We start from the raw sequence: 61971 nt of genomic DNA, 5'->3' as shown, positions 1-61971 counted from the left end.
TTAAAAAATGACATAAGTGAAGATCTTGTAACCATAAAACCAAGCTTATGGCTTGCCACTCTAGGAAGTCAATGACTCCAGGGAAAATGGTTAGCAAGGAAAAGATTCATTTGGATAACTACTAAAGATAGAGATTATTGTCCACAAAGGCAAGCTTGCTTGGTAATAACAGGCATAAGACTTACACAAAAGCCAGGCACCAATGTTCCATGCCTGTAAATCCTAGCTACTCAGGAAACTGTGATCTGAGAATTGCAGTGATAAGTCAGCTCCACACAGTAAAGGTACTGGGATTCTTCTCTCCAACTCACCAGCAAAAAGCCAGAAAGGGATCTGTGGCTCAAGTGGCAAAACTAACCTTGGGCAAAAAAGTGCTCAGACCTTACCTTCAAGCCCCAGTACTTGCACCAAGCGGGGGGGGGATTAAAAGACACAGAAAGTTGTGAGGAAGCATGTCAGATAGGCAGGAGCTGTTATATATTTTAGGTATTTTGGTTTAGTGACAACCAGGCTGTGAAGTGTCAGATCAGATCCTCTGGGTTCTGTAAATGTAAATACTTCCTGTTTCCAGGAACAGTTAACTCAGTAGTATATTATAAGGATGTGCAAACATCTTTTCCCCAGAGGACACAGTCAAAAGCAAAAGACTACTTTTTCCCACAAGACAGGGGGAAAAAGAAAAGTAGCTTTTCCCTAGAGGTCAGAGATTTTTCACTAGGGAACAGTGTTTACCCTGTTCAATTGCTTCTGTCAAAGTGTCATCAACAACCAAGTTAGTGGGAGACTAAATATATTGCCCAGCTGTGTAACTTCCAAAATTAGTGATTTTCAAAATCAACTGAAAGTAAGTGGATCTGGAGGGTTTGTTTAGGCTTTCCATCAGTAACAATTTGATTTATCCAGCTGTCTAGGGGATACTAGAACTCATCCTTGCAGTACCAGATGCTATGGAACTTTGCATTCCTTGTCTCTGTGGGAAAAAAAGTGCTGGGAAACCCAGGAATTTCTCACTAGTTCTGTAGCGTTAGCTGTAAACTGGCAGATTCCATTAAAATTTCAAAATACTCAGGGAAGTAAGGATTAATTGGAAAAACTTTCAAATGTCGAGATGCTAAATATTAATCATACAGTTGGCTTCTCTTTATAAACAAGATAAGGTGATTGCTTCAAAAGCTTATGGGAGCCATGAAGAGGAAAATTTGGGAAACCATCTTACAAAATATAATAGGAAGATGAATAACATAATCACAAAGCATGAGCAGTGTCAGTTCAGGTCACAGCATAATATTGAACCTAAGCAGCATGCTTTCATTACTCCCTCAGCAGCACTCTGAGACTCAAGAGAAGGAGGGAACACTGGAAAGCAAGATGAGTCTTGCTGAATATTGGCAATGTGATGTCAGGTTGGAGGCCAAGAAAAAGAAAAGGATGGAGTTGGAGTAGTCTGAATTAAACTTAATGTAATTTAAGTCAGGGTCATAAATCCATAAAGGAAAAAGAAACATGACTTTTGAGCATATTTTTTCATCTTTAGTAAAATAATAAATTCAAGGAAATATTTAACATTTGTTTAAGTGGCATTATTGTTAAACAAAGAATTGGTTTGTTTAAAGAAATATAGGTCTCATTGTTTCCCTTATTTGCAATGACTAGTATATGTCTAGGACAAGCAGAAAAGGTATAAAGCTATGTATATATGACCATATAAGATGATGCTAAGTGAAATGAACCCCAAGGTCAAGAGGTTTTTTATCTTTCTTGGTGTTGTTTTTAATGTACTTACAATGTACTATGTGATTTTTTATTTCTTTTGTATGTTCTTTCCCCAAAGTATAACCCCTGTTTTCACTGTATTTGATTCCAGTGCCCTGCATCTTATATATACATTTTCTAGTCTGGGGAGGGGAAGGGAAATAACAAGATGCTAAAATAAAGATACAGGTTGACCCATTGTAACAATGAGATGTACAAGACACTATGTTGAAAATGAACTTTACAACTTAGGAAGAGGGAGAAGTTGGGGTGGTGGGAAGGGAATGGATGGTAGGGGAAACACAAAGGCAGGGGTAAGAATGTTCAATAGGAAATGTACTCATTACCTTGCTCTTGTAACTGTAACCCTCTGTACAGTAGTTTTACAATAAAGATATATATTTAATAAAATGTTTTTATAAATTTATAACCATTACATCCAAATGGTGGAATAAAGAAATAAGTAAGTGATTGTGGCTAACTGTGAAGATTATTATTGTTAAGGAAAACAAGGTGACATTTAAAAACTAAAGAACATTAGAAAAAATATGCATGTTTAATTTGATTTAGACATATCAAAATAAAGGTATGATTTTTAAGGCCCTGAAAGATTCAGACATGTCACTAGTAATGAAAATTTCTAAACCTCAGAAACTCAGACTCTGGCTTCTCTGTTAAAATAAACACAAACCAAGGCTACTGGACATAGTCCAAGACTAAAGCAGAGAAAGAACCACAGGAGATTGAAACTTTGTTGTTCAAGAAAACAAGGCTCCCTGAGAAGATCGTCAAGGACAGAAAGTCAGTGGGAAGGACACCTGCCGGCCAAGTTTATAATAATTAAACTGTACTAGAGACAGCACTGGAAGGAAAAGCTACACTGAATTAACTAAAGTGGAGAGAGATAAGACAAACTTACACATAACAACAGAATAGTTCACAAAAATAAGTATATTGCTATATAAATGCTGTGAATTATTATATTGCCAATACTCAGAAAATAAGTGATTTCTAAAATGTATTTGGCAGTTTTCTCATGAATATGAGAAACTTCTCTATTTTTTATTTTTCAAAAAAATGAGGTTATAAATTGTGACCTCTAAATTATAAATTAAAATTATACATGTAAATATAAGGAAAATTCAAATTACTTATCTATTTTCTACTAGTACAAAACATGAGTGCTTAAAACCCCACTACTATAAAGGAAGGTAAATTAGTGTATGCAATTTAATAAAATACTTTAAATCATAATTACAATTAAATAGAACTATAATATCCTAATAATAGTTTATTACAATAATTGAAATCTCTTTAATAATTTGATGTAAATCTAAGAAAAAACATTCTTATCTGACCAGAAATACATTTTAAAAGTGACTCTACTATACATTTGTTGAAAAGACATTCTACAAGGAAATTTCCAAAAGTTTCTCATTCTTACTAAATTGGCTTATTCCTAAGATGTAACACAACTAGAGTTCCTTACATTCATGGGGCACCTCTTTTATTCTGGGATGAGGGTCATAAGTGCAGGGCACTGACATGAAAGATAGCATGAGAGCCTACAAAATGTATTTAGTGGTAAAAGTAAAGATGATTGTCTGTAAATAATTTATGTGGCTAGTGGTCACTTAAGGAGCTGCAAATGCGCCATTTTTGAATTTTTACTAAGAATTTGCAGTTCCTCCTAGGAAATGCTTTGATTTCCACCAAGAATTAACAATGATTTCAAATTATAATGTTTTGATATAATTTTCCTCTGTCACTTCTTATGAAAGTAAAATATACATGTTTCTGTATGTAACTTCATGAGATCTCATAATTCACAAGCAAGGGCTTTTCTTTTTCCATGTTTAACAGAGTCTAGTGAGTAAAAGCAGGAGAGAGTCTCATAATTACATGCTAAAGGGGAACAAATTCCTGGTGATTTTCAGAATGGCAGGAACACAGGACAGGTGATGGGCTAATTCAAAGCACTTCATGGTTCCCCATGAAAAGTATTTCAGAAGACTAATGGATTAAATAAAACACCTGAAATCTGTAAGACATATTTCAGAATGTAAGATACAAAGCAGAAGTGTTTACACACTTAGTGTTGTGAGGACACTTCCTTCTCTGAAGTTATTTCTTCTGCTGCTTAGATAAGATGCAATGTCTTCTAATGCATGGACATAATTGGTAAGACATGGCTAAACAGAATTTAGGATTCTCAAATATCACAAAGTTGTACTTGAAAAAATGTTTTCACTGGGACAACTGAGGAACATTTAAAGCAATATACTAAATTTGATTTTCCTTGGAAGTTAATTTGTTTGCCCTGTGGAATGTCTTTAAGATGTATGCAAATTTTCAGTCCAGCATGTCTCATTTGGGAAAGTTATTTATTGCTGGGTTAAAAATTGACCCTTCTCTACAGTCCAAGCTCTTTAGTAGGAGCTGAAGCTAAAGTAATTCTGAGGTGAAAACTTACCTAAATAAAACATGCATACCTTAACTGGTGTCAAGGAGGGGTACACACAACTAAAACAAATGAAGAAACATCTAAGCTCATTTCAAACTGAGATTAAGTTAGTCAGATGTGAATGAAAAATGGATCTGACTAGCAATGCAAAGACAATGTAACTTGTTCCTTACCAACTTTGGTAAAGCCTTAATCAAGCTTTGCTTCATTACAAGTCTTCTGTTCTTGAGACAAATGTTTTCATGAAAATATTCTTATCTTTTTCATAGTTTCAATATTCTCTCTAATCTTTCAGTGTTTGAGAGTTCCAAAACACATTCTTTCAAAATCTCCTTTCTCTACCATTTTACATTTTGCATCTCATGTTTAAATAGGTTCACAGTTCCTAACTTTCCCTTTCCATTCCTGACCTCCCTCTGAGCTTCAGACTTACATTGCTGATTGCTCACTCAGTAACAATCAGTGACACTTTTATTTCACCCTATCCTTTTTAGTAGTACTGGGGTTTCAAGGCAGGGCCTCACACTTGTTAAGCAAACACCCTGTCATTTGAATCACGCCCCCCCAATCCCTTCTTCTTTCAGTTATTTTTTGGATGGGAGGGTCTTATGTTTCTGCCACAGACAGTCTCTGACCATGACCTCTGAGTTATGTCTCTCAGTAGCTGAATAATAGATGCATGCTGTTTACTTTTTTGTATGGGACTGGCTTTGAACAGTGATCCTCTCAATTTCCACTTTCCAAATAGATGAAATAATAGGCATGCACCTACCTGGTCCCCAAAATGGTAGTTTCTAATAGAAATATCAAACTGAATTTAATGAAATGAAATCCTGAAACTTCACTTCAAGCTATATTTAAATATATGTTTACATATCTCATTAAACCCCATTGACTAAGCAAAACAATTAGGCCTTTTGTTTGAGACTTTTTCTTTTGTGAACTGTCTCATATTCATAAGCAAATCCCATTTGCTATACTTTCAGACTATGTCTCAAATAATTTATATTCAGGTAAAAACGGTATTCCTAACAAATGGGGTGATGTCATTCTTTCTGATGGAGGCATAGAATTCCATTATATATATATTTACCACATTTTCTTGATCCATTCATCTACTGGGGGACATCTGGGTTGGTTCCATATCTTAGCTATGGTAAATAATGCTGCGGTAAAAACAGTTATGCTGGTAGCCTTAGTATGGCCTTGTTTGTGATCGTTTGGGTAAATGCCCCAAAGTGGGATTGCTGGGTCATAGGGGAACGCTATGTGGAGTCTTTTGAGGAACCTCCATACTACTTTCCAAAATGGTTGAACAAGTTGACACTCCCACCAACAATATTAAGTGAAGTAAGCCAGGCCCAAAGAAACATAGGTCCCATTGTTGCAATAACTAGTACATGAGTAGGACAAGTAGAAAAGGTCAACAGCTATGTACATATGACCATATAAGATGATGCTAAGCGAAATGAATGCCAAGATAGGGACACAAATATTTTTTTTCTTTCTTGCTATTGCTTCTAACATATTTATAGTGTTCTATGTGATTTTTTTTGTTTCTTTGTATGTTCCTCCTCCATGGTATAACCCCTGTTTTCACGGTATTTAATGTCGGTGCCCTGCATCTTGTATATACACTTCTCTAATTCGGGGAAGAGAAGGAAAAAAACAAAATGCTTAAATAGGGATACAGGTTGACACGTTGTAACAATGAGATGTACAAGACACTGTGTTTGAAAACGAAGTTTATAATTTTTGCATGGGGGGGGAAGAGGAGGGCAGCGGGTGGGAGGGGGTAGTTGTAGAGGTGGGAGGGAAGGGATGGTAGGGGATAAAAAAGGGGGAGGAGCAATGCTCAATAGGAAATGTACTCATTACCTCGCTCATGTAACTGTAACCCTTCTGTACAGTATTTCTACAATAAAAAATGTACAAAAAAGAGAAAGAATCCCAATGGGGGGGCATTATTTATGTGCATTCTCCAGTTGTGATTTCCTTGTTTGGAATTATGGTGTTCTTTCCTACTAAATCCACTTTTCACATCTGCCTATACATTTCTATCAATCTCTTATTTCATAACTATTGTATTTGCTTGCCTGTTCTTTTCAACATATACCTATTTACTTGTACCTTTGAGTGAATTATATGCTGAGCACACAGTTCTGGTTTGAAATCAATTCTCTTAGCAGTTTTACATGATAGTTCTATTGTCTTCTGGATTTCTTTTTAAAAAATAAATGAGTTCTGCTAGAGTTCATTATTATTGTCAGTAGTCAGTATTTCTCACTTGAGTTCTTGGGCTTTTCTCTTTTTCCTTTATGGGATATAGTTTCATTAGAAACTAAGTGATATTTTTGTTTCACTTTTCTTGGTTTTATCTTTTATTTGTTCATGTAGCACCTTTGACTCTTTCAAATATTTTAGCCACTCTAATTTTGACCTGTATTTGTGCTCATTACCTACCTGTGCTGGACCCAGAAATTTTACAACAGCGTATCAGCTTTACCTCTCACTCACTGCTCTCAGTGATTTTATCAGGCTTATATTTTGGCATACTACTTATATAATTGCATATTGTGAGTATAAAAGTCACTATAGAGCTGTTGTAGTATATTTTTTCTATGATGATTATATAAATAAGTCATACAATTAACTGATTTATCTTATTTTATTTTATTCCACAATTTATTAGAGCCCGGGACTCTTACATGGCCATTAGCAGACAGTAAGAAAAAGGAAGCTATACCACTTCCACAAATAACCCAAAATCTTCTCACTGTCTTCTCATGCTCTTTCCACTTTCTACTGACCTTCTAAATGGCAAGAACAGCTTTTGAGCCCAACTTTGGAAGGTGGAAGGAGCCAGCCAAGCGGTCCAGTCTTTGGAAGATTTGGGTGCCAAAGCCAGTGTCAAACTAAAATTCCCACCCTTTTGCTCTTATGTAGAAAAAAAAATAATTTAAATTAGTAAATTCATCTTGCATTGTCCTGTTTCTCTTGTTCACAGGATTGCCCATCCTGATGGGTAGTGTTTTGAAGGGTTCAGCCTAGGGATCAACAGCTCAGAAAGAGGTCATCTAAAAATATTTAGAGCACTAGATGACTCAGTCTTTGTCTTCAACTAGCAAATTTCTTTTCCAGGATTTAGATCTGTTATTCTGCTGTATCTTCCATTGTCTCTGAGATGTGTGCACAGATTGTTTTTCCTACAAATGTGCAAAATTTGTCTGTATATGACTAGCTTGGTTATGAGAATCAAGCAGCCACTATGTTAGTCCTTGTCCCAATGTGAGAATGAAACTCTAGATTCCTGTTAATCCACAGGATTTTATTTCCTGGAAAAACTTCTCCAATACTTCTTCTCTTCATTTTATTATTATTTAACATTACAATGGTGTTTTGTTCCATGTGTGTGAAAATGGAGAGCAGTGCTCTCTATAGACTGCTCCTCGAGTTCCCATTAGTTATTTGATGAATCAGCATATTAAATATGAAGTGTGTGAGTGTACTGAAGTTGGTGGTCCTATTAAAAATTCAACAAATACATGAGTTTATTTAAAGATAGAAAATTTGCCAACACAAATATACATTCTGTACAGAAGCTAAATGATACAGAATTAAATGAGAGCAATGGAGAGAAGTATCAGAAAGAATTAGTTCTGAATCATTGTGATATCTATATCTATATCTATCTATATATATCACAAGACTAGTGTTTGACCACTAGAGCCAAAGTGCCACCTCTAGCTTTTTCTGAGTAGTTTATTAGAGATAAGACTCTTACAGACTTTTTCTGCCAGTGCTGGCTTTGAACCATGATCCTCAGATCTCAGCCTCCTAAGTAGCTAGGATTACAAGTATGAGCCCCTGCGGTTCAGCTGAGACAGATTTTTTTGATATTTAGAAAAATGTTTCTATTCACAAAAAATTTTCTATTGTCACCTGTATGTCTTAAGAAGATACATTTAAATCAAAATATAGAGTAGTTAAGTGATTAAAATACACTAGACTCTACTTTTGAAAATATAACTCTTTTGAGTCTAAGTTCCTTCGAGTACAACAAATAAGTGGTTGTTTTTATTTCCAGTGTATCAACTGGAAGATCTCCATCCGGTGAGTGACAAGAAGTCATTGCTGAATTGAATAGATTGAAAATCCAGAATTGAAAAATTGGAAAAAAATGTGTACTATGAAAAAAATCCAGGTTAACTTGATGAAACTTACCCTTTACCAGGTGCTAATGTCTCACATCGACAGTCCTAGCAACTCAGGAGGATGAGATCTAAGGATCATAGTTTGAAGACAGCTTAGGCAGGAATGTTTGGAAGACTTATCTTCAATTAATGACCAAAAAGCTGAAAGAAAATCTGTAGCTTAAGTGGTAGAGCAACCAGCCTAGAGAGAAAAGTTAATATAACTTTCCTAGACCCTGGGTTTAAGAGCTCATACCAATATATACGGATACACACTCAGGTACACACACACTAAACAAACAAATTAATAAAATACACTTGTTTCTGGTGCTGGATCATGAACTCAGGGCCTGGGTGCTATCCTGGAACTTCTTTTGCTCAAGGTCAGTACTCCACCACTTAGCCACAGCTTACTTCTGGTATATTTTTTGTTAATTTATATGAGAAAAGAGTCACACAGACTTTCCTGTAGGGGCTGTCTTAGGAATTTAATCCTCAGATCTCAGCATCCTTAGTAGCTAGCATTAGAGGTGTGAGCCACTGGAGCCTAGCTAAAATACACCTTTTATTTATTATAAATAATTTGTTTTCTAATACAATACAGAAACTACTCTTTACAGTGTCTGGGGCTTTAAAAGACTTAGATACTTGATTTAATTTTCTTGAGCTACTTATTTAATCTTTTCCTATTTCAGTCTAAGAAGAGGGGGAGTAGAAATATATTTTTTTCTAAGTTAAGTTCATACGTAATTGCTATAACTTGGCACGAGCTGGACCACTCAGTGGTCTAACTTATCCCTATGTTCTGAGGGAAAGAATAACTTTGAACTTATTAGCTGAAAGAAAGGAAAGCATGCACCTCACTAGAGGAAGCATATTTATGAATCCTGATACTCAGCCAGTATAATGTTTTGAAGACAATAAAGACTGCTAACCATGGAAACATAAACCTACACCACATTACTTAGCCAATTTTGATGGCGAGACACAGCTGTGGTAGAATCTTACTGGAACAACTAACCTGGCAGCTTTGCATTTTGCTTTAGCAAATGTATGTAAGTCTTCACTCTTAATTGGAACTGATAAGGACCAAAAGCATGTAGCTAAGGTCAAGAGACAAGATGAAGAAAGGAACAGAAAGCAAAATTATAGATCCCTCACTAAGGAAAACAACTTATTAAGGGTCTCTTCATAACCAGGCACATCAAATATTAGCCTTCATTATTCTTATGCTCCTGTAATCAATAAAGAACATTTGGCCAGGCTTCTGATGCTCATACCTGTAGTTTAACTACTCAGGAGGTTGAGAACTGAGGATCACAGTTTTAAGCCAGCCCAAGAAGAAAGTCACTGACTCTTATAGAATTAACCAGCAAAGAGCCTGACATGGAACTGTGACTCAAATGGTAGAAGAAAAGCCTTGAGCAGAGAAGCTAAAGGACAATATAAATCCCTGAGTTCAAGCCACAATAACCATGCATGCACGCGTGTGTGCACGCGCACACACACACACACACACACACAAAACATTCAATTTTTAAAGGTTAGTGGCAATCTTCAAAGCAGATGATTTAATTCCATGCTGATTTCTTTATATATTTTAAATTTATGTGCTCCTAAGTTTAACATTTTGCCTACAGCTTGCATAATATACATTTTATATCTTTATTATATTCCCCCTTGGCATAACTATTTAATTAATATTACTATTGCCTGACATGACTTCGAAATCTTAAGAAATTTCATTACCATAGCCTTCTCAACTTGTATTGCAACTTGCATCTAAGTCTAAGATTTTAGTCTATAGTTAATAATTGCAACTTGTCTCTAAGTCTAAGATTTTAATCGATAGAAAGTAATTAATTGTTGAGCCACAAGACCCATTTTTTTCTTTTTGTTTTTGTTTGACCTTGGGGCTTGAAATCAGGATTTGGACACTGTCATTAAGCTTTTTTGTTCAAGGCTAACATTCTACCACTTTGAGCAACACACCACTTCTGGTTTTCTGGTGATAAATTGAAGATAAGAGTTGCATGACTTTCCTGACTGAGCTGGCTTTGAACTGTGATTCTCAGATCTCAGCCTCCTGAGTAGCTAGGATTACAAGTGTGAGCCACCAGCACCTGTTATATGATCTACTTTTTAAAACCACATTTAATCCTTGTAATACATTTTAAAATGATTAGCTGGAAATAACACATAAAATCCATTATCGTAACAATATTCTATTGCTTTATTGTGGTAAGAGTGCTTAAGATGAGCTTTATACTTTTCATAGATCAATTAATAGCATTAATTGACTAAGAAATTTTTGTTATGTAGTGGTAAATTTTGATATAACAGACTTCTAAATGTATTTATTTAGGTAACTGAAAAATTATTTCCATTGATCCATAATTCTACACTTTCACCTGGCCCTAACAATGACTATTCTATTATTTTGGCTTGTAATGTGAAATAGAGTATTTGTGCTTTTAGAACTTGATTGCTAGTTTCACTTTACACAATATCCCTAATCTTCATCCATGCTACCCCTATTTCAGAATTTTCTTTCTTAAGGTTGAGCAATATTTCATGATATAGAATAAAAATCCCATTTTATATGGAATATCACACACACACGCACACACACACACACACACACACACACACACACACACACACACACTTGTTTCCCTACTTTGGCTATTTTAAATATTGTTACAATGTATCCAAGAGTTCTAATATCTCTTCAAGATCCTGATTTTATATAAATACTCAGAACTAAGGTTATTGGGTGGTTTGGAAGTTCTACTTTAGCTGCTGATAAGCTTCCATATTGTTTTTCACAGGGCACACATAACTACACATTTCTGCAGATTGTGTGTATACAAAGTTTTTAGAATTTTAACCTTCTTACCAACGTTTTACACGTTTTTAATGGGAGTAGGAAAACTAACAACTCAATTAAAATTGGATAAAGGTTTGTAATAGTTCTATTGAAAAAAAGACGAAGGAACAACAGTTATATGAAAGCAGCTCGAAGTTGCCAATTACTAGAGTAATGCAAATTGAAACTGTAATTATCTGTTCCCTTCATTTTTTTATTATGGCTTCTATCATGATCTCAATTTCAAATACTTCAATTTTTCAATAGAAAACTGAGGATTGTAATACTGATGACTTGTAACATAATTTGATTTTAATATAATGATTTCACTGATATTTCTACTTTCTAAATGTTCATTCTGAGTATCATATTTTTATTCTCTTACTGAGCTCCTTGTATTTCACTGCTAGTGATTTCAATCAAATTACTATTTTCTGTTCTTTCATTAAACACTCACTAGGCAAAAGCTGTCTGAAATTTACCCAACATAGTTTATTGCCTACATACCAACTATTCCCAATTCCATTAAAAAGACAGCCTTGTGTGCTTTCAATTTTTGGTGTTGGTGTTTATTTATGTTTGCTTTGTTCTGCTACTGACACACAGATACTTATCATAACTTGATATATCCAAAGATGTCTTGACCTCCAAATTCGGTCCTATTTGCACTAAGCCATTGCTTTTCAATCTTCTTTCTGGAAAGGAAAACATGAAAATTGTACATTGCTGGTCACTGAAAAAAAGTTTTCTAAGAGACTTTGGGAAATATTGTCTTCGTACTGACAAAGACATAATGACATGTCCTTCTATAACTGTATGTCTGTATACAGTTTGCAAACACTTGGGGAATTAGGCATGGAAAGGGGCAACAATCAAGTAAACATGCATGAAAATATGCTGTGGTGAACTATTCATTTGACCAACCTGAGAATGTTATAATTTGTTTTACTCAAGGCAATAAATCTCTTTTAATGCTTATGTAAAACTGGTGTTAGTTTTTATTTATGGCTTATGCTGCTGAAAATAGGCCAGATATTATCTAACAGATAACTGCATTCCTGGCTTTTCTTTCAAATTATGATCAATAACTGAATTAGGTAATGCATACTACTCAGCAATCCCACATGCCTGTGGTAATTTTTCTTTCCTATGCTCAAACTGCATTTCATTTATTCCCTTGTATTTTATTTACTCCCATCTTTTCTTAGCACTATTCTAAGAGTTCATCAAAAATACATCAAAATGTCTCATTTTTCCATTAGTAAATTTTCAGTCCCACCAATATCTGCACCCAAGTTCTATTTTTTCTTGTAATACCTTAAGAAACCATTTTGCTTCTATAAAATACCAAGTCATTTGCTTGAATTATAAAAGCCCATAAATCTTGATTGCTAAAGGATTTTATTCCGTCTTGAATTCTATGTTTTTACTTGAATATATGAATAAAATGGTTTTCTTAAAGTCTTCATGTATCCCTCTGTACTGTAACCCCACTGTACATCACCTTTACAATAAAAAAAATTGAAAATTGTTCAAGCTTAGTGTGGGGCTCTTTATTCTTTAAAATCTATTTATTCTCCCTAAATGACAGGTGACTCAACCCATTTGCATTTTGTCAAAACTGCATCTTGCCAGATGTACACTTTCATCTGTAATTTGCAATATGAACCAAACACATAACATTTTTTTCACAGTCTCTATCCACTAAAGTTCCTCAGGTAGTCATTTTAACTTTTCTTTTCCAAACATAAATAATCTCCCTAATTGACTTATTTTTTTTTTTTTTGTCGGTCATGGGGCTTGAACTCTGAGCCTGGGTGCTGTGCTTCAGCTCTTCAGCTCAAGGTGAGTGCGCTACTGCTTGAACCACAGTGCCACTTCCGGTTTTCTGGTGGTTTATTGGAGATAAGAGTCTCATGGATTTTCCTGCCTGGCTTTTGAACCTTGGTCCTTAGATCTCAGCCTCCTGAGTAGCTAGGATTACAGCACCTGGCTGTGCTTTATTTTTTAATCATGAATAATACTATCTTTATGTTAATAATGCATATGTCAAGCATCTCTATCAAAGAACTACAAATTTAAATACTATTTCATTTTGATAGAAATTTTTGATCTTTGAGTTCCTGACTTAGACACACCTATACACTTGATATACTCACTTGTTCATAATTTCAAAGCAATTCAAAGGAAAGGTTGAATTTTCAGACCATGCCTCAAACTTAATCCTCAGTTATCATTTTCTGTCTCTGTTAACATTACTACAATTTATCTGATATTGGCTGAAATTTTGGCTCCCATTTTCCGTAGTATTATTTTTAGTCTCCAATCCATGAATAAGTACAACTGGTTGCTTATTTGTCCAAATTATATCAGGTATCATCCACTTATTTCATCCACAACATTAGTTGTATAGTTGTGCCATTTATTTCCAAGACCTCCTAAATGATTTCTGCATGTATGTATCTTCAATATAACAACCAGGATGATCTTCAAACACAAGCTAGATTACTAGATTATATCACTGCCTACTATAAACCTTTCCATACATTCTAATTTGCATTTTAGTTAATTTGGAATCTAAACATCTTGCCAGGACTTTATAGTTCAGAGATATCTGACCCTTGTTGCCTTTCTAGTATTTCACAAGTTTCTTCTCTCTAGCTCATCATGCCCCAGCCTCCTAAATTTCTATGGTAGTTCATTATTATGCTCCCATCTAGTAATCTTTGAAATAACAATTCAAAGGACTCGTTGCTACTTGGGAATGCTTGCCCACTGATTTTTCACATCTATATTTTCTCATTCTTACAGGTACCATTTTCTATATAACATTTTTGCATACCTCAAACATTACGTAAAGCATTTACTAATAATTGTTAACACAAAAACTAGGTATTTCATTGAAAGCAGTTGTGATAGCCAATAATTATTTTTTCTGTAATTTGTATGCTAGCTTTCATCTCTAAACTTTTGAGAACATAAACCCCATGGACATGGAGATGTTGTCCATCTATTCACTTTTATGTGTACACTAACTAGCACATGGCAGGACTGCAACAAAAAGTTCTGTGTGCTCAGTGATTAAGTACTAATTTACACTTACATTGACTTTGATCCAAAAAGAATGTGAGGTGATTCTGTTTTACTGAATCCTGATGGTCCTCCTCTAACACTTTGAGATGTTAACTACACTTGTATACCTTGAGACACTTTAGTTTTAGGTTTTAAATTTCCACCCAACATTTCCAATCTTCTAACACACAGAATTACTTATTTTAATGCAAATTATCACTCATTCTATATCTCATTTCAAGGCTATGAGGTCTCTTTTCAATGTAAATATAGAGAATGTTTCAAATGGAGAAAAACAGAAATAGGGAGATTACTTCAAAGTGGAAAAATGTATATCAATAATTATCACAGCGAAAACATACTTAGGCAGATTCTGTTCTGGTAACTATTTGCATAATTTAAAACCATTGTCATATTGAGGATATATTATTATAGCATATTTTTTGGTAAGGCTACTATATTAATCAAGATTTTGGTTTAAAACAATTTGGAGGAGGAAATATTTACTTAAGATCACTGTTTCAGCACTCACTCCATCATATCAGGAGGGTGTGGCAGAGTAGGGCGGCTTTCATCTTGGCAGTCAGGAAGTAAAGTGTATCTAAGAATAGGACAGGGCAATACACAAACTAGAGCCACATCTAGGGACCTACTTTTTTCAACCAAGCCCCACCTACCTTCTCTCACCATCTCCTAATAATGCTATTATATTTTAAAACCATCAAAAGATTAATCCATTATTTAAATCAGAGCCCAGCTGACCTAATTGTCAGAGACAATTAGGAAACATATATGGAGGTGTGCTTTGCTAATCTCCTAGGTGTTTCTTCATACAACCAAGTTGAAAGTCAAGATTTTGTTTCACAGAAATCAAAATTTAGACTATCTAGTTATTTAAGAAGACACAATGCTAGTGCCATGTGGATATGCACAACATCTATGTGTTATACCTATGTGTTTGCCACTCTTGTTTTTCAGCAAGGAGAAAGAACACAATGGAAGCAGGTGTAGCAGATTAACTATCTTCTTATCCAAAGTCCATTCTTGTATATGTTTCAGCTTGCTCATTTTTTTTGGTTAGTAGTCAATAAAAATAAAACCTACAATCGCCTGACTGCTTTCCAATGTCAAGAAATGGAACAAATTGGTCAGCTCCTGGGTATGAAATTCTGACCTGTTAGCTTGTACAATCTTGGAGGTCTATTTTCCTAGGTTGCAAGGATCAGTTTCTGTTTTGCTTTTTCTAAGAATATAAAAAAGATAATATTGCAACTTAAAAGTTAGGCTAGATTAAATTGCATGCCAATGGTCCATATATGCAATCCTGCTCAGGAAATAGAGGTGTGAGGGTTGGGATCTGAAGATTATGGCTTGAAGCAGTTTGAATCAGTCTGTGAGACATTTATCACCAATTAACCAGAAGAAAAGCTGGAAGTGAATGTGTGGCTGGGGTGGTAGAGCATCAGTCTAGAACTTGAGTTAGATTAAATTATTAGGTATTGCTATTCAAATCAACTACTAATATACTGACAAAATGAATCTGTAATCAAAATGCTACTCTACAGTGAAAACTAGTATAAAATATCAGTGCTGAACTAAATCATTTACCACAGTTCCCAACCTATCTCATCACAGAGCCACAGGCAATAGTTTTGTGAAATTTCTACATGAGTCTGAAGTATGAGGTGTGTAAAACATCTTGGAGAGCAGTGGCTAAGACACAGAAACTGGATGAGTAATCCTAGTCCATCCTGAACAACATGTATATAAAACTGACATGTAAAATTGGCTTAAATGCATGATTTCTATTTTTAGATGGAAGTATTCTCCTAATAGCTAATGTATTTCTTCTCCAATTTTGAACATATTAATTTTAAAGTGTAAAATATCATAAAAAAACCACACTTTTTCCTATTAGCAAGATAATACATTACCATCATCATAATAGCATGAACTATGTATTAGATATTCTCATTAGAAAAAATTGGTTGTCTTTATTTGAACAGAAACATAATTTCAATAGAGTTTTAAAGACTTCCAAGTTATAAGTAGCCAATGTATGAACTATAATGAAGTAACTGTTAGATTTCTACCAAATATCCCTTTTCTTCTTATTAAAGTTCTTCTTTGTTCTCTGAATTGGCAATGATTCAACATAGAACTTTTCTTTCCCAATAGTGTGTGCCTTTCCCTTAATTTCCTGATGTGGTAGACAAACTCCAAAGATGGTCACCAAAATTCTTCCAATTTTTTTCATGTACAAGTTCCTTCAGGTATCAAGACACTGGAGTGAATTACTATTTACTTAAATCTAAGAGTGCCTTAGTGATTAATTTAACTGATATAATAATAATATAGTACAAATTATATTTAAGATCTTTTGAGTCTACATCATATAAAATATTTCAATAGTAAAACGCTTTAGTTATAACAGAATCCAATAATGTAGAAAATAGAAAACTGTCCTAATGAATTATATGTCAGGTTAGGAAGATTTCTTTTTTCTTCTCCAAAAGTAATATCTTATTATGATTTATTATTTTTAAAATTCTATTTTTGTAGTTGATATACAGAGAGGTTACAGTTACATGACAGATACAATCAGTACAATTCTTTTTGAACCATTTTTCCCATTCCGTCACTATCCCCTAATCTTTTCCTCTCATACCCACCCATAAGATGTCTAGTTCATTTTCTACATAATGTCTGGTGAATATCACTGTTGTATTTGTTCATCCTGTTCTATCATTTGTGTGTCCTTCCTAGTCCTCCCAAATACGAATGAAGTAACAAACAATGCAAAAGCAAAACCAAAAGAGAGCCAAAGAGCAACAGTGGCTCTTGTTTCTCTTTTTGGAGTTTATTTAATAGAACATTATTTTATATGATCATCTATCCATAGCTATGGAGCTTTGCCCACTACTCCTATGCTTAGCCTCTTTATGTTAATGACTAGGGTCCTATATAATTTATCATATCTCAGTTTTAATTAGTTATGGGGGTCATTCAGCATATTTACTTGTAGATTTCTAGGCACATTCTAGTTACCACAAATGAGGGAAACCATATAGTCTATGTTTCTTTGGTTCTGGCTTACTTCACTTAATATAATATTTTCATAAGGAAATCCTTATGAATGATACAATATAATTCTTTCTGGTGGATGTGTAGAATATGTGTATGTATGTATAGATGTATATATACATCTATATATGTATGTATATATAGATGTATATATGTATGTATATAGTATATACTGTATAGGTGTGTAAATATATATGCAGTATACATATACACCTATATATATTATATAGTTTTATATATATACTATATAGATATGTATATATACTTATATAGTATATAGTATATATACTATATATGTATATACTATATTTATACATGGATAGATATAGATATAGATATATCACAGTTTCTTGATCCATTCATCCATTCAGGGACATCTAGGCTGGTTCCATATCTTGGCTATGGTAAACAATGCTGAAGTAAACATGGTGTGCTGGTGGTTTTAGTCTGGCCTGTTTGGGGGTCCATTGGATAAAATGCCCAGCAGTAGTGAAGGTCTATGTTCAGTCTTTTAAGGAAACTCAATACTGCAAAATCCCAACAACTTTCTTCATAGAAATAGAGAAATCAACCCCCAAATTCATATGAAATAATAAAAGACCCAGAATAGCAAATACAAGCCTTAGCAGGAAGAAAAGTGCTAGTGGACTATTGATACCAAACTTCAACTTTTATTATAAAACCATATTAACAAAAAAAAACAGCTTAGTTCTGGCTTAAGAAAATGCCAAAGGACTAATGGAATAGAAGACCCAGAAAAAAAACCCACATCATGTAGCCACCTAATATTAGATAAGGGAGACAAAAACACAGGTTTTAAGAAAGACAGGCTCTTCAACAAATGTTAACAAAATAGGCTATTTACATGCAGAAGACTAAAGCTAGAAACCCATAAGTCACCTTGTAACAGGATTAATTCTAATTCTAAATGGATCAAAGATATCAATGTAAGGCCAGATATTGTGAAAATATTTCAGGAAGAGGTAGGGGGAAATCTAAGCCTTCTAGGAACAGGGTGAAACTTCCTAAACAAAGATCCATAATCACAACAAATCAAAGAAAGGCTGGAAACATGGTATTATATAACACTGAAGTCTGCCAAGTAAAGGATATAGCTAACAAGATAAATAGAAAGCCCACAGAATGGGAGAAAACCTTCACTAGATATATATCAGACAAGAGCCTTATATCCAAAATGTACTTAGAGCTCAAAAAATTACAATGCTTGATAAGAAATGTACTCATTATCTTGCCCATGTAATTGTAACCCCTCTGTACAGTATTTTCACAATAAAAATAAATAAAAATTTAAAAAATTAAACCCCCTAAAAATAAACCCTCAAAAACATAACAACCCAATTAATAAATGGGCGAAATACCTACAAAGAGACTACTCAGAGGAAGAAAAAATAATTGCTAATAGACACATGAAGAAGTGTTCAACATAATGGCCATAAAAGAACTGCAAATCAAAATGTTGAGATTCTGCTTCACTCCAGTTAGAATGGCCATTATCAAGAAAACTAACAATAAATGCTGGCGGGGATGTGGCCAAAAGGGAACCTTATTACAATGTTAGTGGAAATGTAAACAGACCAGGAATATTTCTAGGTAGAATGTGTCAATTGATCTCAGATCCCTAGAAGAAAATACAGAAAGAATGCATTTTTAAAGACAGTATATAGTATTTTAAAGAATAGTAGAAAAAGAATGCAGTGCTTACTGTGTTCTAAAATAGAATACTTCGTGATCCCTTTTGCTTCCTAAGAAGCAAAAGTTTTCTCAAAATAAGAAATGGCCTCAGGGTAAAACTCAATCTTCTGTATTTCCAGTAACATAAACATCAGGGTAAAGTTCATTTCAATAGTGCAGTTGGACAGTACTTTGTGGGTGCCTCAGAAGCATTTGTGGAAAGCCACAGGGGAGATGGCTTCTGTGCATATCAAGGAGTGTTTCCTAAACTTTCTCGACAAGATGTGAAAAGCTTTGGAGAATCTCATGGCTGTGATCCTGCAACATCAACACTAATCCCCAAGACAGGAGAATCTTTGTGGGAAAAGTCCTGAGGATAGTAGTTTATTGGAGTAAACTACAATAAGACAAATAAAAAGCATAGAAACAGATCACGCATAGAGACAAATACACACAAATACAATATTGGGGACTCAAAATGTATATCAGTAAGCTCAGATAGGTTGTTCAGCAGCAGACATTGGCTATCAGTAATGGAAAACAAAAGTGTTCACTTGTAGTAGCTTATGCCTGACTCTGTAGGCCACTAGGAGTAAGGGATCAAGGAAGTGGTGACAGGTGCTCCGCTTGCAGTATGGAGGACACAGATAATAACTGAGTCTTGCACATGTCAATATCACTAGAAGAGCATAGTTTAAGTGTTTCCATCACACGAATGTGTAATATCTAATATTAGTTATTAGAGGTGATAATATAAGTTTGATTGCTATTCTATATTATATTTAAAATCTTTTTTTTTGGGGGGGGTCCAGTTGTGGGGCCTGAACTCTGGGCTTGGGCGCTGTCCCTCAGCTCTTCAGCTCAAGGCTAGCGCTCTACCACTTGAGCCACAGGCCACTTCTGGCTTTTTCCTTTTTGCTTATATGGTGCTGAGGAATCAAACACAGGGCCTCAGGCATGCAAGGCAAGCGCTCTACCACTGAGCCACCTTCCCAGCCCTATATTTAAAATCTTAATGTCATTTTGTATCCCATAAATTAATGCAACTGTAATTTATCAAAATGCAATAAAAGAATTGCTATAACTGACACTCACATCCTGTCAGAATTTTTTTGTTGATTTCAAATATTGAGGGTGTTGATTGTTTCTTTAGTTAATATTTCTCCTGTCATCTTTCCCGGAACTTTAATTTACATATTGTAGTCTTCAAACCAATGCCATCATGGATTATAATTAGGAATACACTGGAGAGGATTAGCCTGTTTTGCATATATGGGGATTGACACCCTAAGAGTAAATATTTCATGTGTGCAAAAATGGGAACTAGAAATTCTGTGTCTATACATGTTGCTCATCATGTGATCAATTAGGGCCTAATTTTCTTCTCTCCACTGCCCATTAACCTCAGTGTGATTGAATAACAGAATGTAATGACCTTCTTTATCTCTTCTCGCTAATTTTAATGTGAAGTCTCTTTTATATGATATTAGGATTGCAACTCCTGCCTGTTTATGGGGGCCATTTGCTTGGTAGAATTCATTCCAGTCTTTCATTTTCAGAATTTGTTTTTGTGGGCAGGTACAAGGATCTTGCTTTTTGATCCAAGTAGAAAGTGTATGTTGCTAAATTGGAGAGTTAAGTCCATTAATATTGAGAGTTAGGACAGAGAGGTGTTTGGTAGTTCCTACCATGCTATCCACCTTCTTGGGGGCTGTGCCGACTGAATTCTTCCTATGATTCTAGGATTCCCTGTTTGGGTGCTGTTTCTTGGCCTTTATTGTGCTCTTTGCGGTTTTCTATGTGTAGGATATCTTTAAGTATCTTTTGTAGGGCTGGTTTGGTGGAGATATAGTGTTTCAATTTTTCTTTGCTGTGGAAGGTTTTGATTTGACCTTCTTTTATGAAGGAGAGTTTAGCTGGGTACAGTATTCTTGCTTGATAGTTGTCTTTAGAGTGTGGCATACATCATTCCAGGCTTGTCTTGTTTTCATTGTCTTTGCTGAGAAATCTGAAGTTATTCTAATTGGTTTCCCTTTATAGATTATTGATCTTTTTATCCTGACAGCTTTAAGGATACTTTCCTTGGTCTCAATTGATCCTGTGAGGATTATAATGTGAGGATTAAAATGTGATGGTGGGATGTCCTGTTCTGGTCTGGTATATGTCTAGGACAAGCAGAAAAGGTCAAAAGCTGTGTTCATATGACCGTATAAGATGATGCTAAGTGAAATGAACCCCAAGATAGGGACACAAGGCCTTTTATCTTTGTTGCTGTTTTGTTTTTAATTTTTTGTCAGTCGTGGGGCTTGAACTCTGGGCCTGGGCACTGTCCTTCAGCTCTTCAGTTCAAGGTGAGCGCTCTACTGCCTGAGCTACAATGCCACTTCCAGTTTTCTAGTTGTTTACTAGAGATAAGAGTCTCACAGCCTTTCCTGCCTAGGATGGCTTTGAAGCATGATATTAGATCTCAGCCTCCTGAGAAGCTAGGATTACAGGAGTGAGCCACCAGTGTCCAGCTTGTTGCTGTTGTTATTAATGTACTTAAAATGTACTGTGTATTTTCTTTATTTTTTATGTTCTTTTCCCATGGTATAACCTGTTTTCACTGTATTTGATTCTAGTGCCCTGCATCATGTATATACATGTTTTTCTAATTTGGGGAGGGGTAGGGAAATAACAAAAAGCTGAAATAAGGATAGAGGATGACCCATCGTAACAATAAGATGTACAAGACACTGTTGAAAATGAACTTTACAACTTCGGAGTGGGTGGGAAGTGGGGAGGGAAGGGATGGTAGGGGATAAACAAAAGAGAAGGTAACAATGCTTGATAGGAAATATACTCATTACCTTACTCTTGTAACTGTAACCTCTCTGTACAGTATCGTTACAATAAAATATATATTAAAAAAACAGAATGTGACAAGATTAATGTCTTCTAAACATTTGAAATGACATTATAAGAGGCCTTGTTTTCACATTCATTTTAATTCACTTTTGACTTTGGCTCCTCCTTAAATACTTTGAAAACTTTTTAAGGGTTCCCTTTGTAGAAGTCATATACTTTTGTATTGGATCCTCTTGGTCCTTACTGGTTCAGCTCCGCCAGTGGAAGGCACTAATTGGTAGTCTACATCTAAGAACAAGAAACAATAATTTTAAAAAAAGAGTATGTCCAAATTTAGAGAAGGATGGTTTGGTTTTTTATTTGAGAAGGATCGTTTGCATGAATAAAAAACACATTCAATGAGAAAAAATAAAACATAAAACAAGGTGGGTAAGAGCAAATCCTGGTGCTGAAGGACTGACAGCCTTGCATAGGAAATAAAGGATTAGAAAAAGACCAGTCTAACCTGTATTCTATACTTTTTTTTTTTCCAGAAAAGAAAAGAAAAGCAGAATTGTGCTCCTTGAGAAATTTCTTGAGCAAATGTTTCTCAGGAAGTTATTGCTACTGCTCAAAACATTTTGGAAACTTTCCCTATAAAAAGAAGATGGTTCATATGATAGTTCTATTTTTATTTACTTATATTTGTGGGGCATTTTCAATCAGTACCCACCACCAGATGAAAAAAGAAAATTTGGTTTATTAACTATGTGTATGTGTGTGTGTTCTTCAACTATGAAGAAAAATGAAACATGTTGTTTGAAGGATAATCAAAGTTGAGATCATCATGTTAATCAAAACAAACCAGGCTTGAGGAATCACATGATTTAACTTGTGTGGGGAATTTATATCTTAAAAATAATTGACATGAATGAGTCAGGTACCAGTGTGTTGGGTCTTCGTCCTTCTTCGGATGGACGGGGTCCAAGGAGAGGTAAGTGCGGCTGCTTGCCTGTTCCCAGCCTCCCTTAGCCCAGGAGACAATCAGACACAGGGGGAAGTCAAGTCAAGCAGGAACTCCTTTATTAACAGGGAGCATCCCCTTTTTGAAGCAAAAAACTGCATAGGAGGAGAGGAAATGGGATCAACCAATCACTGAAAGGCCACACCTTATCATGCACCTAAGCTTCCATGAGATGTTTACACACTGAACCTAAACAAATCCAGCTCTGCCCACTCAACTTCCTCTCAGGGCCATCTTTGCTACCTGTGTTCCCCACAGATTTCCCCCACACCAGTGGCTCCTAGCTTCTCAGGAAGCTGGAGTCTGAGGATTATGGTGGACAAACAGATTGGGCAGAAAAGTCTGATACTCTTATCTCCAATTAACCACATACACATAGACACACAGACACACTCACACAGACACACACACACACACACACACACACAGAAAGAATAGAAGTGGAGCTGTGGTTCAAGTGGCTGAGCATTAGCCTTGAACAAAAAAACACAAGGACAAGAACCCAGGCTCTGAGCTCAAACCCCAGGACTGGCACAATAACAAGAAAAAAAATTAACCTGCAAATAAAATGGGTCCAATCTAAGGACTAAACAATGGGATTGGACAGGGAAAGAACAGAAGAATTACTCAAAATGCATACATAAAATGTCATTATGAAATCCACATTAGAAAAAAAACTTACAAAATGAGAAAGAGGATGAAAGAATAACAGAAGGGTGACTATCATCTACATCAATGATGTGCATGCATAGTAGTATCACAAGGAAACCTTCATTCAGACAATTAATATAGATTTGAAGAAAAAGAAACTAAATTATAGATTCACAGTTAATCATTATTTCCTTAATTCTCAGAAAGTTTTACCTTTGGTAACTTTAACTTCCAGTAGTTTTGATGCAAAAGTGAGTTTAGAAATAATAGCAGTTATTCAATGAACTTCGTGTTAGGTATTGGAATTCAATAAAAAAATACCTTCTCTGTTGTTGATACATTTTTATTTTTGATAATAATAGGGTTTAAAGTAAATAACTTGGCAATATCTAGGTAGGCCCTAAGTACTTATTGATTTACTTGTTTATTGAGTAAGAGGTTCTCACATTTATTTCTGGCCTGGCTTGAATTCTGATCGCCTTGAGTAACTGGAATGACAGAGGTACCACCATGCCCAGCTTTTATTGAGATGGAGGTGGGGAGGGGGTCTCAAAAACTTTACTTGAACTGGCTTTTATCATGATATTCCCAATCTTGACTCCCATGTAGCTAGGAATTACAGGTGTGAGCCACCAGACCCAGTTCTGAAACAATTTGAAAATATGGTAATTCAAATATTAAAAATACATATTAAGTCATATATTCAAAGGACTGGACTGCCACTCTGATAACCATTTTGTGTAATGATTGGTATTTGTGTGAGGAAACTTGTTGGGAAGCAGCACACATCCCTCTACAGTATTTTCAGTTTTATTATAAAAATGAACACATCATGAAGATTGTCATTACATCAATAAAAAAAATCTTGACTTCTCTTGGAAATTAAGAATTAATGGAAAAAAGTACATTTCCTCTTAGTAAATGTTGAATAGCATTCATCCTTTTAGAGAAAGAGATGTCTTCCACATTGGCCTCTGCTAACACATGCTCATGTGTGTAGTTATAAAGATGAACTGATGCATTTGTGAAAGCCAGCTGGCATGAAATTTGCCTTTCAGTTTTGTTAAGGATTGAATTTAGGGCCTCAAGTGTATAAACAAATATTCTGCTGCTGTTTGGCACTTTGAAGAGACAAATAGTATAAATTTTGTCCTCCAGGATTCTTGCCTAGTTGAATACTGGAGCCGACTTAGTATTTGATTTGGTAAATAAAATGAATATAAATTGACATGTATCCATCTGAGGCAGAAGCCTAAGAGACAATGTACAGTTCTTCATGTGTGGATGGTTTCTGCTGAGACAGTGTTCAAAAGGTACAGCCTTTTATAAAGAGCAAAAACAGAATCTATAAACTCCATGGATGGGTGCAATGTACAGCCTTGTAACCCACAGTAAGTGGAAAATTTTTTGTTGTTGTTTGGTTTTTGTTTTTGTCAGTCTTGGGGCTTGAACTCTGGGCTTGGGTGCTGTCTCTGACCAGTTCAGCTAAAGGCGAGCACTCTACCACTTGAGCCACAGTGCCACTTCCAGTTTTCTGGTGGTTAATTGGAGATGAGTCTCCCGGACATTCCTGCCTGGGCTGGCTTTGAACTACAATCCTCAGATCTCAGCCTCTTAAGTAGCTAGGATTACAGGAGTGAGCCACCAGCACCTGGATTGGAAAGCATTTTTATATGTCCCAACTCATCCACTGAAACACATTAATGATTTCAGAGATAACGTAGTTGGTATCTGCTTACGGCTTCTAAGTTTTTAACCTTTATTTGCCTATCTCTAACATAACTGAACCAGAACTGTACTGCTTTGTCACTGCTTCCACAATTCATGTGTTTCTAACATAGCTAATAAAAAAAAGTAAACTTTAAGGCTGGGAAGGTGGCTCAATGGTAGAGTGCTTGCCTTGCATGCCTGAGGCCCTGGGTTCGATTTCTCAGCACCACATAAGCAAAAAGAAAAAAAAAGCCGGAAGTGGCGCTGTGGCTCAAGTGGTAGAGCGCTAGCCTTGAGCTGAAAAGCTGAGGGACAGTGCCCAGGCCGAGTTCAGGCCCCACGACCAGACCCAAAAAAAAAAACAAAAGTAAACTTTACTCTGCAATATGTGTCATATGTTTGATGTGGAAGTTGTTAAAATGAAAAACATTTCTGACAGATTATTTTAGAAATCATAAAAATATGTCTTTTAATTGTAATTCTTTCTTGTTCAGATAAGTGTATTGTAGCCATAACACTTAAAAATAATTTAAAATCATTTATTATTTTGCATACAATAGCAGACATTTATTAATATTTTAAAAACCTCCAAAGAGCATTATAAATTTGGCTTCTTTTCCCCACATAACTGGGAAATATAGTTCAACAAAGGAAAATTTCAATTATTTTTACACACCATTTGTTGTGGTTTACAGTTTTAAAATTACAACACAGCAAAAATAACTAATACTAATTGATTAGTACTTAAAGAAAAAGTTTACAATAATATGGTAAGCAAAAAACAAAAAGTCACCATTTTAATATAACTGTCAAACAAATAAACTATTACAGTACACTTTACTTCAAGAATATATTGAGCTCATTACAGAGCACTTCTATACACAAATATAAAACAAAGTAATAGAATATTTACTGCAGCAGTTACAAATTAAAAGTTGTCATAATGTATACAAATTAAATACTCCCTTCCCCCTTGACATAGTGGCTTCTTATTCCTTAAATGTAGAAACTCTGCTCTTCATAGTAGAAAGCTGAAATCTTTTCATCAAAAGGCACATCTTATCTGTAAGGAAAAAAATATGTAAATAACTTTTTAAACAAATATAAATACACTTACCTAATGAAAAGACTCATGCTTAATTTTTTCAGAATTAAAAAAAATTTAATTCTAATTTTCAGGGGGAAATTAACTGCTATAGATAATTGAAAAACACATTATAGCCATAATAGTCATACTTGTATGTAATATTAATAAACAACTTTAATTGACTTAAATGCAGTAGTTGTTTCTACAACTTTAATAAATATAGTTCTCCAAATGATTCCATTTCTAAGGCTTCATTTCTAAGAATTAACTAAATGAGTAAGCCTGAAATGACAAAAACATGTGGTGTATGTGAAGTATGGTAACAAAAATTATCAATACAAACAGAAAGGTCTCAATAAATGCAAAGGGATATATTTGCTCATTTTTCTCTTGTTGCATCGTTTATGGTAATATAAAATATTTTCAATCACACAATTTTACAGACCTTAATTCTAATTATCCAACTTGCTTTACTATTTCTTAATTCAAATATAGGCTTTTAATAACAGAGATCACAATTACAAACAATTATCCAAAGCAAAGAATAGCCTAAGTTTTTTATATTTTAGTAAATTAATAATCTTTCATTATCATTATTCATAGCTCTTGGAAAAGCTTGTTTTCATGTTGCTGTTTAATCACTTATATTTAGTCAGTTATAGATCTCTAAGTAATTAGTGTAAGATATTGTATTTCAACATTTTCAAAAATATTTTGAAGATCATGTAAAAAAGTAACATTAACAATCATTTTGCTAATGAATTAATGCAACTCAAATACCACTTCCTCAGTGTGATTGTCTAAGTTGCTATTTTTAACTCATATTTGTTTATCTTTTTATTTTTAATTAATTTTTTGTTGGGTAAGGATAAAAAGTCCTTTTAGTGGAAACAGTTTGGGGATGTGTTTATAATTTGTTACTTCTTACCCTTTGTTAGTTAAAACACAGATATGATGGCTCAATTGACAGTAGCCATGCAGCCAGGACAGGACAAACATAGGGTATGATTTCAGATATTGAAAAGCTTCAGACTTTGTCATCCAAAGGCATCTGAACTAATAAGAACTGCCCATCACTCCAGATGTGTAAAGGCATGAAACTATTTTTCCTGCTTATAGCTGTGAGGATTAAACTCAGACCCTTGAATATTTGGTAAGCTAATTATTATAAAATCTGCATACTGTGATGTTTAGTTATTAATGAAGCAAAGGAAATTCTGTCCTATGGCTTAATGTCCACAGAAGAATAAAACATGGAAAAAAAACTGTATATGAATCTTTTCTTTTGTTACCTGTTTAAATAATGACAAGCATGACATAGTCCTTAACAGCAAAATATCAATTTATCCTGCAAATAACATACCATTAGACATACTAGAAAAAAATCATTTTTATAATGAACATTAGCATTTTAAAAAATTCCTACTTTTAATTACTCTGAATAGCTTTAATGTTCATTCTAATAATATGAAATAATTCAGTGTTTTAGAAATCAGAACAACTTTCAACTAAATAATGTTTGACAAAAATCGTAATTTGGATTTATTCTTAAACAATAACATTACATCTGTTGTTGATTCAGATGTATTGATGCTAATGGCCAGAAAATGTTTTATGGCCAAGTAACCCTGAGCACAAAATAAAATGACCACATATAATATGATATTACGTTCAATAACCCAGAGTAAAAATAGCCAAAAAGTAAAATTAGAGCTTCAAAAAGTACATACTTAAGAGGAATTACTAGAGTAGCCTTCAAATGATAGACAGACTACCTTTTAGAAGCTGTTACTGTAATTTAAAAAAATGTCCTCTAGTATATATCATTGTAAATAATAATTCTACTGTTTAGTGGAAGTCAAACATAATAGCACAGATATTATTTACATTTGTTGTATTTGTCATGAAGCTGTTTTAAACTTTTTTTAAAGACTGGTTACTGTTTTCTCCAGCATTTTTCTTTGAGAAAAATAAAATAGCTGGGCGCCGGTGGCTCACCCCTGTAATCCTAGCTACTCAGGAGGCTGAGATCTGGGAATCACGGTTCAAAGCCAGCCCAGGCAAGAAAAGTCTATGAGACTCTTATCTCCAATAAACTACCAGAAAACTGGAAGAGGCACTGTGGCTCAAGTGGTAGCATGCTTGCCTTGAGCTGAAGAGCTGAGGGACAGTGCTCAAGCCCAGAGTTCAAGCCCTATGACCACCACAAACAACAACAGCAAATTTAGCCAGCTTCTGCTGCCTCTGAGTCATCATGAGTCAATAGGAACTGAAAACCCCATAAAGCAGTTAAAGAAACCTGAGCTTTATTTTAGTTTTGTGATTTCTTTGTATAAAATGTGTCAGTAACTAAATATAAACAAAATTAAGATACACATGGCACTTTCAAGAGAAATTATACTAATCAAGAAGTTTACTTCATAGGTTTACAAATTTTCTGCTTGTATTAACCTCTATATTTTAAGCATCATCAGTATATAGTCACTCCAAATGATAACTCTGGTCTTACCATCTTCTTTCTCAGGTTTGGTTTGCAATGCTGTCATGATCTAATTCTAGCAGATAAAATGAAAAAGATAAAAATAAGAAACAATTCTAAAAGAATGTTCTGGGTAAAGACAATGGAATTCTATGCTTCCATCAATAAGAATGGTATTGCCCCAGTGGAAATGGAAAGATTTGGAAAAAATTATACTAATCAAAGTATGACAGACCCAAAGAAACAAAGTTTGCATAGCTTTCTTCATTTGTAACAATTAGAATGTGCCTATAAATCTACAAATAAACCCAATGGGTAGTAAATGACAATTACACCTGGATATGGTTAATTAAACAGCAGTCTAAACATTCACAGAGAGGACAAAGGAGGATATTCTTAGGAGAGAATCACAAAGGCTCAATAGCTATGTGTATATGGTCATAGAAAATAATGTTTGTCAAAATAAATGCCAAGAAATGGAAGCAAGAAAAAATTTATTGCACTGTTTGTACTCCTCCTCCTCTTTTCTTCATTCTCTTCTTCTTTGTTATCTTTGGTTAATTCCTTTCTGTCTCTGTTTTATATTTCTGTACCCTTTGTCTTGTATATAAGTTTATCTCACTTAGGGAGGGGAAGGGGAACCAATTCACTGCTGAACTAATTCAGCAGTGAAACCTACTAGACACTATGTTGAAAATGAACTATACAACTTGGTGGGGAGGCATGTCAGGAGGGGAAAAACTGGGAGAGAATATAGGAGGGGGGGTGACACTGTTCAAAAGGAAATCTACCCATTATCTGACTTATGCAACTGTAACCTCTCCGTACATCACCTTTACAATGACATTTAAGAAGAAGAGGAAGGAAGAGGAAGAGGAGGAGGAGGAGGAAGAAGAGGAAGAGGAGGAAGAGGAGGAGAAGGAGGAAGAGGAGGAGGAGGAGAAGGAGGAGGAGGGGAAGGGGGGAAGGGGGGGAAGGAGGATGAAGACAGAAAAAGCAACTGACCAGGTAAATCAGATTCAGCAAAGCAATCTTCTTTTTGGAATAATGATAAATTCCAAATTGCAATAAATTTTGTTTCCTAAAATCCTTTCATGTTTGGCTTGAATTTGCTCTGGTTGATAAAATATATGTCTAATATAATAAGTATAGCAACACAGACACACAACCACAGTGCCACCATCTCTGGTGTAAAAGTGATGGTAAAAACTACTCCTTCCACTGTAGGGTATTCATAACAATCTTGACAAATGAAAGCAGTAATTTACAATAATATTACACCAGTACAAAGAAAGCCACATTTCCAACTCTTCTTCTACTTTCTTCAATGCAAGATTGCTCTCTGACTTGTTCTTTCACTAAGATAATTGCAATGTCACATTATTCAGAAGCAGTATTTCTTTTCTATTACTTTTGTTTTTTAATGTTTTCCCAATCAATCATTCTCCCTCTATTTCTTATTTGCTTCCTCTCTACTCCATTGACTCTTGAAAGCAAGCCTGCTTGCTTGACAGTTTCAGATAGACTCCACTATACCAGCCACATACATGAGCATGATTAGATTTCATATATTACTGAAATAGTGCTGTATTTGTGTTTCTACATCTCGATTATTTCATTCAACATAAAGTCCTTCAGCCTCATACAAACTTCAGGACTTGTTTGTCTTTATAAGGCTAAGCTGCACAAAACCTTCAATAAGTACATAAAAATGTTAAACCAACAGTTGAACTTTAGAGTTTACTACATGTATTACCATATCATTCCAAACAGAAATAATTTTACTTTTTCACGTATAATGTTTCCAATGGCTAAAAGTTACAATGTGAAGTTGAACAGAAGGAGCATCCTTGCCTAGCAACAGGTTCCTTAGTTATTTTCCTAGTTGCGACATTAGTGGGTTTTTTACAGTCATGCCCTTTAAATTTGTTAAATTCTTTTTTATTAAACCAGTTTCATTGAGTTTTTTTAAATTTTTATCATGAATAGATGTTCAACTCTGTCAAAAGTTTTCTTTTCTGTGTTTATTGAGATAACCATATGTATATTTTTCTTTATTTTTATAGTGTGCTGCTTCCCATGGGTTTCTTTATATTATGAAATATCCTTGCATGACAGAAAAAAATCTCACTCTGCTATATAGTATCAACATTTTAATATCCTGCTGAATTTCATTCTTAGTAGGATTTTATTGAGAACTTTTACATTTATGCTTACAAGGTATTAACTTGTAGTTTTCTTTCATTGTGTATCTTTGTTAGATTGTGGCATCATGGTAATACTAGCCTCAAAATAAATGTTAAAATGTTCCCTCATTTGCTTTTTCAACATGTTTGATAAGGACTGGTATTAAATCTTATTTGAATGTTGGACAAAATTCACCTGAGAAGCAAGCTAGTCCTGGGCTCTTCTTTGTTGTTGTTTTGTTACTCATTTGTGGGGATCAAACTTAGAGCTTCATCTACTACCAGGTGAATGATACCTCTAGCTCTGTTGGGGAGTTTAATTACTAATTCAGTCTTCTTTGTTATTGCTGTATTTAGTGAAGCTTTAATTTCTTCTTGATTCAAGGTTAGTGAGATTCACGTTACTAAGAATCTATTCATTTTTCACCAGATTATCAAGTTCCTTGGCAAATTATTATGCCCGAGAGTTTCTTGCTTTTTTATATTTGAATTGTCACCTTCTACAACTATTCAAAACTGGATAGTTGTTACTTTCTATTACAACCTTTAAAGAACTGCCTGAAATAGATGACCTGGAGTTGAAATTTGGATCTTCTTAAATTGTTAACTGTTTCATTTTTTTGTATTCCCTTTCTGTGTAGGTATATATATAGGAGATACTTCATATGTCTCAAGCATATTTACTTATAATTATAATAGATTTGCATAAAATACAATAATAACATAAAACAGTGATACTCCATTGCTGTTATATTTAATAAACACTTTCTTAGAGTAAGCCCAAGATTCTGTCATTGTGCCTCCAATTCCAAATTCATTTTGTATTATTCTTTCTTTGATTCTAATGCATAATGAATGATATATATTTGTATTTGTATATCAATATGTACATAAATATATAAATTTATGATACATATTCATTTATATCATATATATTTGTCTCTATATTATATATAATGACTCAAATGTAAATCAACAATATATCTGTTTTCTATCTAAAAGCTGATAAATCAGTATTAGTCTTAATGAGTGGTCTACAATATTTTATAGGTAATTTATACACATCAATGGGACAAAATCCCATGTTATAAACTTTTTATGAATTTTAATCATGGTGTTTTCATTATGACACTGAATCTCTGCTGGGTGCAGGCTGCTCATGCCTATAGTCTGTGCCACCTGGGAAGCTGAGAATCAGAGAGGACTATGGTTTGAGGCCAGTCTGGAGAGAAAAGGTCACAAGACTCTTTAACCTATAGTTAGGTGCCATATGTGCCTTCTTTAACCTAGAGTTAGGTGCCATGATGCGTTCCTATCATCCTAAGCTACGTGGAAGGCTGAAATTGGAGGCCCTGGATATTCCAGACAGAAAAGTCTGTGAGAAACTATCTCAACTGTGGGAAGTTGGGTGCAATGACCATATTTGTCATCCTAGCAACTACAGGAAGCCTAAAATAGGCAGATAATCATACATGTACATATGCTTAGGAGGGAAGCAAGATTCTATCCCAAAACTAACCAGTGAAAAAAGGTTTGGATGCACCCTTCAAAACGAAAGTGCTTAAATAGAAAGTGAAAGCCCCTGAAACCCCAGAGAAAGGGAAAAAGGAAAAGGAAAAGGAAAGGGAAAGGGAAAGAGAGAGAAAGAATGAAAGAAACGAAGGTTGGGCTGGGAGGTTGGCTCAGTAGTATCATGCTTGCCTTGCATGCATGAGGCCCTGGGTTTGATTCCTCAGCACCACATAAGCAGAAAAAGCCAGAAGTGGTGCTGTGGCTGAAGTAGCAGGGTGCTAGCCTTGAGTTGAATTGCTGAGGGACAGCACCGAGGCCCAGAGTTCAGCCCCCAGTGTGGAGAGCTGCAGGAGCCGAGACCAAAGACGGCTGCAAAAGCAACATTGTAGCTAAAATGGCAGGGCCGCATGGTGCGGCTGCGACCTAAGATGGCGCGGGCTCCCGCCTTCCGTCTTCCCCATGACGAGTGCTCTCTGTAAAAAACAACTCCTTATATGGCTAGGACTTGGCTCCTAGTTTGCTTCCGTGTTTGCAGTCCTATCAGTATATGCCACGTGGCGCTTCAGGATTGGCCATCCAGGAGGCTTATAACCGGAGCGCGGGGGCGGATGGGGAGGAGAAGCAGGAAGAAGAAGGAAGAAGCGGGCAGGAGAGAAGTAGGAGAAAAGAAGCTGTAAATAAGGTCCTGAATAAACCGTCTGAAAGAAGGACCTGTTGTCGCGTCATCCTTGCGGGTCGAGGCGGTCGCGACACCCCAGGATGGACCAAACAAAAAAAGAAGGAAGGAAGGAAGGAAGGAAGGAAGGAAGGAAGGAAGGAAGGAAAAGAGAAAATTGGAAGGACAAGAGAAAGTTAGAAGAAAGGAAGAAGAAAAACAGAGACATCAATACAGAGATAGAGAGAGGGGCCGAGGTTATTTTTTGTTTGCCCAACAGCTACTATTAATACAATTATATGATTATTGTATTTTATTAGATAAATGCATTGCCAGTATTAAAAAATGCTCCCTTTATACTTATAGTATTATATATAAGAGAAATGATGAAAAATCATCCATTTATATAAGTATGTATGTATGTGTAATACAATAGCACCATTTTTGTTGCTTTTTACTCCCAAGATTTCTGCAGTAACTGCATTTATATCTAATTCTGTATTCTAATTTTTTTTTCACCCAAAAAATTCCTTTCTACCTAATGTGCCTTTTCTTACAGGGTGTAATTTTAGTTGTCCTTTTTCTTCATTGCATGTACACTGAAACAAATTCTACAGCCTCATAAAAAATTTTATCAAAACATTTTTGGAAAGATCTCAACCTTTAGTGTCTGACAATAGACAATATAGTTATAACATCAGACCAGTGACTGACTATATTCTGCTAAAAAGCATTATTTATAAATCAAATGATTCAAATGAAAAAAAAATTAAAATCAAGCTTATCAACTTCATCCCCAGAGAAATGTATAATGAAGATTCTTCTCATTGACAATAAAATGAAATTGAAAATGATTCTTTTAGGCTAGATGCAAAATATTATTTCTTTTCTTTTTTTTTTTTTTTGTGGGTCATGGGTCTTGAACTCTAGGCCTTAGCTCTGTCCCTCAGCTCTTCAGCTCAAGGCTACCACTCTACCACTTGAGCTACAGCACCACTACCGGTTTTCTGGCAGTTTATTGGAGATAAGTGTTTCACAGACTTTCCTGTCCCAGGCTTTGAACTGCAATCCTTAGATCTCAGCCTCCTGAGTAGCTAGGATTACAGGCGTGAGCCCCTGGCGCCCGGCACAATCTATTATTTCTTATGTTTATTTCAACAAAGCAATGTGAATGTGAGCTACTAGATAGGTTTGTTAAAAAGAACCAAATAAAAGTTGTTAAATAAAATCTTAGATGATACTTTACTTCATGTTTCTGGGATATCCTTCCTGAAATGTGGAAGTCACTAAGTATTTACCTTCTAGGATGATTGGCATCAAACAATGTGTTGTCATCATCCTCATCATCTTGTTCTAAAGGTGTCAACTCCATGTTTTCTATGTTAGTATCCAAAACTCCATATCTCCTTGTCTTTCGGTTTCTTCTTCTCATCCTATAAATGATTAAAAATGAATAAAATTATTTAAATGTAATACAGACAATATTTTCAGATTGTATGTATTTATTACAATTATCACTTCTGACAAATAGTTACATTCCAGGCAATCAATTAATTATCCAGGTTTACTTACATTTCATGAGACAAAACCTATACTGCTTGCAGGATAATATTTCTATTTCTGACATACTGTTTTCCTTCTGTCAAAAGATTATGTTAGAAAATAATTCTCTACACCTCAGATCAGGAAAAACATCTTCAATGAAGCCAGTCTTTGTCCCATATCCTCCATGCCTTGTGATGATATATAAAAGTACTCCACTTTGGAACTCTGTGTACTTGTGTGTATGATATAATTTAGGTTTTGTGTGTGTATACGTATGTGCATGTTCATGTGTATCAAACTCATAACAACCTTGAGTATACATCAGAATAATTTGGGTATGCCCATGCTCAGGCCATAATTAAATCAAAGTTCTCAGGGACAGGAGCTAAGCATGACTAAGCTTGTAATTCCCACTTCAAAGTATAGAATTGCAATCAATGCCCAAGTCAACCCCTACGCAACAAGAAAAAAGTATCTATAGGAGATTAAAAACAAAACAGAACGTAAATATGTTTCAGGAAGTGATCACAAATAAAACTCAGTTACTTAAATTCTGTTTCACTTTGCTTGATGCAGTAAGGTTGATAAGGATTCAGACTTCAAAGTCAGCTGTACAGATCAAGAGGAGTGTGAACCACTGGAACATGAAGTGTGCTTTATGTACATGCATACAGGCAACAAGTTATTAGAGCATTATTAAGCATCAGACTCTACACTAGCTTCTGAGTAGTAATCAAAACTTGCAAAATATGACTAACATTGGGTAAAAACCAAGATAGTTTCCAGTAATCACTGCTATTTATATAGCTACTGGCTTAGTGGCAGAGTGCTTGACTATCATGTCTGAAACCCTGCGTTTGATTCCTCAGTACCAAATAAATAGAAAAGGCCAGAAGTGGCATTATGGCTCAAGTGGTAGAGTGCTAGACTTGTGCAAAAGAAGTTCAGGGACTGTGGCCAGGCCCTAAGTTCAAGCCCCAGGACTGGCAAAAACAAAAACAAAACAACAACAACAAAAAAGTGATGGTATAAAATCCAGTGATTTAATGATAGTCACAAATGGAATCATTCAGTCAATAATGGTTTAACTGCAAAAGCAAAGTAGCATGCAGTCTAAAGTGCTATTTTTATAAATGGGTAGATTGTTGAACAAGTATAAATATACATGTATGAATGAATGCCTTTACATATACACTTTCTCCAACACACAGAACACGGAGATGAGAGATCTAAATTGGTTTCTGTATAAAGCATGACAAAATTTAGGTTTTGTGGTTCTTATATGGTCTCTATCAAGGTATATGTCTTAAGGATTGTTGTGTGTGTGTGTGTGTGTGTGTATGTCTGTGTGTGTGTGTGTTTTGCTTGCAGTACTTTAAAATACACTTAACGTACCCTTCACTCTTGACTTAACAAAAACATCAGCAGATAGGATTTACTCTTTTTACCAAGTTCAACTTAGACTTGTTAGTTAACAGAAAATCTGAGAACAGAAAAGGGCAAAAGTTCTGTCACTAGAAAAAATAAAAAACATAAAGAAGTTAGTTTTGGCCTTTTAGCACAACATGACTTGATAAATAACATTCTCCTTAATTACTTGCATAAGGGGTCATGCTCCTTGTGCTTTCCTGGATTAAAAAAAAAATGAATGTACAAGAGACAAGAAAACCTTATGGAAACATAGGTTATGGTTATGAGAATTATACTTCTCTTTTCAAGTCCCGTGCTTAATTTTCCAAGCTATATGGCATCCCAAAAATTCTGGCATTTTTAGACTAAATTTTAGAAAAATTTAGTTATGTCAAAGAATTTCTGGAAATAAACTAGATTCTTTCAGGTCATATATATCAAATCATCCATATGCTAATACTATGGTATTGCAGTAAAACAGTAAGTTGGGAAATCTCAAAAACAGAGAACATAGAACTTAAGAATTTTAAAGTTAATAACAACTAATATTCTTTACTCCCAAGGTCATCATCAAACCTTCAGTGAATTCCTAACCTTCCAAGAAATAGTCAAATTAACTGGCCTAATGAGACTATTTTCCCTTATTGTGAACAGAGTAATCATTTAACTTCCCTCGTTTGCTATTTTATTTTTTGTTCTAGCAAATATTATTAATATGCATATTCTCTAAATATTTTACATTCTAGTTTTATTTAATTATAGATGTAAACACTATCTTCCAAACAGAAATCTCTTTGAAATAAGACTACTACAGATACAAAGAATATTGTTAAACTCTAAATAAGTCAAATCAAATTAGTGAATTTAATATTATATATACTAACTTAAAGCAAACTTTAAAAGCCTTCGTATTATTAAACAGAATTTGAAGCTTATATATTTCTCTAAAAATGTCTTTCCTCAGACCAAAAAGATTTAACCAGTGATGGCTACATGGTACATGGTCATGACAACTACTTGACTATAAAAACAACAAATAAAACCATATATATATATACACACACACACACACATATGGACATGTGGTAATTTCTCTCAAGGAAGTCTAAATATCATTAGGAAGCTTTAAAATCATTATGTTAATATAATGAACTGCCAATGGAGTAAATTTAAAATATACCTTAAAATAAACTATAATTTAAAGTGAAACACCTAATTTTATCCTTCAAGACCCAGATTGCATTATTTTTAAACAAAAGAAATAGGGCTTTAAAATCCATGACATTTTAGCAGTTGCATTCTTTTTTTTGGGGGGGGGAGGGGTCCGGTCCTGGGGCCTGAACTCTGAGCCTGGGTGCTGTCCCTCAGCTCTTCAGCTCAAGGCCAGCGCTCTACCACTTGAGCCACAGCACCACTTCTGGCTTTTTTTTTCTTTTTGCTTATGTGGTGCTGGGGAATCGAAACCAGGGCCTCATGCATGCAAGGCAAGCGCTCTACCACTGAGCCACCTTCCCAGCCCCAAATCCATGACATTTTAAAAGCAAAGTTTTTATTTTGCTTTATTTTATTTTATTTTTACAAAATGATATTTGTTCATGACACTCAAACTTGGCTATTCATGTGCTGATTATGTAGACATAATTTTTATTGTGCAGTTTCCTATCAGAAGTCATCCTGTTGATTCCCACTGAATATAGAAAGTTTTTATACAAAGTATGGAAGTTTGAGTTAGCCAAAAAAAGATGCTGAACCGTCATTTACATTGAATTACACTCACTCATCACCAGGCATGCTCAGATGTACAATTTTAATCCTATCTTTTCTAGGTTGTCATTTCAGTGTCTGTCCTAATACAATGCAGATTCCTTAATGCTCCATTATATTCAGATTAGAAAGAACTATTTCTGCTCCAAAGGCGTGTATAAGTTATAGTATCAAAATAAAATCACTGAAGTATGCTTGATAAAACTTTATGTAAAATTTCTGATATCACATAAAATAAGCACAACAAAATAAAACTCCTTTTTACTACTCTATGAGAGAATACCAATAGATTTAATTTCCTGTAACATGCTGCATTTGATTTATATTTCTCTTTTCCTTTTAGTTTAATAGAACATGTATAGTGAATGTATTAAGTGTGTTAATATTATTTCCCAATTTATTCTATGGGACATGCAAGCCAGAGTTGGGAATAGGTTAAGTTATACACACACACACACACACTTATTCAATATACACAGTTAGAAATAACAAAGCAGTAAGAGATTAAATCATTATATATACATATATGTATATATATATATATGATATAAAATAAACCTGAAACTCTTTTATTCCATAGTATCATAAGCAAACAGCTAATGAGCTAGGTTAGTTGTCTATAATTTTCATTTAATTTCAGACAAACTAGAAACATTATAGCAAAAATTGTTTTGGCTAATTTGACATCTGTCGTTTCAACCCTGACTCTTAGTCCAATCTAGCAGGTACCACTTCAAGAAACAGAATATATTAAAATATGAGTATTAGTAAGGGTGAGAGTGAGCTATGGGTTGGATTGTGTCTTTCAAAGTTTTTAGGTTGAGGTCTTCACTCCCAGAACTGTAAAATGTGATAATATTATTATTATATTAGAGGTAGGGTCTTCACAAAGCTAATTAAGTTAAATTAGGGTCAATATTCAACTAGGATAAGTGGACTATATTCCATCATGGTAAGTGGTCTTACAAAAGAAATAAAAGGGAAGACACATATGAATACTGGCAGAATATCACACTAACAGGAAGACAGTAATCTACAAACCAAGGAGAAAAACCTTAAAGAGGTCTTTTCCTCATCTCTCAGAATTAAAGAACCCAAGTACCTTGAGTTTGGATTGCAAACCTTCAGAACTGTAAGACAAAAATTTTCTTTTGTCTAAGCCCCTTTCCATTTGTGGAATGTTGTTACAGCAGCTCTAACAGATTAATCCAGAATGAAAGATATTAGGAAAAACCTAGGTTATGATAATAATAACTGGAGAAGGCAAGGTCTTACAGAGTGGAATGCAGGTCTGACACCCTGCTGTATGAACGGGTATAGCCCAGCAGCACATTTCCACATGAGGCCAATGTCATGGAGTTCTTGGTCAGGATGATCAGGCTCGACTGTACTCAGTCATTATTGCAAAAGGTCTATGGATTATAGTCCTGGCATGAAAATTTTGATGGATCCAAAGCTCTGACACCTGGAGATTGTCAGCCATCCATGCTTTCAGCATATTCTTCTTGTAGGTCTGACTAATGGATCTACTCACAAGCATTGTTGATTTCTTGAGACATTAAAAGTCTCTTAGCTCCACTGCTATCATCTCTTTTCTTGATTATTAAAATAGACTCCTATTGCCTATTATTGAGTGTGTATCAATATTCTGACTTGAATCTAAGGCCTCACACTTTTGGTTTAGCTTGCTTGCTTACAGTTGTTGCTCTTCTATTTGGCCATGTTTTCATTCCAGCATTTTGCTGGTTAACTGGAGATAGTTGTAGACTTTTCTGATTGGGTTGGCTTGGAACCTTGACCTTCCTAGCCTTCTGAATAATTCAGAATATATGTCTGAGCCATAGTGCCTGGCTTGACTTGCCTACTTCCATCAGCTCTGCTCACCTAGAAACATCGTCTTCATATGCTCAGTTACAACAGATGTCTATTCCTCAGCATTAGGTAATTAATCTGTAATATGATCTACAGGATTAGAACAGGATGTCTCATGCTAATTATCTCCAGATTCCCTTTGCTGTTCATTATTTATTCCACTTTCTAATTCACTTTCTTTACTGCAGTCACATAACCTTCTCTCAGTCCCATATGGTGGTCATCCTTTCTCCAACATTGGTATCACAATTCTCATATTCACAATGTCTGTGTAATGCTTGTTTACCTTTTAGTTTTCAGGACAACAGTATCACTTCTTTAGACAAATCTTCCCTGATTTACCTAGCAAGTTCACAAATCCTATAGGTTTCTTTCAAAGTATTCACAACTGCTCATCTACTGGACTTTTAGTCCCATATATGCAGGAACAGTAGCTACTCAGAGCTGTACTCTATGCACATAGGTTCTGCTATAGAATAGTTAATAAATAGTTGTTAACAGAAACATAGAGATTAATAATATATTTTGTACTTTATCTGTAAAAACAAATATGTATATTTATATGCAGACCTTCACCACTGGGATAAGACAAGTGTATATAACCTCATATAAAACACAGCACAGCAAAACCTAAGGGAGCCACATGTTTTTAGAGCTTATTATGGATCTCAGGAGGTAAGCAATCCTCTTAGTATAGAATATTTAAGTGTGGTAGAAACATATTCCTTCTAGGACCTTTAAGATGTTCTAAGTATAACTTAGATGACTGTCACACTCCATTCAAATTACTATTAATACTGACTTTATCTTGTGCTGAAGAGTTGTGTATTTCTCTTTGGGATATGTGAATTTACCATATTGTAACATAATTATCCTTTACTGTAAATAATTAAAATATATCCCTTGAAACACCAAGGTAGCTCTTCTTTCTTTTAAATTTTCTGCATTCCACATGGAACCACTTCCAATGTTAGGGATGTTTTTGCCTTCTTGTACTAGATAAAGTAAGTGTGTAATCTTCTTGAATCTCAGTAAAAAAATTATTCCACCCTGGCAGGAAGTGATAATATTCTCAGGAACTGCTGAGATGCGAGTGATTTCATGTAGAAGTCCTTATATCATTATGCTTTTGAATTCTAGTGGCTTTCCTTTCATAATTTTTCTTGGGTCCTGTCTACTACCCTGACAGTTTCCCAGTTTTGTCACTATCACAAGCTTAAATACAAGGTCTCTCCAATAAAATATTCTACTGCTGTTCAATAAAATGTACACAGCTAGCATCCAGCAGGGCAAAAATGTAAGACTTTATCTGAACAAATAAAGCAGAAAGGACTGGGGAAATGGTTCAATGGTTCAAACTGCAGAGTGATTATCTTAGAAGGAATGAGGCCTGGATGGAGTTCAAATCTGAGTACAGGAAAAAAAAAAGAACAATGTAAAGTATTTCATCACAGAGCACATAATCATGTACTGCTTAAGACTATTAATTTCAGTAATCATACATTGTTCTTCAATAAACTACATCCAAAACTTTATTGATGTGGTAACTCATTTGCAATTTTAATAATTTTAAATGCCTTAACATCAGGTTTTAAATAAGCATAAATACATGTATTTTACACAAATTTATCATACATCAGTTGTATACAGGTTTCACTGTTTTATTTCATACATGTTACAATATATCAAACTCAACCTTTGATTACTACCCACCCCTGCTGTCTTCTTAAAACAATTTTAATAAGTTTTATTGTTCTGTTTTCATGTATTTTAATAAATTACACTTTATAGTATAGGATGTTCATATGGTATATTTATAATATATATTTAAAATATCTAAAAAATACATGATTATATACTTAGAATGTTTTATAAATACTAAAAATTTAAATATAAAAGTAAAAATAATAACATTTTATAATATATGGGGTAGGCATTAGAAAACATAAAGTAAAATCTTCTAAACTATATTAAATTCCAATTTGAGATACAAGTCCAGTAAGAAGAGCTAATATTTATTGTGCATCCCAGGGACTGAGCTAAACAACATATAGGCATTACCTATTATAATTGTCACAATAATCTATCCTATAAAGTACTTTCCTTTTATATACAAAAGACAGGGTTTGCAGAAAAGTAAATATGAAACTAAAAATGGTAAAGCTAAGAATTATATACAAATAATTGACTGCACAGCTTGAGTTTTACAGTGCCTTAATAATAAATCAAAGTGGCTTTAACTAAGGCCACAAAATAACTTGATAAAAAGTGTTGTAATCCTCAGTATAATGACCTCGCAATATATCAGAATATATAATTCGCAATTTAAATATATATTCTCGATCATCCATTTTTGAAAAACTAATGACTTGGCATCCATTGGCATGAACTAGTGAAACGATGTTGCTCTGATTAGTCCATGTCTTAGATCTGATTACTGTTAACAATATTCTTTTTGTTTAGTGACAATCCTTTTCTTACAGTTTAAAACACTCATATTTTTCATTTAGACAGCAATAAAGCCTAGCTCTAAGAAGCACATAATAATTATAATAATTGGTATAAACCAAACATCATAATACAATTTTTGTTTTGCCATTCATTGTCTACGCATGAGGAAATTAAGTAATTCAGACAAATGAAGTATTAAGATATGTCTCTTGTGAGTTTTCTAGGAAGATTTCTCTCCTTGATGTGCTTTCTTCCTGAAAACACCAAGATAGAAATAGGAAGAGAGATCTCTTTTCAGGAGACAACACAATTGTGTGGAACATTTGTTTAGAGCTCAAGTAGCTTGTTCTATAGACAAAGATGAAGCATTCAAAATTCTTGATAATCCAAAGGCTCTGAATCAGTCCTAGTCGTATGCATAAAACTGGTCATTATAATAATGCAATGTTTAATGACATTCAATATTCTATTACTTCGAGGTAAAACCCAAAGTAATAAAAGCATTTAGTAACTTAGCTCTGAGTCACATGGTATACATACAAATTTCCTTCTAATATTCTTTATAAGAATCTTTAAGGTAAGTTCTACTAGAAAGATCACTACTCTGAATAGGTAACTCATGATTTCTGGGCAGCTTTTAACTGAAAAAGAAATTACTGGGCCACAGAAAATTCTCCCTAGTTTTTCATAGCTCTTTGTGTATTTGCTTGTTTCAGCTTATCAGATGGTCTCACTGACACCTACATCATCAATTACTTTCCATCACATCCTATTTGGTACACCAACTAGGATAATTTTAAAAACGGGGTCCCTTAGAGCCCTAGAATTCCAGGGTGGTATGGGCAAATAATGCAATGTTACTTTTAGCTACCTTACATATTGTAATCTCACCACAAGATAGAAATATGTATCATTGTAATAATATAAAAGACATACTAACATTGCATCTATCATGTCCATTGTTTCTAATCCTTCCAAAGAAAATTTGCTATCAACTATTGTTAGAAGCAAAAATCTTGTTTTCTATAATGCAAACTGCTTACTCTTATACACAAATAATTAGATAAAAACCTTTTCTAAAACTTTTTCTAAAACCAGGAGTGTCAATCTTTAGGTTTGAGACCTATGCTGAGCTCTAGCTTATAACAATATAGTCAGAATATATGTTTTAGGAAGTCAATACAGGAGAAAATGCATGCATAGATATGCATACATGAGAGTAAAGCAGCCTGAATGAGCAATAAAGATTATGCCATGTGATATGGAAATTAAAAATTTCAGAAAACTATAAACTATGGAGTAAAAATATATTCAGGGAGGAAGAACGTTAGAAGATAAATCAATTAAAAAGCATTTTGCTGATTTTCTATGGCATCATTGCTTTATTTTTATTAACATGAATTAATTGTATGGGGGGGCTGGTGGTGGTGTTCATTTTGACATGTCCATATATGTGTATATGTACTCTGATCAGATTCACCTCTTCCATTACCCTCTCTCATTCCCTTCCCCCTTTCCAAAGCAATCTCAACAAGCATCATTATTCCACTTTTCATACACACATATAAAGTATTTTGATCTTCTTCATCTTCTTTCACCCTCTTTCTTACTCCCTCCTTTTAGTAGTCATAATAGCCGTGTTTTTTGTTTTTGTTTCTTTTGTTTTTTCCCCCTAAAAACTCAGGGCCTTACACTCTCACTTGGCTTTCTTGCTCACCAACTGCTGGCACTCTCTCAATTGAGCCACCTATGTAGCCTGGTGTTTCACTGGTCAACTGGAGATAGAATAGGCTTGATCCTGCAGTTCTCAGCTTCTTGAGTGGCCAGGATTATAGGAGTGAGCCATAGGTGCCCAGGCTCTGTAAAAAGGTTTCATCGCAGCATCTTCCATGTGCACGTGGTACTTTAATCATTTTGACTGCTTGATTAATCTCACCTCACCACACTCTTATTATTCAACAACTTTTAGTGAGTTTCACTATGCCATTTTTTTAGTTAGGACAGTTTTGAAATAGAATTAATGTATAGCTATATAATTTATAGAAAACCACGAAAAATAATGTAAATCAATAATAATGTAAATCAAGGTCATTGCAAAAATATTACTTTGTATTTTTTCAGTCACATTCAGAATTTGTTCTACTCTTCTATATAATACAAATTCATCTCAACAGATTGATTATAGTTAATCAGTCAATCACATTAAGAACTTACAACATAATATTGATGGGATGACAAAAGTAAATTTTAAACTAGATTCTAAAGAAGCTTGAATATTTTTCCAGATAGTATGACCTTTTATATAACTTTGTACAACAGACGTTATAGTGCTCACCAAATCTCACCTCCCTCCCTCTACTCATACCACACACACACACACACACACACACACACACACACTTACTTTCCAGATTTCCCTATATTAGGATTGTGTTTAGTTCTAGTCAAGTCACTGTCATTTCTAGGCTCAGTATCACAAGCTTCTGTGTATTTCCTGGCCTCTTACCAAGTTCTGAGAACTGTGTAAGACTTGCAGTGAAATTTAAGTTACTACACAAGAGATAAGGTGTTCTAGTAGGTAATGAAAACCTATAGCTGGAATTTCATAAGGATAAACCTTATTCTAAGAGTAATTCTGGAACTGTACCACCCAAGAGAACTTTCTGCAATGATGAAATTATTCTTCATTGTTCTGTTCCATAATGCAACCACAACCGATTTGTGAGCCCTAAAAATGTGGCTAGTGCATCTAAAGGATCAGTTACTAGTTTTATTTAAATTTAAGGTTTGAAATAGCCTTAGGGATTATAAACACACATACACACACACACAAATTGCAAATGACATATTATTCTTCCTGATAGATGAATAAAATTTGATTGTCTAGATATACATTTTCTTGTTCCATCTGTCATATGAGTTGCAGGGCATTTGGGTTACTTCCACAACATGGCTATTGTGAAAATCATGCAGTAAGAGTTTGCCCAGGGGTAAATATGATGCTTTGAGGCCAGGTATAGTGACTCATACCAGCAAATCCCTGCTCAGGAGACCAGAGAACGTGCAGCCATGAAAAAATAAGTGCACAAATGAGGAAATTCAATGCAGAACCTCTTTCTCATCCTGCATATGCTATTCTTACTAAGTCTTTTTTAAAAATTATTTCTTTATGCCTCTTCAGACTCCTTTCCTAATACCTTCAAAAATTCCTATTATACTGGCTCATCTCCTATTACTAGCATTTAAACATAATTGGATATTACAATAAATCCCAAACTTCTTACTCATTGTACAATTAAGATTGCTGTCAGTGGCAAATATATGTAAAGGTCAATTGAAAGCAAATTTAGTCAAAGTCAAGCTTGCAGATCTTATGTTGATGAAAGGCAAAGACTCATATTTTAGACAAATAGTCTCTGATATGATATTAAGTGGCTTTTCAAATGGTCTTGACATAGGAATGAATTTTCAGAGCAGTTTCCTCCAACTAGCATCATTTCTTGCTGCCAGATTCAATACTCATTTACAGGATGGCAAGCTCCTTGAGGACATGCATGATTCTTTGTTGACTTTGGAGTTCCAGTATTCAGCACAGTTTGAGAAATGTGAAGCTCTCAAATATATGATGAACTGATCTGTATAAAGGTGGCTCACATAACTAGTTTGACTTTTTTGTAGGTCAAATTTAACACTATTCTACAAAGCTACATAAAGAACATGTTACACGTGCAAGTGGTACTTGACTTATTCAAAGTTCCCCTTAGCCCTTAAGGTCACTAAGTTGTGTATAAGGCAGATCATATAATGAAATATAGTCTTATTTATGAACCTCATATGGATAACACCTTCTATATCCATCATCATATGGAAATAGTTGGGAAACACTGTCTGGGCTTTCATACTGCCAACAAATTAGAATCTCTTGTATCTTTCACAAATACACACAAAATATTGTTTTAATATCAAAAATCTTATTATACATCTGGAAAGACACAGGCAATATGTATCAAAAAACTGGGCTAAAGTACTTTATGTAGATTATATTATTTCTGTTCTAGAAAACATGAGCTAAACCTTAGAAATGACTAAGAAGTTTGATGTGAAGATGCTAATTTCCTATTAGGGTCCACTAAAATATAATGGAAAAGAAGTCAACAGAGGAAAACAGATTAAGCTTTGGCTGGGCACTAGTGGCTTACTCCTGTAATCCTAGCTACTCAGGAGACAGACTTGAGAATCCCAGCTCAAAAAAAATCCATGCCAATTAGCCATCAGAAAACTAAACTATGGCTCAAAGTAATAGAGCACTAGCCTTGAGCAAAAGTACTCAGAACAGCACCCATGCCCTGAGTTCAAGCCCCATTGCTGATCCCAACGCTTCCCCCCAAAAAAGAAACTAGAGTGGGTGCCTCATCCCTATAATCAATCCTAGCTTCTCAGGCATCTGAGACCTGGAGAATTACGGTACAAAACTGGTCCAGGCAAAAAAGCTTTGAATAGTCCATCTCTAACTAGCAAAATGCCATGGTTCAGGTAGTAGAGCACTAGCCATGGAGCTAGAAAGTGGAGCAGGAACTTAAGGCCCTGACTTCAATCCCTGTACGCGAAATGGAGTAAAATGATCATCAGCTACAAATGTCAAAGAACTATTCTTAGTAGATTCTTACTAGAGTTAAAGGTACCTCGTAATGTAGACTTGATCAATGACTATAAACTACTAGGGCTGAGCTTTAAGATTTCAAGGTTCCTCTGTTCTTCAACTTGCCTCTAATTTTAACAGGACAGCAATAATCTTTTTTTGTTGTTGTTGGTCATGGGGCTTGAACTCCGGGCCTCAGCTCTTCAGCTCAAGGCGAGCGCTCTACCACTTGAGCTACAGAGCCACTTCTGGTTTTCTAGTGGTTTATTGGAGATAGGAGTCTCACAGTCTTTCCTGCCCAGGCTGGTTTTGAACCGCAAAAGTCAGATCTCAGCCTCCTGAGTAGCTATGATTACAGGCGTGAGCCACCGGTGCCTGGCTAGCAATAATCTTAACTAATCAAACTGCAAGAAACTCTTTGGTCCAACCCCAAAGACTGGAATTTTCGTTGTTAGATTAAAATCCGTACATTATCATGAGAGAGATAAATAACATATACCTGGTGGTCTAATGACTAGAGAAAAGACAGGGCAAGGAGGTAAAAACTTGCTGTGCGGGGTGACAGCATCTCCTTTCCTGCTAGTACCCTATATTCCTTAATTGGTACTGTATTTCTTATCTCATGAAATAATATTTATTCTTGCTAATAGGTAAGCAAAATTCATTTCTTTTCTAGAATTTTACTTCTGAGATTGGGAATAAAAAAAATCTGAAAATAACTATTACATAAACACATTATGGAATGCTTCTATAAACACTCAATGTACTAGCTTCTTGTCTCCTAAGCTTCCTTCGTTCCTGCTGGTTTCCCCAGCCCTGTTGTTCAGCTTTTGTCTTGACTTTCTGAACTCTCAAAATTCTCCTAATATATTTCCTTAAGTTAGAATTTTTCATATACTTATCCAAATAAGTAACTGAGACAACAGTAACACATAGCATTATTTAATTTTACACGAAAATATCAGAAAGATATATAAGAAAGAGGGAGGATAATCCTGTTTAATGCAGGATGTATTCCCTCAACCTAATCAAACCTCCTGTTTACTGAAATACAGTACCAATTAAGGAATATAGGGTACTAGCAGGAAAGGAGATGCTGTCACCCCGCACAGCAAGTTTTTACCTCCTAGCCGTCTTTACAGTGTAAACACTGTTCTATAAAACCGGCAAGTCAAATAGCATTTGTTATTAAGTTTCTCTTTGTCTGTTCTAGAAAATGTAACTTCAAATTGATCCCTGACCAGATGGTCTGCCACACCACTGATATGATCAATAGTCATTATCTTGAGATTCTTGCTGTAGACCATATACATATCTCAACACTGTAATATTTTCAGTGGATACTTGAGGAAGGTAGATTCCATCTCTAGAAAGAATGCTAATTCCTTAAGAATTTGTTCTTATTAGAATATTATCTAGTTCTGGACTCTCTCTACATAATATACTTGATATATATTGCCTGGCAGAATAAATGGCAGCACACTATGATTTGTGCTTGGTAAGAAAACAGCACTTTCCAACGATATATAAACAAGTAGAAGAAAAGTTTCAAAACTGTACTATCTTATGTACTGCTAATCTTTACCATATGGCCTACTATTATCAGGTGAAGGGTTCAATGTATTTTTAGTTACTAAGCTGGGCTAAGTGCATCCTCCACATAACCCTAGCTACTTGGGAGATGGAGATAAGGAGGATTGCATTTCAAGGCCTTGCTGAGCAAAAAAGTTCAAAAGATTCCATCTCAATGAAAGTCTGAGTGTGGTGGCACACATTCTTATCCCATATGTTATGTGGAAAGCATAAATGGGAGGGTTGCACTCCAGGCCAGCCTGGGCATAAATGTAAGGCCATATCTCAAAAATAGCCAAAGAAAAAAGAGGTTCAGGACATGGCTGATGTAGCAGAGTGTCCTAAAGTTCTGAGCTGAAATGTCAATACTCCCCCAAATAATAAGCAATCAATATGCTAAATTAGATTACAAAATACTAAATTAATGGTAGTAGGTAAAAATACAAAGTATTTCTATTTTTGACCAAACTGAACAATTTATATCGATATCACTGATTTTATGGGTAGTGCTAAAATCATATACCCTCTGTAAGAAAAATAAATTTCCAAATATATTCTTAATTTATCAGGTGGAAGAGTAATAGTTATCAACCCAACCTACAAAATTCATTGGGTTTTGGCTTCAGAAAGAGTTAAAAAGAAATATGTGTGATCAGATTAAGAGAGGATGCTGTACAATATCACACTCTCACTACATAGCAAGTGAAGAAAATATTTGAGGTGGGGGAGGGGATGCAAAGGATTGAGGCAGCACACTAAGTTACTTTAGTTCAGCACATATACATTGTTGAATAAATACTAGGGCTTTTTTACATTTGTGTATATGAATGTCTCCTAAGAAGTTTGTATATATGTTTATTACTCATCTCTTTATTACTCTATCTCCTGTCCCTCCTTCTAAACAGTTTTAATGGGTTACATTATCCTATTTTCTTATATGCATACAAAGCAATTTGATCATAACTGGCCCCCAACAGCCCTGCCATTTCCCATGAGTTCTCCTGTCACATAGTCCTCAGACTGTTTGGAGGTTTAGTATTAATATCATGTTTAAATTTATGATGTATTTACCTCATAAATCACATCATATATTACAGCCAAAAAGCCATCCTGTATGCTGCAATACACTAGAAGTTACTCCTGCTATTTAACACATTTTGAGCACATGATATTTAAAGAAATAAGCCAGACACAGGAAGATAAATAGCATATATTGTCACTCATCTGTAAAACTTAAAAACAAACTGATACCAAAGAAGATCACTATAGGCAAGGAAAAGGGGAAAGGGGTGAAAGGAGAAGGGCAAGGAGTCTGAACTGGAGAGCCTTCATTCTGATGTTCTTACATGCTTTATCTGCTCCTCCAGTCTCTAAGTGCCTCCAGGCTGAAATTTTGTTTTACTCACACTATATTGCCAGTTCTCAGTATTGGGCAACTGAATAAATACCTACTGCCTGAACGCAGGCTATCAGTGCTAAATTTCATACCCATCTCTACCATATCAAATAGCCTTTTATCCCATTTCATAGTGGGGGTTAGAGTTAAATGACTTGCTAAAGATTACAGAAGTAAAAAAAAAAATGTGGAAAGGCTGGAATCTAAGAATTAGCTTCCTTCCAACACATCATGCTAAGTAAGAAAGCAAAACATAGCAATGTGTGGTGTACTAAAACAAATTATTTTCTGCTCTTAAGGCAAGGACAATGATTCACTAACTTATACCAGAAATTAGTAACAGCCTTGTAAAGCACTGTTTTGTTTTGCTTTGTTTTGTTTTCCTGCTCCATACATTTTACTTTGAGATGAACATCCCAGAGAAGAAAGAGGTCGAAAGAAGTCTAAGTATTAATTGAGATCTTCACAGTTCTTTATTCTATAAGCAAGTAGTAATTATCTTTACATTTCTAACTGCCACCACCTACTTTCAGCAATATAAGGAATTAACAAGGAATGCTCACTCATTCTGCAGCTACATATTCAATAAAATTATACATGACATCCAGCACTGCTCAAATAGTTATGAGTAAGACAAACCTCTTCACATAGAGATTTTAAGTTCGATTTAGGAAACCTACTCTGTCCCTGCTACATTCTTTGCATATATTTTTTCAATTTCTGTAGAAAGAATCTGATCATTCTTTTTAATATTTCTAGACTTGAAGTGGAAGTTACATGAAGGAACATGAGTCCATTATAACTAAGTTAGATTAACCAATTTGGAAGTATCATGGAGTTTGATACAATTTTACAAGTAAAATATGTTTAATTCCACTCTTATCAGTAGAGGAAATAATAGACTTAGCCCATTCTCACCGCCCCCCCCACACACATACCCTTTGCTACAAATTACTACAATGCCACATTATACATACTTTGGTAGTGGAGGCCAAAATTAGCACCCACCAAATTAACTATGAGCACAATCTGACAGCAAAAAGTATAGATTCTGAAAGTTGCCCAGACATTCTTAGCATCAAAAAAGCTTTGGACATTAGGTAGCTAACTAAATTTAGAACTTGGACTGCATGAGTATGTTAGATGTTGACTAAAGAATAGTTAGTAGTCATAGTGCAGAATTTGGCAGTTCTCATACTGAGTCTTCCAACAGAATCTTATTGAAAAGTTGAATTCTCCCAAGTTTTGCATGACATTAAATATTTGTATATAAGATTATAAATGAGACCAAACCTAAAAGAGAAATGAGGCATATCAAGAAAATTATATTCCCACTCAAAATTTATGCTTAAGAAATATGACACTATTCTGGTTCTTCATAAGAATTATACCAATAGCATTACTTATTCAGTGAGAAAAATAATGTTTCTACTTTCTATTAATTTTTCTTTATGTCAAGAAGTAAGTCTCAGGAGGGCGCAGTGGCCCATGAGTTACCCTAATTACTCAGGAGGCTGAAATCTGAAGAACATAGTTACAAGCCAGCCTGGCAAAAGAATTTCCTAGACTTCATCACTAAAGTAAATAGCAAAAAACAGAGCTGGAGATGTGATGCAAGAAGTAAGGCATAAGCCTAGCAAGCAAAAGGCCCAGAGCTCAAACCTCAGTATCACCAAAAATAATAAAGAACATCTCAATTTCGTGACAATTTCCTTTTAATATCTTTGGAACATATTCTAATTTCCTATGAAATAGAAAATGGGCTTGGATTAGCTGGCTTTTACTGATCAATAGTATCAAGCTAAGTAATACTGTTGATATCAGTGACTCTCAACTGCTTTCAGTTCTTTTACATTCTCAAAAATTATCCAGGGTTCCCCAAAAACTTTTATGTATATGAATTATATACATTGATTTAATATAATATTTAATCAATTTATCAACTAATTTAAGAAGTTTCAAGTACTGATTGATTTAAAATAATAACACATTAGTAAGCTTTTATAAAAGCTTTTATAAGAAAAATGATGAAAACTGGCACTTACTTAGATGTTTTCTAAATCCGCTTAATATTTGGCCTCAAGTAATAGAAAACAAAAATGGAAAAAGGCTACATTCAACCATAATGATCCATTTTTTTTTTTTTTTGGTTGACGAAAAGGAAGAAAATCCAGCTTGGAAAAAGGAACAATTTTTTTTTAAATCATCTTTTCAAAAAACAGTAATTTTTTTTTTTTGCTACTGCACTCAAACTTGAGAAGATATATTTTCCTAGTGTTAGTTGCAATGTAAAAGATGAAATGTCACGGAATACTTTACACTCTGTATAATTATAAGTCAATGCATTATTTGGAGAAACCTGTCTCAGAGAAACCAAATCCTCAAGTTCCCTGGACCATACTCACAAAAAATAATGGTGTACACTGTACCTTTTAATCAAATCATACGTTAGCCAGGTGATACTGGTTTCCCATTCAAAAAAAATTCAAAAGGAAAATTTTGCTTTAAACAATGAAGGAAGGATGGGGAATGTTAAAAGGGGTGCCATTGATCAAGACGCACTGTATTCATAAACTGCTTTGTTGAATGGCAACTCCTTTGAACAACTACTTAAAGATGATTGTAAAAACCTTAAAAAATAATATAATGAAATAAAGTATCTGTTAAGTGTAGAGAAGGTGATTACAGCAAAGTATGTAGTTATGATGAATAAACCAGTACAGTCCTGGAAACCTCCAGGACTTTATGAAGGAGGAAACAGCTAGACATTTTCTGCCCAGCTTTACACTCAGCTGGTTCCCTCTAATGAGGTCTTTCCTCCAGAAGTCAACTCCTCAGAAAAGTGGTCCTTAACTAGTTAGGGGCATCCTCATTATTAAGCTACAGGCTAACAACACCAAGAAACAGTGATGGCAAGGAAGAAAATTTCTTTTAAATTTTATAAAAATAAAAGATCTACAAAAGGCCCATCTGCATCAGTATTACTGAGCAACAACAGCAACAAAAAAGTTGACTGCATTCATAAACTGCTTTGCTAAATGGCAACTCCTCTGTACAACTACTTAAAGATAATTTAAAAAATAAGAAAAAAATAGATAGGCTGTCCTTAAAGAATCGGTATTCCAAATATGCAAAAACTTGACAAGTTAGTTGCACACACAAAAAAGAAAAGAAAAAAATAGAAAACATATACCAAGAGAGGTGTGGCAAGGTAAGTGCTATCAAACTTCAAAGAACTATGAGATTATTTCCAGAATGATGACACTTTAAATGAAAGCAGCAACTTGTTAGTTTAAATCCCCCCCCCCCGAAGTAACACACGCCATTAAAACAGCTATCCCTCACCACGTCCATTGGGTGGGGGGCTTCTGATGCTGGGGAATAAAGCTGGTCACAGAAAACCACCATGCTAAGGAGGTCACAGGTCGCCCCAAGTCAGACCCTGGGGTGCACAAAGAGGCTAGGCCTCACCTGACCGTCCTGACCACGAAGTACACCAGCACCGCGCCGCTCACCACCATCAACACGGTCAGGGCCCGCTGGGTCATGGGTTTGTCGCCGGGGTTGGGGCTCACGGCCAAGCCGCTACCCACCGAACCTTCCCCGGCCTGGCCTCCGAGCCCGTCCGCCGCAGGCCCCGCCCCGGGGCTGCTGCCATTGCCGCCCCCCGAGCCTCGCGGCTCGGTGGTGGCTTCAACCTGAGCACGGCCCGGGGCAGGAGCCGCGGTGGGGCCTGGAGACAGGGGCGGCAGGGTCCGAGGAGCAGGGTCCGGGGGCCTGGGGCCCGGCGCGGCTTCGGCCGCCGGCCACAGCACCGCCCAGGGCCCGCTCAGCGCCGGCAGCAGGAGCAGGAGGACCGAGGCCCCGACACTGCCGAGACCGCGGCCACCGGGCGGGGCCCTCATCGTCCGCGGACTGCCCTCTCAGTACGCCGGAGCCTCCGGGCCGCACGCCCTGGCTCCCAGAGGTGGCATGGGTGCGCCCGGGAGAGAAGAGCAGGCGGCGGCGGGTCCCGGGCCCCACGCGGCAGGCGGCAGTGACTGCAGCTGCCACAGGGATGGCAGCTGCTGGGGGAACCGGAAGTTCGTACATCTCAGCAGCCACTGCTGCTACGGACGCCTTCGGTTGCTAATATGTGGAGGTGGGGCGCACGCGGTGACGTCAGACCTCCGAGACGTCAGACGTCAGCCAGCCGACTGCACATGCGTTCTGATGGAAGACTGGAAAGGCTTTTCTGTACGCGGCTGTACCTAATAGTTATAGTCACATATATATCTGATATATTTATGTGTATATAACCACTTATATGAGATATATAAGATTTGTTTAAAAGAGATATATGAGATATATAAGATCTATTAAAAAGATATAAGATTTATATAATATGTATATGTCCGTGCTCTTGATGTATATGTATGTGCTCTTGATAAAATATAATTTTCTAATGCATGACATGAAAATGCATTCACATACATCAAAAATTAGAGAAAATAGTGTATTTGGCTTCTGCAATGCAGAAATGTCCATTTTGAGTACATATATCTATTTCAAATACAGGCTGGGAAAAAAGGCACATACATCTTCAAGCACTGCAATTGGTTATTTCTGAATTTTTCTATTATTGTTAACATATTGCTTATTTTGTGCTGACTGACTTATGAACAAGTTATAAGTATTAATGCTTGAAACACATTTGGGGGAGAAAAAAGTTTAGATCAAGAAATGCATATCAAATTTCTTATATTCATCTGTATAATGGGAATAGGCAAACACGGTTCAACTAAATAATGGCATACAATATCTCATGCGCAAAAATATCTTTTAATTAAACACTGAGCTTCTATCAAACAAAACTTAAAGCTGTCAACCTGAATTGAATAATAATGGTGAACACAAACTCTGTACCAAGTATGTACCAGATATCATGCTAACATGAAATTAGATTATTTTATCATAAAAACATAATTTTCCCTGTTTTGCAACTGAGAAAATCAAGATACAAGATGATTCACTAGTCTAAAATCCATGTGATTAAACACAATTAAACACAATGGTACTGCATTCTGAGCCTCTACCAGCAGAAATAGATTATTAATTGCTCTTATAGCATTCTCCTAATTAAATGTTTCATTGATCTTATTGTTTTGCTAGAATAATACTGGATGACCAATAACTAGAAAAATAAAAAATAGAACCTGATGAGGCATAGTAAGCATTGTCTTCCTTACATATGTCTTACCAAACTATTATTGATCAGATCAAACCTTAACTTGTCTGTGCTTGATTGCAGGCCACATGTTTAGATCACAGTCTTTCCTACACGGTGGGATATAGTGCTCATGTTTTTCTTTCTCCAGGCTAAGGTTAAATCTTACTGATTAGGGAAAATAAGTAAAAAATGATGAGGAATAGGCATAAAGAGAAGGCATTTGTAGGCTTTTGGATGTAGGGATGATGCTCATTTTTTCAATCAGTGATACAATGATTTATCCAAAAGCTGTAGTCAATGACATTGACATAGACCTGCTTGTTAAGATCTATATATTTATGTGTATATAACCACTTATATGAGACACATAAGATTTGTTTAAGATATATATGAAATATATAAAATGTATATTAAAAAGATATAAGATTTATATAATATGTATATGTGTGTGCTCTTTATAAAATATAATTTTCTAATGCATGACATGAAAATGCATTCAAATACAAATGTCAATTTTGAGCACATGTATCTATTTCAAATACAAGTTGGGAAAAAGGGCACATATTTAGATATATGGGATTTTATTATTTAAATTGAGTTGTCAACAAAATTACATTTATATTAGTATGGAAAGAAAGCAAACTCACAATTGATAGAACCTTTTAAATGCCATGTATTTTAGGACAAAGCTTAGCAAGTATTCTCTGAGGCCAAGATCTTTCTTTCCCATTAATGACGAAGCCCGACTAATGATTATTTACTAATACACATCGTGGAACAAAATCTCATGGAAGAAAACTTGCACAGTAGACAACTGAAATTCAATAGGAAACAGCTCAACAGTCCAGAAAAGAGATTATGAAGTGATCACAAATTCAGGAAGTTGAAAAAGCATATCAAAAACACATTGCAGATGATTGGAATATAGGAGAGAGAACTAAAGGGCAAGAGAAAAAGAATGATGTTGGAGTATGCGTAGCATAAACAAGTAGACATATGGGTGAAATCAGGATAAAAATATCTATAAAAGAAAATCACCCTTGTATATCACTTTTATAATAACAATAAAATGCATATAAAAGGAAATGACCACTAATAATGTCTATGGTTATTAAGATGACTGTATGAGGGAACCCCCTACTTATCCTGGATCCCTGCAGACCAACTTGCCAGATATTGACAGGGATCTGATGTTCAATCAGAATATCCCATTCTTTCAGCAAAAGATCAGTGTTATGCATTTGAATAGGAAGAATCTGTGGATCAGTGTATTCAGAGAAGAAATATGTGGCCAGGCATGATTGCCTATAATCCTAGTTCCCAGGACACATAGGCAGGAGAACCAGGAGTCTGAGGCAGAGTACTGGGAAATATAATCATGGGTCCTTTCTATACTGATTTTAACAGTTCAAAAATAAAACCCTAGAAAGCTTCTTAGAAGAAACAGAACTTACAGATTGCCTTTATCAATTTAGTGGAAGTGTGGACATTCGCAAAACAGATTCACAGGAATTAAAGAACAGAGAAATATAAAGATTCTAGTACTTAAAGGAATAATTGTACCTAGTTAAGTGTATGTTTAATTATGTATCAAATTCATTAGAGTATGATCAGATAACAGAATATTTCTGAAGACTGTTAGAAGATAAATTTTTACTTAAAATTTTAAGGCCAGAGAACAAAATGTAATATAAATAAAAGGAAAAACACATTTTGGCCTAACAGAGTCATTTGCAGAGTTGTATATTATCTGATTCCAAATCAGAAATTTCTTCAAAGCACCCAGTGAAAAGAGATATATAGGAGAGCTATAACACAAATGGAATGTTCCCCCCCCATCGGAAACAATGGACAACAGAAGACAATGCAGCAACATTTTTAAGGTGTTAAAAAAGAAAGAAAAACACATCTGTTTCTAACTACACCCAGTACACTGTTCTGAAGGTCTATAAATCTCCTTCAATGAAATGCATGCTGAATGTTTATGAGATTAAGTTCAGCTTGAATTTAATCTACAAAATCAAAATACACGTATCTGAGAAGACTACTAATTTTATTTTGTAAAACAGAAGAGGTGAAAAATCCTCTTATAAATTACAGATGAAGCATCATTTCCAGGAACACTGTATCACTGAAGAGTAGTTGTGAAAGAAGAAATGCTTCTGTCTTTACAGAAATGTACAGAGTTTCTGCTTTATAGTGACATATCTGAATTGCTGCAGTTTGCAGACACTTGTATATCTGCTTGACATATGCAAATCACTTAAAAGAAAAATGAGTGAACTACAGGTACTTGTTTGCTGTATAACCATTGCTAGGCCTTAGCACTGAAAAGAAACTTATAGTAAGTTTTTCATATTTATTACCAGGCACCCGTGACTCTTGCTGAAATCTGAGGACCATGATTTGAAGCTAACCTAGACAGGAAAGTCTGTGAGACTCTTATTTCCAATTAACCACCAGAAAACAGGAAGTGCAGCTGTGGCTCAAAAGTGCTAGAGTGTCAGCCTTGAGCAAAAAAGCTCAGGGACAGAACTCAGGCCCTGTGTGCAAGCCAAAGGACCACAAAGAAAGGATGGAAGGAAGGGAGGGAGGGAGTGAAGGAGAAGGGGAAGGAAGGAAGTGAGAGATTGAGAAGGGAGGGGGGAGAGAGAGGGAGGGAGAAAAGAGAGAGAAAGAAAGAAAACCAACACCACCAGAACTGAACGTTTCTTGCAGGTCACTAGGACAATCAGGTACATTTACTGAAGGCAAAATATATGCCTTTCTGGGCTCTGGTGGCTCATGCCTATAGTCCTAGCTACTCAGAGACTGAGATCTGAGCATCATGGTTCAAAGCTAGCCCAGGCAGGAAAGTCCATGACACTCTTATTTCCAATTAACCACCAGAAAACTAGAAGTTGTGCTTTGGCTCAAGTGGTAGAGTGCTCACCTTGAGCTGAAGAGGTCAGGCACAGTGTCCAAGCCCAGAGTTCAAGCTCCACAACCGGAAAAAAATATATATGTCTAATGGGCATCTTAGTGAGATTTTAGAATCAGACTTTATATCTTTATATCATTCAATTGCCTATGGAGAATATTTCTTATTACCTGAAATGTAAGGAATGGTAAAAAAATGAACTTTAATTCACTGGTTTAATGCTTAAAACTAGTTACAAGTGAAAAATCAAACATACTAGTCTACACAATAATCAGTACACATTAAAAATCATTCATAAGATTTTCAGTAGATACAAATCTAGAGCAGATTTGATACAATAAACTTTTTGAGAGATTGAAGGCTGAGGAATTACTATTGAGCTCCAGGTGCTCCTCCTTGCCTTCAAATGGTGTTTCTATCACAATCTAACAACTTCCATTCTCCATGCCCTGCCTTGTCCAGGAACAAAGATAATTGCATTTTAGAATGAACTTTATTGAAAACTAGAAGTAAGAAGAAAGAAGTTGATTTGTTCATAGTCAGTTTACAGGAATTGGAGGATTTATTTTTAGACTCAATATCAATATATACATTCTCATGGAATTGTTTCTTAGTCTACTGTCCAAAGCGAACTCAACTATTTCAGTATTTTCTCATACAGTGTAACTTACCTTTTTTTCCTCTTTCACTAAAATCTTTCCATTGAAGAAACATTTAGTTTTAAAGAGCAACAATATCAAAAGAAATAAATGTGTATCCATAGAATGTCTTGTTGAAATTGTAATATTTGCAGAAATGGAAATGAGATAAAAGTATGAATGCAAAAAGGAGAAGTTTTTCTTTCTACATTAGTTTTTCAGGACCTTCTATTATCCAGGGCAAAAGTATAAGAACCACCAGACTCAGGGAAATGGAGAGGACATATTAAGGAGATAAAATATTGGCCACTTACATACCTTCCAATTACCTTTGTTGATTTCTCTTTGGAATCTTACTTATAATTAGAAATTTCATTTTTAAAGGCATTTTTTCATTCTCCCCAGATTGCTTTAGGCTGATTAAAAAATATTTATATTCATAAGCTCCTTGGGATGACAAAATACTGAATCTGATGGATGATTTTATTGGGTTGTGTCTTTGTTTGTGTGTGTGTGTGTGTGTGTGTGTGTGTGTGTGTGTGTGTGTGCACTGTACTGGATTTGAACTCAGAGCATTGAGCTTTTGCTTACCCTTTTCACTCAAGGATGGCACTCTACCATGTGAAGCACAACTCTATTCCAGCTTTTATTTCCCACCCATTTTCCTTTGATTCTGTACCCTCCTCCTAGCTTTCCTCTTATGTGCACATATATATATCATATGTGGGGCCAAGAACATAAAATCATCTAAAAACAATGTGACAAATTAAGAGGTCCTTTGTTTCTTGAGGCCTGTTTACTTTGTCATACCTTGTTGCATTTTGAATTTAACATCCACATATCAGGGAGACCATGTGCTGTTTGTCTCTGATCTTGGCTTTTTTCACTCAACATGATTTGTTCTAGTTCCATCCATTTCCTGCGAATGTCATTATTTGTTTAATTAAATATGTCCCTTATATTATTTAAATTTATATTTTATCAAATATGTCCCTTATATTATTTGATTTTTTAATTCACATTTTCCTTGTAGTGTCTTTTACTACTTTCAGACATTTTTTATTGTTACAAATTTTAGGTATGTGATATCTTTCCATCCCTTTATTATAAGTTGTTTTTACATTTCTGAGATCTTTTAAGAACTCTTCAGTTTTACAGGTACTCTCTGAAATGCTACTGGACAATACTATGGTGGAGGTATTACATGTCTCATTGACACATGGTAATTTATAAAAATTATAGTTGTTCCAATTATTCAGCCTTCCAATGATTTCAAAACTTCACCCATTGATGTTTCTATTATTCTCTCACTATGAATATGAATCAAATATTTCAATCTCAGTTTTATGTGGAAGAAATTCTAGATGATAGGGTCTTGGGGAAAAAAGAGTATTGTGAAAATCATTATTGACTGGTGTGACAACATGACCATTTATTTTGTGAGACAGACACGTAATTAAATTAAACTATTTCAATATAAATATATTTTTGATGGTTTCAGTAAGGGAAAAAAGTAAGGACAGAAGGAAGATGATGAGCAGAGAGATAAGGGAAGGTAGGAAAAATGACTAGCATGTTCATCCAAAGTGATGGAGGATAACCCAAACTAAAGGACAAGTGACTGAGTGGTAAAGAAACAACTTGAAACCTCAGTGGATGTGTGATTGGAAGATTGGAATTTCGCCTCTACACAATTAGAATAATAAAGGGAAAGATACTGAAAGTTATAGTTTCAGGTAATGGTGTAGAAGATGACTGAAAAAGAAGAGGAGAGATTTTTGTGAATAGGAGAGTAGAAAAGAAAATGAGAGCAGGAAATAATCTTTTTTATTATAAAGGTGATATACAGAGGGATAAGAGTCACATTAATCAGGTACTGAGTACATTCCTTTTTGAACAGTGTCACCTCTTCCTTCATTTTCTCCCAGATTTTTCCCCTCTATGCTCCCTTCCCCAACTAGTTGAATAGTTCAATTTCAATACAATGTCTATTGAGTATCATTGGCTGCATTAGTTCACTTCTTGTTCCACCAAATCTTTGCTTCCCTTTCTGCTTTAAATCAGATAAACTTACATGCAAGAGAAAAGATACAGAAATCAAAAACAGCAACAAAAGGATAAAAAAACGCAAAAAATAAAAACCACAAAAAGTAGTTTATAAAACTTCTTGTTTCCATTTCTTGGAGTTCGTTTCAATAAGCATATCATTTTATATGATCATATTCACATAACTATTGAGCCCTTGTGATCCTCTCCCAAGAATATCCTCCTTTGGTCTCACTATGTGTTTAGAGTCCTGTTTTATTTATCATGTCTAAGTGTCTTTTTGTCTTTTACTATCCCTTGAGTTTATTTGTATCTTTATAGGCACATTCTAAATATTACAAATGAGGGAACCATGCAACCTATGTTTCTTTGGGCCTGGATTAGTTCGCTTAATATAATGTTTTCCAAATATTTTCTTTTTCTTCTAAATGGGACAATACCATTTTTTCTGATGGAAGCACAGAATTCCATTGTGTACATATACCAAATTTGCTTGATCCATTCATCCACTAAGGGGCATGTGGGTTGATTCCATATCTTGGCTATGGTAAACAATTTACTTTAAAATCAGGAATGAGACAAAGATGTCTGCTCACCTCATTCCTCTTCAATATAGTCCTGGAATTCCTAGCTACAGAAATAAGACAAGACACAAACAAAGGGAATCCAAGTAGGGAAAGACGAAGTAAATCTCTCTCTTTGCAGATGACATGATCCTAAATTTAAAGAATCCTATAGATTCTTCTCCCAAGTTACTTGAGCTAATCTTAAACTTTGGCATAGTAGCAGGGTACAAAATTAACCCACAAAAATCAGTATCTTTGATGTATGCCAACAATGAGAACAGTGTGACTAAAATCAGGAAAGCAACTCCATTTGTAATAGCCTCAAAAAAAAAAAAAAGAATACCTAAGAATTAACTTAACCAAAGAGGTGAAGGACCTCTATGATGGAAATGTTTTAAACCTGAAACCTGAAAAAGGAAATTAAAGCATAAAACATTCCATGCCCCTGGACAGGAAGGATTAACATTGTGAAAATGGAAATACTTCCCAAAACTATCTACAAATTTGATACAATCCCCATAAAAATCCAAACAACCTTCTTCAATGATTAGAAGAAGCAATCCAAAAATTCATATGGACTAATAGAAGACCCTGAATCACAAAATTCATCTTTAGTAGGAAGAAGAGTGTTGGAGAAATATCAATATCAAACTTCAAATTCTATTACAAAGTCACAATGATATAAAA

At 35.0% G+C, this 61971-nt stretch overlaps 1 protein-coding gene across 3 annotated transcripts; it reads right to left on the bottom strand.

Moving 5' to 3' along the window:
- Positions 1–25862: 25862 nt before the first annotated feature.
- Fam174a (family with sequence similarity 174, member A) lies at positions 25863–53970 on the bottom strand. 3 transcript variants are annotated; one of them, XM_013021994.1, is made up of 4 exons: positions 53377–53970; positions 34555–34689; positions 28934–28979; positions 25863–26400 (listed from the first exon to the last, which is right to left on the bottom strand). In XM_013021994.1, exons 1-3 carry the CDS (start codon positions 53808–53810, stop codon positions 28967–28969), a joined length of 582 nt encoding a protein of 193 aa, XP_012877448.1. In that variant the 5' UTR covers positions 53811–53970; the 3' UTR covers positions 25863–26400; positions 28934–28966. The 3 variants fall into 3 exon arrangements, with proteins under 3 accessions (XP_012877448.1, XP_012877449.1, XP_012877451.1); XM_013021995.1 differs by lacking the exon at positions 28934–28979; XM_013021997.1 differs by lacking the exons at positions 25863–26400; positions 28934–28979 and having other exon boundaries at positions 34551–34689.
- Positions 53971–61971: the final 8001 nt, after the last annotated feature.

This window comes from Dipodomys ordii, unplaced genomic scaffold (assembly GCF_000151885.1).
Source record: "Dipodomys ordii isolate 6190 unplaced genomic scaffold, Dord_2.0 Scaffold59, whole genome shotgun sequence".
Lineage (NCBI taxonomy): Eukaryota > Metazoa > Chordata > Mammalia > Rodentia > Heteromyidae > Dipodomys > Dipodomys ordii.
The sequence above is the reverse complement of the archived record's forward strand: the minus strand, read 5'-3'. Positions and strand labels throughout refer to the sequence as shown.

Excerpts from the sequence above, each read along its gene's own strand:
- Fam174a (XM_013021994.1), bottom strand. The coding sequence starts at position 53,810 with ATGAGGGCCCCGCCCGGTGGCCGCGGTCTCGGCAGTGTCGGGGCCTCG. Across the intron at positions 34,690-53,376 it reads TTCGTGGTCAGGACGGTCAG|GATGAGAAGAAGAAACCGAA; the intron begins GTGAGGCCTAGC and ends AATCATTTATAG.